We start from the raw sequence: 64735 nt of genomic DNA on the forward strand, positions 1-64735 counted from the left end.
TTGAACTTTGACCTCAGATCTGAAAATGTGGAAAAGATCCCATCCTTATACAGATCCCTGAAGTGCTTAATGCCCCGGCTGTGCCAAATCATAAAAGTGGTGTCTATTAGTGATGGAGGGAACAGATGATTCTTAGTAACAGGTGTATAGGCGGATGGAGAAGCAAATTTAAAATGGCGCCTAAACTGTGACCAAATCTTAAGGGAGGAAAGTACCACAGGGCTATTTGTAAACTTAGAGGGATTCAATGGTAAAGAGGAGGAGAGTAGGGCTGTTACAGAGGATGAAGAGAGTGACTGAGCCTCCAATCTGCACCATAATAACTCAGGAGACTGAAGCCAGTAAATTAGTTTGTGAATATGCGCTGACCAATAGTAAAGCAAAAAGTTTGGTAGTGCTAGACCCCCATTAAATTTAATTTTTTGGAGAAGCGAATACCTCACTCTGGGTGTCTTACCGGCCCATAAAAAATTGGAAACAATTTGGTCAAGTGATTTAAAAAAAGATTTTGGTAGAAATAAAGGAGTGCATTGGAACAAAAAAAGAAATTTAGGCAATACAGTCATCTTCACTGTGTTAATTCTTCCTATCAGCGACAATGGTAGGGAGTTCCACCTCTGTAAGTCCGCCTTTACTCGAGTTACCAGTGAGGAAAAATTAGCGGTGAAAAGAGAGGGCAGAGTGCGGGTCACATTAATCCCTAAGTATCTAAAGCCCGACGGGCTGAGTTTAAAGGGGATGTCAGATTGTTTGAGTAGTAAAGCAGAAGTGTTTATGGGGAAGCATTCACACTTGTGAAGATTGACCTTATAGCCGGAGAAGGATCCATAATTCTTCAACAGAGATAATATTGGTGCAATGCTGGTTAAAGGGTCAGATACATATAAAAGGAGGTCGTCTGCATAAAGTGACAATTTGAGTTCCACATTGGACCTAGAGATTCCGCGAAATAAAGGAAGAGTTCTTAAAGCAATTGAAAGTGGTTCGACGGATAGAGCGAAAAGCAAAGGGGAGAGAGGGCAGCCCTGTCTCGTGCCACGTGATAATGTAAAATAAGTGGAGTAGTTGTCATTGGTGTGAATGCTGGCCTGAGGGGAAGTGTAAAGAAGTCTAATCCAAGATATAAACCTGTGTCCAAATCCGAATTTATGAAGTGTTGCAAAAAGATAATTAAATTCGACACGATCAAACGCTTTTTCAGCATCAATCGGGATAACAACTTCAGGAAGTGGGGAAGAATCTTTAGAGAAAATCACATTTAGGAGTGTACGAACATTATAAAAGAGCTGGCGTCCCTTGATGAAACCATTCTGCTCCTCAGATATGATGCTAGGAAGGATCTTATCAAGACGAATTGCTAGTGCCTTTGCTAAAATTTTGACATCCACATTCAGTAAAGACAAGGGCCTGTAAGAAGTGCATGATTCAGGGTCTTTGTCCTTCTTCAAAAGGAGGGCAATGGACGCCTGCATTAAAGAAGGAGGCAATGAGCCATGATCAAGGGACTCATTGTACATTGAGAGTAGAAGGGGGGCTAATTTGTCTTTGAATTTTTTGAAAAACTCAGCGCCGAACCCATCGGGACCAGGGGCCTTGTTGCTTTGCGTAGCTTCAATGGCGGCAACAATTTCTTGCAAGCTAAAAGGAGCATCGAGGCCATTGGCCACATCCAAATTGATAGTGGGAACAGTGATACTTTCAAGAAAGGAGGTCATTTCTGCTGTGTCAAGTGGAGATTCTGATTCATATAGAGAGGAGTAGTATGACTTAAAAATCGTGTTGATGGCGACTGGATCGGTGGTAAGTGTGCCAGTAGATTCTCTAATGCTAGGAATCAGTCTCGACGTTGCTTGCCTTTTTAATTGATGAGCCAATAACCTGCTTGGTTTATCGTTGTGTTCATAATAGTTGGCATGAGCGCGTAATAGGAGCCGTTCAGAATCGGCTGTTGCTATAAGATCGAATTTTGACTGCAAATCAAGCCGTTGTTTCAGTAAATTCGGACTTGGGTTAACTGAATTAAAGCAGCACAACGGAACTTTCAGCTTTGTTGAGTTTGGCGCCTCCTTTGGACAAAAATCGGTAGTGCTTTACCAGAAAGAACACTCCATTTCCCATGAGCACCAGCGCGTACTGCCGGAAAACCCCCGTCCCCGCCGCTGCATTTGTTTTGATGAGAGAAGACGGGACGGCTTTCAAAACGACTTTTCTGTTTTCGTTTGCAGCATGGATAATGAAGAGGTAATGTATCTATTTTTGGCTAAACAATATAATATGACGATGTTGAAAAACACTAAGTTCAAATTGGTTTTATTAAGTTGTTTCAGCGAGATAATGCGCCCTACAAACTCATACTCTCTGCACCTTTTTCCTGTCACGTTTTTTAGAGGGACTTCGTCATAAATTAGTAGTCCAACATACTTACTGACAAAATAAAAAAATACTTTATAACCTGTGAATAACTGAATGCCCATTCCTTATATTTTGCAGATCAGCCCTGCACAATTTTACAGCTCTCAGGAAAAATACTAGAAATGTTCTATACATTTTCTTCGCATTGCATTATTTCCTCCAGTGCTGTAATTCTATTCAATTGTATTATTATTTTATAAAGCTTCCTCATTGCGAATTACACATTTTTATGATCACTATTATTTCTCTGTCTGTTGTTGATATTGTCAGTAATTTTAGAATTACCAAAACCCAAGACGAATCCCCAGTATGTGAAAACATTCTAATTTTGATTCTTATTGATCATAGAATTCTACATTTACATTTGTATCATAACAATTCTGTCTCTTGTGTTATCAGGAATCTGCTGTTCGTGAGAACACCTCTACCTCTACCTCATCAGAGTTTGAACCCCCACAAAGACAGAACCGACACGCTGCATATATATCATATATATATGCATATATATACATATTGCCAGTATATACATATACATATATATATATACATATTGCCAGTTTGTGCTCTGGCAGCATGATGTTTGGAAAATAAGAGACACCTTTCCAGACCCAATGGGTTTCAGGGCTCCCCGTCTTCTCTAGAATGGAACCTTTATGAGGATTACTGCAAATATTTTGATATTGTTTTTTTTTTTGTTCCATTTTTTCCTGTACAGTTGTCTTTGTGTGTTTAAAATAAAGACATTTGTGCAAAACAAGACAGACTTTTATTTACACACCTTTCAGAAAATAGAACATTCTTGAACTTTGTCATTTGCATAGTGACAGCAGTTATCCCATACATTATTATAAACAATAAGTAATCTGTATCACAGTAGCAGTAATGAACAACTGTATGACAGGATAAATTACTGTGAATAAAGTAAACAAGTGTAAATAGAGTAGTGAAAAAATAAACTAAAAATAATAAACTGATAATAAAAACTGAACTATGAAACAGTGTAAGAAGTTACTGTAAATAAATACAATGACTATAGTAGCAGTAGCATCTTGTGTCCATCCTTGTTTGGTGCTGGGAGAGTCCACGTGTGATTCACTGCTGGAGTAGGAGAACCTTCCCTGCATGAGGATGTGATTCTGGAAGTTTTCCAGATCCGATGTAGTCCTGCAGAGTGTGAGAATAAAGATACAAAAACATTATGTCTTTCTGATAATTACTGACCTATAAATCATTCAACATGTTTTGTTGATCACAAGTTTGAATTTTTTTCTTTGTTGAAGTCACTGTAATTATGCAGAAAGTAAAAGCAAGTAATGTATAGCTATAGAAAAATTAGAGAAATGTATATATTTATACACTCACAAGATAAAACGACACATTATAAACACCATAAGGTTTCTTTTACTACTCTTGTTATTATTTTAATATAATTCCAACAAAGTAGATTTTTTTTATATGCTTATATGGTGTTTATATTGTATTTTTTTCATCTGGAAGTGTATATTTGCCTATATATTTCATTTTTCTGGCTATATTTTACTATATCTACAAATGTGTTGCTTTTACCATCAGTGTATAAGTATCTGTATATACAGACCTGAAGAGTCAAAAGGTTTACATAGATATTGACATTTGATACAGTAGCAACACTTACACCAGCTGTAGTAGTTTCAGGATCATTGTTTTTGTAAAACACACTGACATAGGTGTTGACAAAAGTGCATACCTGGAGGTGATGAACGTCTTTACATCCTTCAACCATCTCGTCCAAGACGACGGCTGCAAGGGCTTGTAGCGAGAGAACGCCGGGCCAATGTTTATTCTCCACCGGGCATTTAGCTTGTTACTCTCCCGCTTTCTTTTTTTCGCCTCCTCCGCTCCGTTAAAACTTTTATTTTCTTCGTTTTTTTCGCTGCTTCGGCCATGATACCAGCTCCTCGTTTAGCTCAACACCAGCTTCTGCTGAGCTCAGCCTCTGCGCTCTAAGCCCCGCCTATTTTGGTCTCGACTACGAATCGGGAAGGAGGGGGAAGTGACGTATGTGCCGTAAAGCAGTCAAGGTCGTAAAATTTGTAGTTTTTTAGTGTGGCAGGGTTCCTACCATGCTCCTCAAAGTTACATAGTGCCAGTGAAGGTGATACAGACCCCCTCAGATCATGACAGAGGTGTCATTAAACCTGTTGGAAGTTGATGTACCATCACAATGACTCTGGAAATATGATATTAAGGTGGAAAAGTTACGTAGTGTCGCTTTAAGTCTGTCTATGTCCTGAATTTTAGATGTGAGCTCCTGTAATTTAGCCCTGCGGATTTTACTGGCATATGCTGAATAAGAGATAATCTGTCCTCGCAAATATGCTTTGAGTGATTCCCATACTAGCGAAAAACTGGTAGAATCTGTTTTGTTTAATGCAATGAAATCATCTATTGAAGCAGATATAGAAACATTAAATGCATCGTCGGATAAAAGCAATGGATTAAACCTCCAGGGAGAAGAAAAACGGGGGCGCTCAGACAATGTTATATTCAAAGTTAGAGGGGCGTGATCTGAAATAACAATTGGGTGGTATATGACAGAAGTAACTTTGGAAAGAAGAGAGCCATCAACAAAAAAATAGTCAATACGTGAATATGACTGATGTACTTGTGAAAAAAAAGAAAATTCCTTATCTCCAGGATGTGAGAACCTCCACGGATCAACAAGCCCGTTCTTGACTGTAAAATCGGTAATAGATTTTGACATAGAGGATTGAGTCAATCAGAAAGGTTTTTTAATAAAATATGTTTTTAACTATTTACAGTGGATGACTTGAAGAAAAAATGGAAAAAACTTGAGGGTCAGATCACAGTTCAGTTGCAGTGATGGGCTGCCTGTTGGTTGATCCTGCTGAGGCTCCAACTCCAACTCCAACAGGCTGTCAAACTGCTCCCTGTTCAGCCTGAAGTAGACCTGACCATCATGGAGCTGTAGCTCCCGAACCAGCCTGTATTCCCCCAAATCCTGTCTTCTCATGAGGATTTCATGAACCCCTCTTGCTACTGCTGCTCGTCTCCTCCTCCTCCTCAGAAGAAGAACTAAAGCCAGGGCTTTTCTTTGAAGCAGGGACAGATGCATTTTGCAAACCGAGCTGTAGCTATTGTACGTCCAAACGAGTGGGAAAACGGCACCAGACAGGAAAAACTTTTTTTTTGTTCGCCAAGCAACTTGCAACAAATATGTACTGCTCTGCGCCCTGCACTGCGCAGAGTCTGCGCCCACCTTGCACCGAGTCTGCGCCGACTCTGCGTCGAGTCTGCGCCCACCCCGGTGGTGTGCGCGGCGCAAACCGTGTTCTATGTGAAAGCCCCTTAAAGGCTGATTTATGGTCCGCGTTACACCAAAGCAGAGCCTACGGCATGGGATACGCGGCGACGCACACCGTACCTACGGCGTAGGCTACGACGTACCCTATGGCGTAGGCTCTGCGTCGATTTAACGCTGAACCATAATTCAGGCTTAAGACTCACTAAGGTTGAAGGTGTTGAAAATCCAGACTGTGGCAGGGTGGAGGAGCTGCAGCCACTCAGGCTGACGGGACACAGGTGTGGCCCGTCGGCCTCTCCATCCTGCCAGCCTTATAAGGGAGACTGAAGCTGCTGGGCTGTGGGAGAAGGTGCTTGTGCACGTGTGTGAGAGTTGTGTTCTGGTAAATAAAGGGTTCTGCACGAAACTCCGTGTCCTCTCTATCCTGTCGGTCGGGCCCCGTAGCACTCGCCGTGCTACACTGGCGCCCAACGTGGGGCCCGACGGGATGGAGAAGGGAGGCACGGAGCGGGCCCTGGAGGCGCTCGCCCATGCCATGGCGGACCTGGCCGCCCTGCTCCGTGACCAGGGCGAGCAGCAGCTGGGGAGGCTGGAAGCGCTCGTGGCCGCGGAGCGTCCCAGCCCTGCGCCACGCCGGAGGGTCGCCACAGCAGCGCGGGAGGGGCTGGCGGCGCCGCAGCTGAGAGGCCGGGAGGCAGAAGCTGCGGGCCGCCAAGCGACGGCTCCAGAGGCGACGGGACCCCCAGGGCCCACCCCGGCACCACGCCTGAGGTTCGCCGCGGCAGCGCTGGCGGGGCTGCAGCCGACCGGCCGGGAGGCAGGGGCTGCAGGTCGCCAGACGACGGCTCCCGAGGCGGAGTAGGGGGCGGAGTCGGAGTCGGGGGCAGAGTCGGAGGGGGCTGTGGAGGTGGAGGCAGACCAGCAGCCGGACGCCGAGGGCGGCGTTACGGACGAGGCGGTCCTGGAGGCGGACCAGCGGCCAGCGCGGGTCTGTGTCACGAAGGAGGGGTGGTCCTGGGCGCACCGTCTAGCCCGAGGCCACCATCGGCCCAGTCCCGAGAGCGGCTTCCTCGGTGGTCGGCACGTCGCCGAGGACGGCCCCCCGACCATTCCCGCTGGTTGGCCGGACGCCGAGGGCGGCCTCCCGACGGGTCCGCAGACAGCGGTTCCGGGCTTCCTCTCCCGCTCCGAGGGGGCGGGGGGGGGGGGGAGTAGGCTTGGCCGGACGGACCCCGGCGCGAGTTTGGCGTTGGGGGTGTGTGGCAGAGTGGAGGAGCTGCAGCCACTCAGGCTGACGGGACACAGGTGTGGCCCGTCGGCCTCTCCACCCTGCCAGCCTTATAAGGGAGACTGAAGCTGCTGGGCTGTGGGAGAAGGTGCTTGTGCACGTGTGTGAGAGTTGTGTTCTGGTAAATAAAGGGTTCTGCACGAAACTCCGTGTCCTCTCTATCCTGTCGGTCGGGCCCCGTAGCACTCACCGTGCTACACAGACACATAAACTTTGTTTCATTTGTGAGTACAACATGACATTTTTGTATCAAGTTTCAGCATAACCATGGCCTTCAATTTATGGTCCCTTCTTTTTCTATGCTCTCTCCCTCTGACCTCTCCCCCCTTTTCATCTTCCTTTGGGCTCAGTCAGGCCTCCCCTCTTCTTTTTCCGAGGGAAGTAACACTTGACTCAGATGAAAATTCAGATGAACCAGCTTTCCACCAGTCCTTGTGCGTATCTAAAGCTTTGTGCACTTGTATCAGGTGATCCGGGCATGCGTATTTAACGATTTGTGTGTGTAGGAGGCTTTTTCAATTCGTAATTATCGTTTTGTCTGTAACTTCGAGTTACGCACGCAAAAATCTAATAGGCACAAATCAAGTACTACGCACAAATCACTTTATGTAGGAGTCTCCCAGTCTTCTCTTAATTGCCTTTAACTTGCAAAATGCTGCTGCCCGTCTTTTAACCAAGACTAACAGACGTGTGCACATCATTCCTGTCCATAACTCCCTTCACTGGCTTCCTGTCCTTAATAGAATTAATTATAAACGTTTCTGACGTTTTTAAAGTTTATGGCTTTGCATCCTTGTATTTATCTGAGCTTTTAACTTTTTAACTGTTCGAAATCCCAGTAGATCAACTAATCAACTTTTGCTGGAAGACCTGAGTTCAAAATATAAACACCAAGCCTTTTCCATTGCCGCCCCCAAGCCCTGGAATAAGATCCCCGCCGAGATGCGGCTTTTTTCTGACTTCAGCATTTTTAAATCTAGGCTAAAAACCCACCTATTTAAGATGGCACACTCAGTAGTGTGAGGAAACTTTTATCTTATTATATTTTTTTGTATTTAGATTGTTCTTGATTGTTCTTATTTACGGTATCCTCCTTTTTATCTGCTACTTGCTGTAAAGCACTTTGGCAGACTGAAAGGCTGTTGTAAAGTACCATATAAATAAAGTACATTACATTACAATTGCCCAGTATGCTTAACATGTTACCCTGCTCAAACACTGGCTGGGGTCATTACATAACAGACTTGTGCATGATCCCCCAAGAGCAGGGATGCTGGTAAGCCAAGTCTAGTAATTCAATGTCACTTTAGTGCAGCAACACAGCATGGTGCGGAGAAAGGGAGAGAAAGAAACTTGTAATAACATGGGGCTGAGTGAGGAAGGGGGGGAAGCTAGGGGAAGGAATAAGTGGAAACAGAATCTTTGAAAGAGGCAGGAATGGGAGATCAAAGAGGAATAAACAGGAGCAGCAGGGTAGCAGGGACGCAGTGGAGAGGGCAGACCAGTTCAAAGGAGACCAGAAAGAGAGCATGAAGAACATAGAGAGGAGAGACACAGACACACCGCCAAAGGTACCAAAGACAAAATATATTAGTATTAACTATCCATGAGCTGGAGAACCAAAATGTTCTGTGTACATATTACTGATACATGGTTACTAGGTGCACTACAGGGATGACTATATAAACAGATGTAGACAGCAGACACTGAGGTGGTCTGAGGGTGGAACTGCAGGTGAGGATGTCAGTAGGTATCCAACAGACAAATCTATACCGACAGATAGAAACAAGCAGTAGGATGGTCAGTGGATGGGACTGGGCAGCATGCAGCTCCTGAGGCTCTTACCAGCAAACAGTACAGAAAAGAAAAAGAGGGGGCGGACCAGCACAACAAACTACAAGAACAATGGAGCACAATTCTAATTATGACATACTTGTAATTAATAACTGAGGGTTCATCTGAAGAAAGGAAAGAGAAGAAGAGGAAAGAAGGAGGGGTGAGGGGAACAGCTCATATTGGTGTCCCCCTGCAGTGTCGGCCAATAGCAGCACAAAGCTTAAGACGAGCCTGCTCTAGTGCTGTCATATAGCGGCAGCTGTGACTACTGGCCCTAACACACTAAAGTTTACACTAACTATAGGCAGGGCTGCACATAAGTGGGCCGCCAGAGCGCATGCGCCGTCAAAATCCACAGTGCGCTGTCAATCTTGTGCTGCGAAGCGCTTTTGCGTACCAACAGCTGGGGCTCATATTATTGGTTGTGGCCAGACCAGAATACTAATATTAAAAATCTATTGCGAGAGCTTTTCCCCAGAACTGCCACTCAAAGTTGGTACTGGCCAATCACAGCGCGTCCTTACTCCCCCTCCATACTCGTTGCAGCGGTTGGTTGAGCAGGAAGAGAGGTAAGGATCAGCTTTACTGAACAAACCCCGACACGTCTCGTCAAAATGTCCAAGAAGCAAGCGCCATTAAGTAATTATTTTGGCGTTCCACCACCACCAACTACAAAGAGACGCCAAACTAAACCACTACCCGAACAGAAAACATGTGTTCGCCGAGAAGTGGCTGCATGATGTTACGTGGTGACGCGCACCGTACGTTCGCGTTGCCGCGTATCCTACCCCGTAAGCTCTGCGTTGGTGCAACGCGGAACCATAAATCAGCCAGTGTCCATCACTGCGTGCAGCAGCAGCGTGCCTGCAGCAGCAAGACGCTGCTCTCTGATTATGGCTCAAAGTTTATGAAAACCCCAAATAAAAAATAAATTAATTTATGAAATCAATAAACAATTCCATCATCAAAATTATAACAAATAAAGGTTCAATATATCAACTTTTACACCATATAGTTGAATTATTGAAATAAATTAACTTTTACACCATATTCTAGTTGATTATTGAAATAAATTAACTTTTACACCAAATTCTAGTTGAATTATTGAAATAAGTTAACTTTTACACCAAATTTTAGTTGAATTATTGAAATAAGTTAACTTTTACACCAAATTCTAGTTGAATTATTGTAATAAGTTAACTTTTACACCATATTCTTCACCTGAAGCAATATTCTACACCTTGGCTGATGTGGACATACATAGCATAGGAGGCTATTTCAGCTGCTATATGGTTGGCTGTCTGTACAGTCATGCAAGTTCAATTCTATTAAAGAACACGTTTTTTCATATAAAATAAACTCATTTTTATGCAGTTTAGAAGTTTTGGGGCTTTTTTTTGGCTCCTGCGCTGCTGAAATCGGGGCGTCCTTTATTTCTATTTCTGAAAGGTGGCAACCCTAGGTGCAAAATATGCCATGAGCATCCCAATCTGGCCGATAAAAACTGTAACTTTTATACTGACTCTACAGACTAACACGCACCATAATTTGTTAATTCATCTTTATAAGTGAATAAATATCGTTTCGCCTATAACTTATTCCTGCATCCCTCTTTTATCGATCCGGCGAGACGGGTCACCACGTTTTTGGAGGCCCAAGTCACATATCCAGGGGCTCCTCTGAGCACCAGACCAAAATAATTATGTGCAGCCCTGACTATAGGCTTTACTAAACAGAAACGTTTTAAGTTTGGTTTTAAAGGTGGAGGTGTCAGCCTCCTTAAACCAAATTGTAAGTTGGTTCCATAGTACTGGTGCTTGATAGCAGAAGGTCTGTCCTCCACATCCACATTTGGATACTCTAGGAAGGAACTATAAGTTCACCTGCCCTCTGAGAACAGAGAGCTCTTTTAGGAACATAAGGTGCTATTAGGTCTTGCAAATATCGCATTGTATTATGGACTTTATAGGCAACTTATCAAATTTTGAATTGGATTCGGAATTTTACAGGGAGCCAGTGAATGGAGGCACACACAGGAAAGATGTCGTCTCTCTTGTTGATTCACGTCAGTACTCGCGCTGCTGCATTTTGGATCAGCTGGAGGTTATTCAGAGAATTAGTTGGACATCCTGCTAATAATACATTACAGTAATCTTGTCAAGAAGATACAAATGCGTGAATTCGTTTTTTAGCATCACTTGGGGAGAAGATGCTCCCAATCTTTGCGAAATTACGGAGATGGAAAAACGCAGTCTTATAAACTCAATTAATATGCTTTTTAAAGGAGCTTGAGGCTCCTTTTAAGAAATGAGACTCTCTAGCGCCACCCTTCACCACGACGGCCGTTGGGGGTACTGCAGCCAACAGTGAAGCCGGCACGGGAGAACGGGGAGAACGCACAAGCAGCGTCATGTGACGTCACATCCGCAGGCCAGCGCGGGAAATTCGGGACCGAATTTCAGCACATTTTGCAGCACACAGCCTGTTCAAGGCAACGGAGAGATACACTAGAGGGCTCACTCTTTTGGGTTTGGAACGCTTCATCTGACATTATTACTAGAAAACTTAAAATGTATACGGATTTTTTTCATAAATCCTGCCACAATCCGGCCTCAAGCTCCTTTAAACTACAAATCCTGATCGAAAATAACACCACGGCTTCACACAGAAGTACTGGAGGCCATCGCAACAGGACTGAAGATTGGGAAAGCTGGAAAGCAGCTTTACTGATATGATTCAGAGTGGAGAGTGGGAATATCGCTGATACTGTCTTTGAAAGATTGATGGCTATTTAATGGACCATAGGAAGAACTGATAGTAATGGGCGACTAACCCTAAAAGGAAGAGATGATCCAATTTATTGGATGTCAGCTGCCATAAAAACCCAAAGAAGGAGAGAAAAGATTAGATCAGCCCTGGATGAGAAGCTGGTGATTCATTGATTTGATACAGGTGTGTTCAATGAGTGAACCATTTAAGACCTTTGGAATATGGATGGAAGGTCCAGTGATTAAATAAATGAGCCTATAGAGAGTATGCATTAACGTCACTTTCCCACTGGACCACGCCCCCTTACTCGCACTGAGTGGCAAAAATAGCTGCAACTAGTGGAGAAGACGGGATAACAGCCGATTATCGGCTTAAATTAAAGTTGGACTTGACAGTGACCCGTACAGTTACCCGAAGAACCAGTGGTCCAAGGACATTAATATTTGGCCACAAATGGAGTTTCCTGATATTTATATGTACAGGTACTTAATTTTCTACGCTGGGGAAATACACGAAGCAAAGCTTGAAGGCGTACAAAAGTCTTGATGCTTGGTCCTACTTCAAGACAGGATTTGTTGTAGAAATTAAAGTAATGAGGACACCGAACTTTATGATTTGACCGTATACCCAAAAAATCCAACATTACCTGATACAAAATGGGAACCGCAAATCAACGTTTCGGTTCCGGGAATCCAGTTGTTTCTGCGAATTGCAGCAATCCATTTGTCTTTCTTAAGCGTATTTTTCGGCAGTCTGTAAAACAATAACTCAGATTACTTGCTAAATCTATGAGTACAGCCGATCGCACAACAACTCTTTCCCATTTTAGATGTTTTCAAGTGTGCTCAAACTGAAAGTTTACGCTGCCACTCAGTGGGCGTAACCCGCTGTGAAGTCACATCTGTGACGATATGCACATTGCCTCTATTGAATGTTTAAATTATAGTTCTTAGTACATAAAACAATGAAGCCTGAGTTATTAACTGAAAAAAACGGAGCTCAAACAAAGCTTCATAATCACAATTTACACCATAGAAGTTTGTTTTTTTTTGCTCAAATTTATACTTCATGGCTGTGCATAGTCCATCCATTCAAGAGGCAGGAGAAATTTGGAGGATTTCCCGTGAAAGAAAAATCTTCCCAAATATTATTTGGCTCCTTTAACGTAAAATACACACTTGCACATGGGAAGAAAAACACACACAAAGTTAACATTTTCGTATTATTATAATAAATAAGTACATAATAAAAGGCCTGCAGTTCATGTGGAAAAGAACTTGTCATTTGTTAATTGTCTGTGTGTCTGTCTCATACCCCCCATGGTTTTATATTTGTTTAACATTGCAGTGTATTCACTTTTTTTCTTTTTTGTGTTTGAATTTATTCCTATACTGACATGAATGATACACAGCTTGTATAAGACGATACCCTGACATACTGCATGCAATTACTGCATTTGCTATTCGTGTCCTATTGCACCAGTACTGTGTGTATCCAGTTTTTGTAATAACCTTTTTTTTTTAAATCAAAAATCTTGTCCATCCTTGGGTCCAATTTCAGATAGTTGAAGGTCCCACATTCATCTATTCAATCAATACAAGAACTTAAGTTTAAACAACATAAGAGCCCACTGTGATACAGTACCTTTCAACATGTACAAACTACTTGTGTCAAGGTGTTCCAAAGAATAATGTGGCTTGGAACCAAATCTGACAATGAATCCAAAAACAACAGTCTTGTAAAAAATACCAGTTAAAAACAAGAACAATTTATTATTCTTTAACTTCAGGAAAACAGTACCTGAAAAGTGAACCAGTGAGAAGAGAGGCACTGTTTCAAAAGCACAAACTAGATTACAATTTGCACATGCACATGCACATGCACATGCACGTACAGTACAGTGTGTTAATGTTTGATACATATTCTGCTGTTGAGAACAAACTGTAACTATATTGTAATAATTATATGAGGAAATAGCAGAAAATTTGCAGGTCTCAGAACACCGTGCCCTACCATCTGGCCCTGCTCAAGTTATCACAAGAAGGTGGACCACATCACTCCAGTTGGGGTTCTTACACTGGCTCCATGTACCTCAGAAAATGTACTGTGAAATATTTCTGTTATAAATCACTGAAGGATTTAGGACCAAAATACATCCTAGACTTGTTGTTGCCATGCCAACCCACCAGCCTTCTCAGGTCTTCTGGTTCAGGTCTGCTCTGTGTCCCCAGAATCAGAACCAAACATGGAGAAGCAGCATTCAGCTTTTATGCTCTACAGATCTGGAACAAACTTCCTAAAAAATACAGGAATGCTGAAACCCTCAGTTGTTTTAAATCAAGGTTAAAAAGGTTAAAAGATTTGTTTACAGCTGCCATTGACAGAATTATTAAATGAATTTAGATTTAAACAACGTTAATTCCTATTTTTGCTAGATCTCTGCATATTTAAATTGAAGAGAAGCCATCATCTTGAGGAAAGCTAGTATTTGAAATTATACTATAAAACAATGTACTTTAACATCCTGCCACCTAAGAATCTTAAATGAAGATAGTGTTAATTGCATGTTTTTGAAGATACTGCAGAATATTTGTTCATAAATAAAATCCTGAACATGATCCAGGAAAAATAGGCTTGGCCTTCCACCTTTTTTAAAATTCCTTGTTAGGAAATGGGGTGAGTCTAGACACTGGAAGTTTTCTAGTCCACTGGTGACAGACTATCAGGCCACCACCTTGTTCATGCTTTTACATACAAAAGAACTTAATGTAACTGGAAGAAAAATGCTCCTGAAAACAGGTACTGCTGTTTCCCTGCACGGCCTCGCCACAACACGGTTGTTTCACAACAGCTGGAACGCAAACAGCCATGGGTTTACCATTACTTAATCAGTTTGACTTAATCAGAAACACGAGCTTGCAGGGACCGCAGAATACCATCCATACCATCCACAATACCATCCATCCACGGCTCTTGGTTGGGGAAAACCTTGACAGTCTTAGTGGTTTGTTAGTGCAAAGAACAGCGATGCATTGCATCAGCTTGTTCCTGCGCTACCCCGTGGGCTTGGACCCCAAATAATAATAATAATAATAATAATAATCTCTATCTTTCATTTCTTTTTTTCATCTTTTTTATTAATAAGATTTTGGCCAACTGTAGATGTACCCTTACCTGCTCCATCCAGCTTAGGGGTTTCAATGTAATATTTTATATGCCAATGTGGAGGAAACATACTGTGGAGGAAACATACTGTAACAAACCCTTCAGTACCATTTATGAAGTGTGGTTTTTCTTGACTAATCGTGAAAGTTCCAGTGGTCACCATCTTGTAAAGAGCTGACTTCACCCACCCCCTGGTTAAAGGTACAGTAAGGATTTCGAGATGATATCACACCTGTTAATATTTGAAACAAAACCTGAGCAAACGCATGGAAAACTAGCTCCTTTCTCTTCCTCCCTTCAATGCTCACTGAGAAAACATGTCCCATCGTGACCTCGACACAGCTGCCCTCCAGTGAGTGTGTTGCTCATTGACTGGAGCAATGTTCATTATGGTTTGTGGACAGGCTGTTCCTTGGATTTAAGTCTGGTTGTGAATAAAAACATTTACTTAACTCAAAAATCTGAATCCTTTTTCGAAGAAAAAAAACTATGTGGAACTATGTGGATATCTCTTTATCTTTTTAAAAGTTTTACACTTACAAGGTCATCTAGTTTAAAGCACTGTAATTTTAGATGATGACATTGGGTTAAAATTATCTGCACATATGATGTTTGAGATATTTGGAGGCACTGATGACTTTTAATTAACTTACTTTCATGACATGAAAATAAAACTTCACACATTGGTGTTTTAGTACAAATAACAATACAACAAGGCATATCATCTTTAAAGTAAAAATGAAAAATGCTATGTTTTAATTCACAACTCAGAAGTCTTGTTCACCTCAAGCACCTGGTAGCTAGTGTTATCAGTGAGCCAATTCAAGTGTAACTACAAAAAGAAGCACACAATTATGCATACGTTTGAGGCTTTATATGATTTTAACTGAGTTACATAAAACATGTCAGTTGTTGTTGTTGATAAGAAATTCAACAACGGAGACCAGAACTGTAGTGAGAATATTTGTATCTTTGTTGTAAAGTTTGTAAAGAGGATGAATGGAAATTGACTTACTTTTGTAACATTTCCCTAATGGTCATTGGAGAATGACATTTTAGCAGTTTCAGGTTGTGTTTATTTTTCAAGACCTAAGGTTGCACCTCAGCACAGACTCAGCTAAATCTGAAAAATAATTATTCTAAAGGTCCAGAGCTAATTTCCGATCAGGGATACAGTGAGAGTCACGGTGGATTAAATAACGTGATCACAACAATGGAGATGGATGGGATGTGGAACAATGGAGCCATTAGCAGGGTTCTGGTCTTGAGTGTCATGCCTGTACTTGGTGGTGAGCGGTTTGGAGGAAAAATGACCCATTGTGTCTCTCATCCTGCTACTGGGCTGGATGGAGTAATGAAACAATGCCTCTGGATGCCCGCCCATGATGCTCATTCATAGAGCATAGAAAAAGCTGCTGCTCTATCCTCATGGACAGGTATGTTGTACAGCCTTTCCTTGTTTTGTGGTTGTTTATTTCCCTTTTGTAAAACTTGATCTGGAGGCTCTAATGGCATACATTCATGGCTCAACTTTTTTTTTATTTGCTTAAACTTGCCTGCCTAGAATGGCTTAACCAGTCTGAACTCCAAGCAGCCAAGGATCAGTAGACATAAGATGAAGAGGAAGAAAACAAGTGGACATGCTGGGCTTAAAGAGACAGATAGGCAGAGACACACCAGACATATCTTACACTGTGTTAGTGTGGATTCATATCACATGATAACAGACATCAATGTCTTATTTTTTCCAGGAAAAAAAAAATATATATTTTATGGAAAAGACTAAAATAGTCATATTGTTATATTGTAACCTGCAGTAAAATATGGGTTATTATTATATTACTATGAATTAATAAGACAAAAGATAAGACTATCAAGACAAGGTACAGTACTTCCCTTAACTTATTTGCAGTGAATGCTTTAAAACAGACCTCTGTAAATCATCTGTCATTGTGGGGTTGACGGGTCTTGACGTTCTTGATGTTTTTTTGGTATTATCTTCACTGGTCACATACTGTTATCATCTCTAATGACAAACGTCTGACAGGTCATTCACCTGTTTGTGAGGCTGCCTCTCAAAGTCTAACATTTCCAAAGTGTTTCCAAAAGTTAAAAAAAGGAGGAGAAAAAAGAGTACATGAATGCCATCTTGTGGCTTGAACCTCTGATAAAACAAATATAAAAAATGAAGTCTGAAACCTCAGTTCTTATCTCATGACTAATGACTTGCATGTAACGTGTTCCCCTACATCCTTTTTTTGTTGGCTTGCAGTTGCAATTCAGGTCTTTAGGGGGTTGATGTGCTTTATTGTCCTAACAGTCTATACCTGTGAAGGTGGAGATATGTGTTTTTTGGCTATATATATTAGGGGTGTCAATTGATTATATTTCCTATTTGCGATTAATCAAAAGATTTTCATAGTCAAAATTTCGATTAATTGCACAGAAAATTTTGTTCTGTTTACCAGTTATTTTTAATGATAGAGGAGGAAATAATTATCCTTACCTTAAACAAATGGTTTTATTATTATTATTATTATTATTATTATTATTATTATTATTATTGTTATTATTATTATTATTATTATATGCCAAAATCATAACCTGAAAGCCTAGAGAGGATATACTTTGGATCAATATGCAATAACTGATGTTGATCTGAGTAATTAAACAAAAAAGTTACGCAAAAAATCGAATTATTCATCCTGTTTTTAAGTAAGGGATATTTAATGTTTAATATATTAACATAGGGCAGCACGGTGGCTTAGTGGTTAGCACTGTTGCCTCACAGCAAGAAGGTTCCCGGTTTGACTCCCAGGCCCGGCAGGGGCCTTTCTGTGTGGAGTTTGCATGTTCTCCCCGTGCTTGCGTGGGTTTTCGCCGGGTACTCCGGCTTCCTCCCACAGTCTAAAAACATGCGTATTAAATTGCCCGTAGGTGTGAGCGTGAGTGTGCTTTGTGTGTTTATATGTGGCCCTGCGATGGACTGGTGACCTGTCCAGGGTGTAACCCCTGCCTCTCTCCTGAAATTAGCTGGGATAGACTCCAGCAGACCCCCGTCACCCTGCAAAGGATAAAGCGGGTATAGATAATGGATGGATGGATATATTAACATACTGTGTTTAGAGGTTGGTTAGAAAAAACCTGCTTTGGTTTGTATTGTTTAATTTAATTTCCATGACAATTCTGAGGGGGGGTAATTTCAGCTGAATTTTCATAAAACAATATATATATTTTTTTGATTATCAGGGTATCCTTTTGATTGACAGTGAGGTCAGAGTATGTAGCTCCTCATTAGTGAAGATCATAATACAACGCTACGGTAATCGACAGTTCACACTAATCCAGCATCTAATTTCGCCACAGCATCTGAAACTTTATATTCTGTGGCAAAACTTCTGCAGGTAGCCACAGCAAAAGTTGGTTGACACATGGTGGGCGTGTTCCCGCTGGCTTCAAGAGCAAAATCAGGTAAAATGGCAGCATGCCATACAAGGAAAAACTATATATTTGTATTAAACAGTCCATGAAAAACGAGATTTAAAAACCATTCTTCAGAAAAGCAATATGTCACATGACCAACGCTTTACGTATTGTATTTTACCGTCTATTACAGCTACATTGCTTGTATTTTTTTTTCCGAATCACAGGATGGGTCAAGGATCATATTTCGGAAGTGTGCCCTACATTTATTTCGCGTTAAAAGAAAAAATAGCAGTGTTTAACACAGATGGTGATAACGCATTAACCTGTGAACATTCACAGCCTTATACACATACAGTATATATACACAAGTGTTGCCAGTGAAGATAATGAAATCCAGCACAACCTAAAGATTCTTTGCCATACATATATGGTGTTTAAAGGTTTAATTGAAGTGCAAATACATGTATCATTTCACAGAAATATCTACTACTTACATCATCATTTAAAAATAATCACAATGGCCTTGAAAGTTAATATTTTGCCTTGTGAATTGCTCTTATCACCTCAATTTGAGGCAAAAGCTTTCAACATCACGTGTTAATTAGTCCACTGTACAGCATGAGCATATGCAAGGTTTTGATCTAAGCTTTTTGGCTGGACGTACAGTACATGAGAGATACTGCTGTTATCAGAAGGGATCCTACAGCTTTGCTATCGGTGCCATCAGTGTCTAAAGTTCACTGAGTTGGAGAAGGGATACGGCACTAAGGCGTCTGTGAGGAAGGAGCTGCAGTAATGCTTCTGATAGTCTAAGTCACCCTAAGTAGGTCTTCTGCTCCTTTGGCCTTGCCTCAGTTCAGTCAATGACATAAAGAGTTAAGACAAGATAATGTCAAAGTTCAGAGCCTTACAGCTCTGCAAGCAAGACATTGCTATTATGTTTATGGTTGTTTAGAAGTTGTTTTTTTGCAGCCTTGAAGTAAAACCTCAGCAGGCAACATGTGTGAAACAGTTCTGTTTGATAAAACACTTTAGAAAATGACAGTATGAGATTACATCTTTTTGTTATCATGGGAATTTGTGCCTCCAACTATGAGGCTTTGGCTTTTGCTGGAACGGTGTGAATTGTCCTCTCTCGCTTGTTTTGTTTCTTTGTAGTGTTTTATGTCTAAGTGGGAATAGAACAGAATAGAAGCTTGACAGGCTGACTGGACAACATTGTGTCTCTTTGCCGCAACAAAATAGCAGTCATAAAACTATCAAGGCAACTTCCCCTATGATAATGAGCGGGGATCAGTGACTTACTGGAAATAACGTAGACAGGAATACCAGAGGTCAAATGAGCTTCCCTGAAGGGTAGGTAGGGGAGCTAAATCATCCAGGACGGAGTGGGAGTAGATTCGTAGAAACATTGAAAGGATGAAGTTTAGGTGTTTTTTTGCATGTAGTCAAGAAGCACCCTGGAAACCTTCTGAAGAGGTTGTGTTAGATAACAATCTTAGAAGGCATGCCACTCAATTGAGAGATTATACCTTCCAAGCCAACCCTTTATAATCTCTATTATTATTATTATTATTATTATTATTATTATTATTATTATTATTATTATTATTATTATTATTATTATTAGTAGTAGTAGTAGTAGTAGTAGTAGTAGTAGTAGTAGTAGTAGTAGTAGTAGTAGTAGTTAGGGTTGCCACCCGTCCCGTAAAATACGGAATTGTCCTTTATTTGAGAAAAAAATGTTGCGTCCCGTATTGAACTAATACGGGACGCGATTTGTACCGTATTTTCATTCACTTTTACACCATATTCTAGTTGAATTATTGAAATAAATTAACCTTTACACCAAATTCTAGTTGAATTATTGAAATAAGTAACTTTTACACCATATTCTAGTTGAATTATTGAAATAAATTTACTTTTACACCATATTCTGGTTGAATTATTGAAATAAATTAACCTTTTACACCATATTCTAGTTGAATTATTGAAATAAATTAACTTTTACACCATATTCTTCACCTGTAGGCTATATTATACATCTGGGCTGATGTGGACATACGTAGCATAGGAGGCTATTTCAGTTGCTAGTATGGCTGGCTGTCTGTACAGTCATGCAAGTTCAATGCTATTAAAGCACTTTAAACTTTAAATCAAAGCATTTTGTTTTTTTCATATAAAATAAACACATTTTTATTCAGTTTAGAAGTTTAGGGGCTTTTTTTTGGCTCCTGCGCTGCTGAAATCAGGGCGTCCCTTATTTCTATTTCTGAAAGGTGGCAACCCTAGTAGTAGTAGTAGTAGTAGTAGTAGTAGTAGTAGTAGCAGTAGTAGTAGTATTAAGGGACATTCTCAAACATGACCCAGTTGTCATGTTCTTAAAACAGTAATAAGCTTCAGATCAACTGTGCAAGACGCAACTCTGTTTTCTTTATTTTTCTTGCCCTGCAGCCGACCAACTACAATACAATACAGCCTGGGGCCACAGCGCCCCCATCTGGCCATACGACATAAGAACTATCATATAAACTATACTATTATGAATCACAATACAATAATACCACATCAGTGGTTTCCCGAGCAGAGCTTGGGAAGGTGCGGAAAAGCAAATATGCAGTAGCTGCTGGATTGATGTTCCACTGCTCTGCTGGATTTTGAGCCTTTGGTAGGAAGCGTAGCAATTAATTACTTACTACAGGAACTTGTGTACAGGTAGCAAAGCTAAACTCTGAGCTTGCAGGTAAAACATATAAGATGCTCTAGAAGATTGTCTTGCATATTCTTGCCAATACAGCCCTATCCCAGAGAAGTGGGTGAAAATAGATGGTTAAATAATGAATAGATGAATTTAAATATATTTAAGGTGAATTATGTGTAGACGTGCAGACCTAAATACACAATATTTATATTATGTAACTTTTTAAAGGTATTATGTATGGTCTCTTGTGAGAAAATACTCTATTTGGCTAAATGTGTTTTCAAATGTGGCATTGTGATATTTGACTTGTGTAGGATTCATTCTCCTGGAGTTCATTCTGGATGAACAAAGAAAACCCAAAGAAATAATAAATCCTGAAAAAAGCATGTCCATTTTTATACAGAAGGGTTCCATAGTTAAGAGCTATCAGGGAAATGCCTTTGAAGGTGGCTTATTTGTGGTTTAACGTATACCGAGAATACAACCTCTTACAAAAATAAATAAATAAATTCTTCTAACTCTTTTTGTCTTTATAGAATTTCACAAACCGGTACTGGTTTTCCTTTTCTTTTTTTTCTAAATCTGTGCAGCATGCAGCAGTGGAAGCATGCACAAGTAGAGTCGGAATACAGTTGGAGGATGCAGCTCGGGATTCACATCATAGAAGATTAATGTTAAGTCGTGGGGTTATATTTGTTACAGTTCAAAGTCCTGGAGTGAGCAGCTTTTGGTAGTTCTTAAAAATACACACCTACATCAGAAGAAGTTGGGACCATATAGAAAATGAAATTTATATATATAATTCCTTCCATTTACTTTGACTTGTACTTGAACCCAAGTGTGTGTATGTATGTATGTATGTATGTATGTATGTATGTATGTATGTATGTATGTATGTATGTATGTATGTATGTATGTATGTATGTATGTATGTATGTATGTATATATATATATATATATATATATATATATATAGCTTCCATGAATCTTTGAGTAGCAAAGATCGGTGACGATCTTCACTTAGTCAACAAGTACAATCAACATTCCGCCAAAAGACACCCTGGAAGAAGAGATCTTGTATCTCAATGGGAAATGTCCTGGATAAATAAAGGCTAAATAAAAAATAAAATAAAATAAAAAATAATCTGGCAAAAAGATCAGTGAGAAACAAGTGTAAGCCTTACCCAGATATCTCTCAAACAGCACTGCAAGGGCTCTCACCCACCAATAGTTGATATAAAAACATGTATTACATACATAATCTTTTGCCAGTCACTACACTCTTGAGTTACATCTACAAATACTACTTAAATTTGGCACCCGTCAGCACGACACCCAGGTGCCTCCAATGTTCCATACCAGTCAGGAAACAGCATCTCCCCTCCTCCTCAGTGGAAGCAGAAGTTGTCTGTCGCAACTCTGTAGTTTTCCTGCCCAGATGACCTAACTATGGCTCACGGATGACAAAAGACTGGGATTGTGCACAGCCGCGTTACCAAATGACTTGTGATGCCCACACAAGACAAACACACAAAGAAAGTACAATATCAGCAAAGGTTGTCAGACACTGACACTGACATTTACGCTCGGAGGGACTGTAGAGACATTGTTTTCATATACATATATCTTGATATGGATTTGCTCCCTCTTTTGTCACTATAATAGCTTCAATTCTTCTTCTTGGAAGGCTTCACACAAGTTTTTGTAGTGTTTCTGTGAATTTGTGGCCATTCTCTCTGTGGAGTATTTAAGACGTTGGGCACCGATGTTGGGTGAGCTGACCTGACAATCTCTGTTCCAGCTCATCTTAAAAGCACTCAATGTCTTCCATACTGAATCCGTCAATTTGTGTCTTAATGACTCTTGATATATGCATTGGGCTACAGTAATGTTGGAGTGGAAAAGGCTTCCCCAAAATGCTGGCATAAAGTTGGAAGGATATCACCCAAAATGTCTTGGTATGTTGGAAATTTAAGATACCCCATCACTGGAGACAGGAGCCTAGCCCAAACCCTGAAAAACAGTCCCATACCATTACATTATCCCTCCTCCACCTAATCTGACAGCTAGCACAGTGAAGTCAGGAAGGTAACAAGTCTCCTGACATCTGCCATACCTAGACTCACCCCTTTGACTCTTATGCACAGAAGCATGTTTTTCAGTAAGATGGGCAAGTGCAAAAAAAGCCATTTTTGCCATTTTTTGCTCTGAGGGTCCGCCTATAGGCATGGAGGTTAACTTGCCTGTGCAACTGTCTGACATTTACTCTTGTTCGCTCTTTCTCTTTGCATATCCTCTGTAGCTCTGAGAGCTTGTAGTTGATGTGTGATGTATTACCTAAAATTCAGTTCAATTTTATTCATATAGCGTATTTACAATAGTATAGAACTGTTGGGCAAAAAAATTGCAACACTATAAAGCAGTAAAGCTTTACCATCCCAACTTCTTTTGTTTTTTTTTCTAAAGTTTTTATCCCCGATTTTCTACCCATTTCATCACCCAGTGCTCATACCTAAGTTCTTTTCAAATGTGCTGCAGGTCTGAAATTAAAAACTGATGTAAATTAAGAAATTAAGTTGATAAGAAAATAAATCCTGGGATATTGAAGACTCCAACTGCCTGCAAAGAAATAAAAAGCCAAGAAAATCGAAGTATATTATATACAGTAACAATATGATATCATTATATAATGTAAGTATTGTGGTTTGCGTTTTATTTTCATTTATAGACTTATATCCTAAAATGTCATCTCACATTCAGTATTAAATAAGATAGGGATTTTACATGCGGAAAGTAATATTGATAAAATAAAATGAATTATATACATGATCAAGATTTAATCACAATTACTCTCCAGTCATAAAATAATTCTAAATTATACTTTCATTTTATTATTTTTTATTTTACTGTGAAGGACACTCAACATATGTTGTTTTGTTCAACTTTGAGACCAAGTTGGCTGAGGAAAGGTGTGACAATTCCTATCAGCTGCTTAAGTGGAGTCTGAGACAGAAAACCCAACCCTGAACTTAAATATTTTTGTCTTGTCTTGAAAGTCTGATAAATGGTTATTCTTTGAATTTTCAGACCAGGCTTGCTGTAATATAGGTTGATAGGTGGCAAATGTTAAAACAAATTATTTTTTTCCATGTAAGAAACCATGTAGAAGTCAAACATTTCCAAAATGATTGTAAAGGTTCTAGAGGAGTCTGTTAAATGAGTACCTTATTGCCATCTGGTGGATGAAACTTTGATTGAGAAAACGATATGAGATATGAACTAATGTAGGATTTAACCCCTTATAACGTTCATGTATTCCACAAACCTTGTTGTCTGATTTTGTATTAAACAATATTCTCAAAGACCTCAAAAGTAAATATTTTACTCAGCAGATTTGCTAAACCCCTTGGCCTTTCTTATCATGTCACTTGAGAACCGAGGTCAATATTACCGTAAGCATGAACTGTCACAGATAAGGAGTACAGTAGGCGTATGCTGCCTTTATCAGACGGCACCCTGCTGTGTCACTGAGTACAAGCAATGTCTAGAGTTCACTCCGATGAAGAAAGGCAACGCCACTAAGACATCTATGAGGAAGGAGGAGCTGTATTAACGCTGACTTGGTTGACTTGGTCACCTGCTTTGGCCTTTCCCCCATTCACTCAATGACAGTTAAGACAAAATGAAGTCAAATATTAAAACCTTGCAGCTTGCATGTGTGTGTGTGTCTGTGTGTGTGAGAGGGGTGGGGGGGGTCAATTTACAGTAGGTGGTTTTATCTGTCCTGAAGGAAAGCATCAGCAGAAAATGCATGTGAAACACTTCCGTGTAATAAAACAATTAATGTCTGAACATGGAAAAGATGCAATAACACAATTAAAGACTAGTAACAATGCTTAATATGGATTTGCAATGAGGTGGGCAATAGTAATATGATTATAGTGGATTACTTACTATATTTAATTTTAATCACGTGTTCCCAAACGCGATAACATATTTCTTTTTAAAAGTAGCACAATTCACACTCAAAACAAGTTGCTTTGCTCAACTGTGGAAGGCAAAGAGCTCTGGCTGAGGAAAGTTGTTGGCATCAACCTCAAGGCTTTTCATCTCAGTTGCTTCACTAGACTCCAGCCTTAGTAAAACTGGCACGGGACGCACTCAGCCCCGGGGTAGGAGAGGCTCGGCGGAGAAACTGGGAGAAAAATGAACAAATGCGATGGGACTGCCACCACTCACAGGCTGCCTGTGGGATAGCCTCTCCCAGCCTGGTGAGGGTGCTTTAATGATAGCAGCGAGAGAGGATGAGAGGAGGAGTCCAAGACTTAAGTTGCATGTTTTTTTGTTCTGGTGTCTTGTGTCACTCTTTTCTCTGAGGGTGAGTGGGGCATATCCAAGTCACATGGTGGAACTTGATTTGTTACATAAACACAGACCTCCACAGCCCCCGGTCTGCTCACATCAACTTTGTTCAGTAAATACATTCGGATACAACTGTAGTGGTGACATTGGTGGTGGCCAAGGAGAGTTGTCCAAATGATCACTGCGCCGTGTTGCATCACTTCACCTCACAGCTCTCACAAACCTCTCCCAGGCAAAACTGTCTGGGAACAAATATAATAATAATTTATTTCAATGTTATGACATGAAATGACATCATATACATTATGAATATACATGAAAGTGAATATTTGTTTTCATTGCTTAATTCACTGTTAATTTTTGATTTTCTTCTTTTGTTGAGTGCAATAAACATGCCAGTGAATTAATTGTAACACTACCATGACCAAATAACAAAAACCTGTGCATATTCATTATATTAAAAGGATTTATTTTGCGATAAATACAAGACTCTTTTGGCTGTCACATGACAGTAGTCCTTGTAACAAGAACAATGTCAGATGATGTCTTACAGGGGAATACTGTAGTATATTCCTTGCTCTGGGCTGTCCAATCAATATTTATCAACATGAACAACAGTTTCCCAAAGCTAAAATAGCCTGATTCGTCCTAGGTCATAGGGACAGTTAAAGTTAAACAGTCACTGGGTTGACTCAACCGTTTCATGCACTTAAACTTTACATATCTCTTGGCGTCTCTGATGCATTGTCAATTCATAATTATTGTTTTGTATGTTTCAATGTTTTGCAATAAATGCTTCTTTATTTTAACTTTACTCAGCTGTTTAAAAATTATTATTTTTTTCCTTTTCAGTTTCAAAATTATAACTTGACGCCTAGAAATAAAACATTTTTATTTCACTTTTTATATTCAAAGATAAGACCTTCTGAGCTTATGTTAGACATCATGTTTGCTGTTTGGTAACTCCTCTGTTTACTTGTAGATTGCAGCGACATTTAGCAGGGACCAGGCTCAGCATGACAACACTCACAAGGATCTCAAAAACATTTACGGCAGATTTAGAAAAACAGGACCAAGATCAGCTGATAAGTTTCTCATATGAAAATACCAATAAAGTGATGCTACGGTTTATAGAAGACTTTGCACTGAGACAAGGAGTTTACATCAATAGAAACATGGAAGACACATTTTAAATTAAGGAAACAAGGCTTATAGATTCTATAGGTTTTAAACAACGTTCAGTCACCATTGCTTTTATTCTGGTGTCCAAGCAGTCTGCTGATGATTGGAAGCACAATCTGCTTTGAGTGTCACAATACAGGTCTGGCTCTTATATCCCATCTGAAACACCATAACATCTTCAGGTACATTAATCTCCTGTCTAAGATGAGCATCACACATGATTGCATTGTTCCTTACAAACACAGCAATGTTTAAAAGTCTGCAGCGCTACACAAAGTACAGTCGGCCACGTGGGTTAACTCTGGTTATGCCGAGGTAGGGGGGGGGGTTCAGAGCCCTTGATGATATCACTTACATTTTCTTTTCATCTTGTTCTATTTATGACTCGTGAAAAAGATGAACTCAGTAACTTTTCAAACACCCATTTCCACAATACATTATGCATAATTTATACTTGCATCAGACAGCCTTTATATTGCACTAAGAAGAAGACCCATATAGTCTTTTGCATGTCGAAACAATGTCTTTGAGTTCTAATGACATACTGTATCTGTGACCTGAACTGTTCAAAATACCACAGGATTACAGTATATATTACACATTTACCTTGTTACGGTTCAGTCATTGACAGTTGTTACTCGTCCCCTTTTCAGACTCAATCTTGTTGCGAGTTATTGAGCCGTTGAGGGTTATTAAAGCACTAAGCAACAGATCAGATCACTTCAGTAATGTAACATCTGGTAGACAAGTACAAATCCTGCTGTAATCGATCCCTCACATATGGGCTCTGTAAAACCTGGGCTTTGCCCTCAGCCATTTCTCTGTGTTTAATATTTTTTATAGCTGATGTTAGGAACTCTTGCTTATGAGGAGTAAAAATACTGATTGAAGTTTGTATTTGAAAGAGCAGGGCTGCTAATGGTGCATTCAGTTAAACATAGTGACTTTCCAACAACTGACAAGAGAAAAAAAAAATGCCAACAAGAAGTTAGTTTTTATTGTTAGGATATGACATTTTAAACACAGTCCTTTTTAGATATTTTTTTTTTTTTAACTATAGCTAATGAGAATTTTGTGTTAATAGCAATGCAAAAAATTAAGAGTAAAACAGTTTTTAAATTGCCACTTCTGATGTACAGAAAACTGAGAACATTTTGAAATTGAAGGTGGAGCAAAAGACGAAGAGGCTGGATAAATGTACTCAGAGTCGGCTCTCTGACGTAACAGTTCACGCTAATCTAAATGAGAGAAACTACAGGGTTGTGTTATTTTGGTGTTTTTGACTTGGTAGTCACTTCAGCCACTTAAATATATGCTTTCAAACATAGAAAAAGTAATTATTATCGTAAACGTCCCCTTTAGGACTTTCATATGTCATTTTAATTGTGGGTTAAATGACATGCACAATGGATGGGGTTTGGGGTAAAGAGTAGGTCATGCTGTCATGCTGCATGAAATGATGAGAGAAAAATAAAAAATAAAATTCAGTTCTCCAACTGTTGAGAAACATAAACACAACTGATTTAGAATCACACAAATGTTCACTTTTTAACCATCTTCACTGGACCATATGTGTCTTTTGGATGATTTTTCATGGGAGGGGGAAAAAAAAGCAACTTCCAAACACGTGCTTGTTGGTCCCTCAGGGATATCACATGTGAAAACGCCAAATGCTCCGATCTCTCCAGCAGAATTTCCTGTCTTCTTTTTCTAGTGCTGCACTAGCTGTGCGTGCTTCACCACATCTCCTCAGTCGCACCGGGAGGCAAGCACTGAAGGCGAGACCTCTGGACGACGGGCCCTGCAGGCTCAGATGGCTGACTCTCAGAGCTCTCTTTAGATCAAAAATCCAGTCAAACAGAACGAGATTCTAAAGTAAATCTTGTTTTTTATGCTGTGATGTCTCAGTCTTTCTGTAGTTTTAATATTCTATCAACGTATTATCTAGAAAGTTAAAATTGAGGTATAATTGATGGACTCTAGTTTTGTTGAGTGTTATTCTTTGCTTTATAACCATATACAAATCATATTTAAAAGATTATTAAAGACCTTGTGAAGGTAACATAATATGGTCACTGTGACAATTGCCAGGTACATTTCATTAACACAAGCCAGACACTATCCCATTTATCTGCCCTGTATCAAAATAATTTCAGCTCAGTTCCCTTCCAAACCTTGATGACAAGTTCTGGCACAGAGAATAAAGGGGTGGAGGACTTCCATCTTGCTTTTAATCTTGCCTGAATCACCTCCTCATCTGTGTTTTGTTGTGTTATTGCAAACTAAAAGAAGGATAATAAATTGCATGTGTGTTGATGGAGAGACCTTTGTCCACATGCGCTTGTCATTATGACAAAGGATCCATCATGTGCCTTAATGACGTCGGCTACTGCACTCCAGCAGGTCAAGGTGAAAGCAAGTGTAAACACGAAGTCGGAAAGGATGTGAGGCGGGAATGCAGAGCGCGACCTGTCCGTTCCTCTGTTATCTGGCCATCTGCCTGGATGGAAGAGCTAAATATTATGACATTTAAAATGACTGAGCGTACCTGCTGGTTACATTATGATCTGTGGTGAGGCAAGGTGGCTTATGTCTTAGTGACACTTCTGTCCTTATCCTCCTTCTTTTTGTCTCCCTAAAGTTGTCTTTTCACAGCCATCGGCCAGTATATACTGTTATGCAATTGAGAGATATTATAGAGGTTGCTATGTTGTCCATTTGTTGCAGTTGACATGTATTTGGCTGCGTGTTTTGTGGCAGAAACAGACGGAGAAGAAAACAGAACTGATGTTTAAGAAGATGTATAACTTTTTTTTTTTTTTTTTTTTACAAATGTGTACTGTCTCTAATGACTAACCTTTATTTATTTGTGTGTGATTGGTGTGTATAAATCATTGGACATATGAAGACATAGTGGTGAGGAACATAAATGGATATTTGGTGGCACAGGGGGGAGGATGAAGTAAGAGAAAAGGAGAGAGAGGGAACGTCATCATCTCTGTTGCGATTAACGTGCTCCCTTAGCTGGGTGTTCATTTCAAAACACAGTACAATATCCTCAAGTCTGAACCCTTGGATGAGGGTCACTTGCCAGAGGAAGAATTTTTTTCTCTCTCTCTGTCTCTCCATTTTTTTCTACTTCCTTCTTGGGCAGAAGGCTGGTGTAACTGAAACCAGACACGAACCAGTATGAGAGGCATTCAAAGCAGCAAGACTTTACTCCTCCGCAGAGTGGGAAAACGGGATTACAAATAAATACTAGTCCAATAAATTTAGTGACTGCTCATGTTTTTGTTAATCTGGAAGTTTTGAATAAGACGGACACAGTTAGGATGATAGGATGGAAGAGTTATTCCATGGATCAGGCTGTGCAGGAGATATCTAGTGAGAGTAATGGAGAACTTCAGATTGGGCAATGCATGCGCAACTTTTTCAGGTGAGTTTTCTTAGATACATTTCCGTCGGTTGTTTAGTTACATAAAAAGAATAGACTTTTCTTTTAGATTTGGACAGAAAAAAATGTGAAGGAGGGAAAAGTGTTATTTTTTCATTCCTTAACATGATGCCATTTTAATTGTTCGGTATTTACAACCTTCATTTGTTGGGATTTAGTATATTTATGTATCTTCTACAAAACCATACCTGTGTTTATTATTGTCCACTAAGCTGTATTTCTTTTGAATAACAAAAAAACAAGGGGAGCGTGTCAAATGCATGACACCTGAACTCATTTTTTCCAAAATATATGAATGCAATCTTGGATCTGATCTTTTATTCAATCAAAAGCTTTTTTTTTTACACATTGTTCATAAAATAGTTTCCTTAGTATTGTATTCATTGTATAAGATGTGTATATATGATATTTACATTTGGTATAATCCTTAGACACTGAACCATGCAAGCTGTATTGAAATGTCAAAAGGGCATCTAGTTAAAACATAGCAATACATAACTGATTAAAACAACAAGCATATTGGAGTTTTTAATTTAATAAAAGGCTTGACACTATGTTACACAACAAATTCATTCGAATGTAAAAACTAAGTGAAACAGACCTTCTGTCATGCCAACCTGGGGAAGATGTGAGCTGCCTACCGTTGGTGCCATCTGGCTCCAAGAGCATGTACATCCCTCCCCGGCATCAACAGTGCAGGATCTGGAGGGGCAGCCTTGCAGCAGAGCAACAATTCTACTTGTTCCCTCAGATGGCGGAGGAGATGGCACATCACACGCAAGGGACTACAGTATTGTCGTCATGGGATCAACATTGACCCAGCCACTTTTACATCCATATGTTCATTATTTTATTTTTTTACTCATCTTTCAACCTTTCTCTCTGCTATTTTATATAATTTTCATGTGTTCGATGAGTAATCACTTAAAAATAGAGGTTTCTTCTATGACAAACAGTTGTAGCGAAGTGTGAACAGTGTATGGTTTGAGATACTCTGTTTACCAAGTCATCCAGATAAGACGGCAGCAAATAAAAAATGCTTTGCTCAAAAAGTTATTGTATCTGTGTTAAGGTTTTCATGAACTGCTAATTCCCCTCAAGTATTGCAAATTATTGTTGGCCGATTAATTTCTACTTACAGTATCTAAAAAAGCAATGCCACATTTCTTGGTCATATTAGAATTGTACGAGAGCCAAAAATGAAATAATTGATTTGTGGATGGACAGATATAAACTATCAAAAATTATATGTAAAAAAAAAAAAAAAAAAAAAACAAAGAAGAGAAAAGAAAAAAAGCCCCTCTCAACTGTAAATATTTGCTGGTGTGATCTCCTTTGAAAAATCTTTGGGTTTTGATAACATCCTGGATTGTGGGAAGCTGCATTTTTACTCTTTTTGTATTTTTAAAGAAATACAAAATACAACAATAACCATCAATATGACAATGGGAATGATTGAAAATGAATAAAAATCATTTATTTCTCTCTCTTTTTTTCCTTTTTTTGACAGCTTCTAGTTGAAAAGCTTGTAAGAGCAACATGAGCTGGAGCTTTCTCACTCGCCTCTTGGAAGAGATCCACAATCACTCCACCTTTGTGGGGAAAGTGTGGCTGACCGTTCTCATCATCTTTCGCATTGTACTCACAGCAGTGGGAGGTGAGTCCATCTACTCTGATGAGCAGACCAAGTTCACCTGCAACACCAAGCAGCCGGGCTGCGACAACGTGTGCTACGATGCCTTCGCGCCCCTCTCGCATGTTCGCTTCTGGGTCTTCCAGATCATTATGATTTCCACTCCTTCCATCATGTACATGGGTTATGCCATCCACAAGATAGCTCGAACCTCCGAAGAGGAGCGGAGGAAACGACGCATACTCCGCAAAAGGCCACCACTTCCCTCGCGGTGGAGAGAGAGCCACCATCTAGAGGATGTCTTAGAAGAGGAGGAAGATGACGAAGCCGAGCCCATGATTTACGAGGATAATCTGGAGGTGCGGGAGCCAAAGCCTGAGCCTGTGAGCGGCGCTAGCAATGAGCCAGCGAAATATGACGGCCGCAGAAAAATTATGCAAGAAGGCCTGATGAGAATCTATGTTCTCCAACTTATGTCACGTGCCATTTTCGAAATTGCGTTCCTCGCCGGACAGTATCTGTTGTATGGGTTTCGAGTTAGTCCATCGTATGTGTGCAACAGAGTACCCTGTCCACACAGAGTGGACTGTTTCATCTCCAGGCCCACAGAGAAAACAATCTTCCTCTTAATTATGTATGTGGTAAGCTGTCTTTGTCTAGTGCTAAATGTGTGTGAGATGCTTCACTTGGGAATCGGAACCTTCCGGGATACTCTTCGCATGAAGAGGATCCGGGGCCGACGTACTATGTCTTATGGCTATCCGTTCTCTCGCAACATCCCAGCTTCCCCGCCTGGGTACAACCTTGTAATGAAAACAGACAAACCCACCCGGATCCCCAACAGCCTCATCAACCATGATCAGAACATGGCCAGCGGTGCTCAGGAGCAGCAGTGCACCAGCCCGGACGAGAACATCCCCTCTGATCTTGCAAGTCTGCACCGGCACCTACGAGTCGCACAGGAGCAGCTGGATATGGCCTTTCAAACTTGTCAAACCAAAACCAACCAGCAAACATCCAGAACCAGCAGTCCTGTATCCGGGGGCACCATGGCAGAGCAAAACCGAGTCAATACAGTCCAGGAGAAGCAAGGAGCAAGGCCAAAGTCAGCCACAGAGAAAACTGCAACCATTGTGAAAAATGGAAAATCATCTGTCTGGATCTAGACAGTAAATTAAAAGCAAAACGTAGGAGTCTCTGAACTGCAACACAGCTGGGAAATGTATTTCCAGGAGATTTGACTATGGACAATGACAACTGAGATTTCAATCACAAAAGCTGAAGACGAAGTGTAGCTTACGCTGAAGGACTGTTATTGGGAATAGAAGAGGAAGCACATGATGAAACGATCAAATCAGTAATCTTTTCTGGTACTGTAATAAGTTATGTTGCACTTGCCATAGAGGATGGATATAGTTAAACATTAAATTCCACTCTATCTAATTTAGGCATTAAAATCACAAACAGACTGCTTTAAACTACTTATCTGGTTTCCCATCACCTACAAATGAACTGGGGATATTTAGACAAGTCTAATTTTGAAAGGATGTGATTGCGCTTTCCATCCAAATTTGAAAATGGAGAGCAAAACATCACAATAACAGTGACTCATTTCTGAAGAATGATGGTTGTTGATAGAAAGATGCATGTTTGATATTTAGAGAAACATTTTTGGATGGATATGGATGAGTGTTCATTGAAGCAAGTTAAATGTGAAATATTTTGATAAAGATAATGAAACAGGGCTGTGTCACTGAAAGCGTTTCTGGGAAACAAATGTTCAGCTGGATTAATTTCAGTCATTGCGTGCAAAGCCTTTCTCTATGTTCATTATTTTCAAAGCCTTTCAGTGTCACAGAAATTGGTCAGTAAACAGGAGATCTGAACATTTTTGAAACAAAACACTGATTTTCTGCAGTCTGCAGCAGATTATGCATGCTTTACAACAGGGAACATACAGCATACACTAAAGAGTACAGTAGGAATCCCATCCATAGCTATTCAGTGAACTCCTATCTTATGTTTAGATGTTAGATGATATGACGATTTTCCTTTCTCTGCCACAGAAGCTGAAATTAGTCTAGCTAATCCTGCCTTCACCACTTTAACACGTCAAAGTGCCTTAAACTTTTACAGACTGTTCTCGTGTTATTCATCAGAAAATAAATTTGTTTGAATGCTCAGCTTCTCCTAGTTTATAAAATGTCTCTGCTTCTTTGACTTATTGTGCTAATAATGGTGTGTCTGAAAAACAAAAACTATCTGATCCAACATCAGAAGCTTACAGGAAAATTGGATAGTTAAAATGCTGCAATGATCATGTGGATAATTTGGAAAACTCTTAGTAGAAGTTATCAATCCAAGTAGATTTTCATGCTGTTTACCTTATTCTGTGAGTAATTGAGAGAGAATTTTGAAAAACAAAAAAAAAATTGATTAAAAATCAAATAATATTAGTGATAAAACAAATTGTTAATACAGAAGGGATGGAGGCTAAAACATGTAAAAAAAAAATAAGAAATGAAAAACAAAAGAATTTCATCAGCCAATCAAGGTTATGGTTTATGTTTCAGAAGACTTATTTGTGGATGTAAAAGCCCATTTTACATCAATTTACTGTAAAATATCGAGCCTATATGAGGGAACCCACTAGAACACACAAGAAAGCACAATGTACCTTAAAGCTGGTCATGATATTACAAAAGAAACCCATCAAATTATCAATAATTCAAAAAAATCCTGAAATAAAAATACTTTGTGACTGTTGGGCTGCATCATAATTATCTAAATACTCACATATAGTAGAGACAGTCGCTTGCGAACAAGTCATTACTAGATTAAACAAGGTGGGGGTGGAGGAGCACTATGTCAGATTACACTAAATGTATTTTTTTTTGTAATAAATAAAGGTATTGAAATGTTAAGTGTGGTATATTTCTTCTTTTCTTTTTTTCTGTATGCAATGCCTAATCTCTAATTGGTGAGCCCTCAATGATGGCAAGATGTTCATCATTACATTGGAGGGTTAAACAACCAAGCTAGCCGTGCTAGAGGGAGAATATTGTTTTACTCTGTTGGATTTCTTTTTCTGGCCAGTTTACAAGTGTTGGGATCTGCAGGAACTATCATCATAATGATGTGGTTTCTATAAAGTGAAGTTTTATGGAGCGATTATAGCGATGATTTTAAAGTTGCCTGCTTGCTTTATGCCCCTGGAAAATATCGGACTGCACAATCTATAAATAAAAAAAATCACAAATACATTTTGTGAGTTACTCGTCTCTAAGGCTGTCAAAAAAATCTCACACAGGATAAAATACATTTTCCTCTGAAATTTAGAAATATACAACATAAAGTTTCAATAAAAGGTTCCTCGTACCTGTAATCAAGTATACCTATTGGGTTAATGTACTTAGTTATATTGTAAATAAATGTATGAGATATCTATAATACAAGTAATCGTGAGAACAGTTTTTGCACAGTATCTGTGATGTACTTCTATTTAAAGGCAAGGCAAGGCAAGGCAAGGCAAGGCAAGTTTATTTGTATAGCACAATTCAACACAAGGTAATTTAAAGTGCTTTACATCAACATTAAAAGCAGCAACACACAATTAAACTGTAAACTGTAAATAAAATAATAAAATGAACGCACAAGTTGTTAAAAAGTACTGGCTGTATGTACAGCAGGTAAGTATTTAATTTAAGAGTACGCTTAAGTAAACAGTAATGTTTTTAGGCCTGATTTAAAGGAGCTGACAGTTGGAGCAGACCACAGGTCTACCACAGGTCTACAGGAAGTTTTATTTAAAGACAAAAACAAAAAGACAAAATAAAAAGACAAAAACAAATGATGAAAAACAATTGTTGGCAATGTTGAACAAAAGCTGAACATAAATAAACATCTCCTTTTTATATTTTAAATAACTTAATTATTCAAAATAGATCTAATTTCTCAGAGAAAAAACACATTCACAGAGAGGCACCGGGGTAGATACTGCACTTTTACATTATAGTACCATATTTACTATGATGCATCTTTTTATGAACTATTTTTAGTGTTTTGTTACAATTGTTAGGATTTTATAAAATTGTTTAAAGGTTTGAAGGGTTTTTCTATAAGATTCTACACTGGTGGTTACTCTCAGCACAGGACGACATCCTGGTTTGTAGGACTAGACTGTTTTGCTGAGTTCTTCTATAGGTGAAGACAATGAAGAGAAACAGATGTTTTAAAAATGATAGGTTGCATCCTGTTTTTCTCAAAGTTTTAGTGATCTTATTTGCTGAGTTAACATCTCAAGTAAGAAACAATCGGCAGGATATATATGGCTGAAAGTGTGAAATGTTTAGGTTTCTTTAACCACAGATGTTTTCACAGATATGGTTCAACATCCGCACCTATAACGTAAAGAACACCTACCTTTTTAGTATAGATAGGGCTGGATCGATGACCACCGTGTGCATTTTCTCTCTTACCTTTGTGGTTAGAGAAAGGTGTACCTCTGACTAGAAAACAAAACATTCTGCATGATATAATAAAGCTTGTAATAACTTTGATTCTGTTCACTGGTTTTCAGAGGTGTCAAGTAACAAAGTACAAATACTTTGTTACCTTACTTAAGTAGAAACTTTGGTTATTTATACTTCACTGGACGCCTTTTTACTTTTACTCCTTACATTTTCCCGCAATTATCTGTACTTTTTACTCCTTACATTTTAAAAACAGCCTTGTTACTCTATTTTATTTGGGCCTTTAAAAAAAACAATCCAGTTAAATTGCTCCATCCGGATAGAGTGAATTTGGTTGTGGTTGTTTCAGATGTTCTTGTACAGTTTTGTTCTTACATCCGTTCCCTCAGATTCCTGCAACTAAACTTGGATGTACATTCCAATAAAGGTTAGGATAAATGATAACATGCCTCTGAAGTTTGACTTTTTGTACCATTACAATACTAGTCATCATATCTCCTGCTCTCTGAAACACATGTTAATGCTCAATAGTACACAATATGGTTCTTTAATATATTTGCATTCATTTTCAATGGCTTTTGTCCTTAATGGCTTTTTTCCCCCTTACATTACTTTTACTTTTATACTTTAAGTAGTTTTGAAACCAGTTTTATACTTTTACTTGAGTAAAAAACTTCTTCAACTTCTACAGGAGTATTTTTAAACTCTAGTATCTATACTTCTACCTGAGTAATGAATGTGAATACCTTTGACACCTCTGTTAATTGGTAATAAAGGATAAGTTTGGGTGTTTGACTTTAAAATAAAATACTCCAATGTTTACATCAAAATGTTTAAGAGCACCCTCACGTGGTTCTTCATCTCTCGAGCAATGCATCATGGGACAGCAAAATGGAGGCGTTCCTGTGAGGACAACTTGTGTTATGTAGTCGTCTCTTGTTATTGTTGGTGGAGTGAACTCATTTTACGACTAAATCTATTCCTGCGCCAGTGAACAGCATGGGGGTGATGTGGTTGGTGCGGGGAGCATGTAGCGGCCTCGGGGTTTACTCCAGGACTCACGCCGGGGCTGCAGCTGCAGGACTGCGGCTGCAACGCTTCAGTCACGACGCGGGGAAACATGGAAACCCCACACAGTTTACGTGCTATCACCTTCCTCACAGGACCCTGCTTAAGATCCAGGGACAAGACGCGAGCCCGTTCCTCCAGGGTCTCGTCACCAATGACATGGAGCTGCTGGAGGAGCCGGGACAAGCAGCCATGTATTCACACATGCTCAACGTTCAGGGGAGGACGTTATATGACATCCTGTTGTACAGGTGAGAGGACGCATTTTAATCGCTAACGAAGTTTATCAGAAATGTGAAGGCGCTGATGAGGGAGTCCTGACGACAGCTCAGATCCCGGGATACGAGTGGCAAATAACATAGACATATAAACGTAGACGCCCCATCGAGCTGCTGCGATACGTCAACGCCGCCGCCATATTGGATGTGGCAAGACTGCGCTGTAAACTAATACAAGTAAATGGACTTGTTTTCATAAAGCGCCTTTCTACAAAGAAATTTACGTTTTACGTCTCATTTATTCATTCACACACGCACTAATATACTTGGGAAACAGTTAGGCACCAAATATAATATATTTAATTTTCTGATAAATAAAGCATATTTTACATAAACATATTTAAATTTTTTCAAGTAACAAAATAAAATATTTGAACCATTTTTCAGATTTTTTCAGTTATTTTATTGTCTGAAAAATGGTTCAAATATGTTATTTTGTTATTTGAAATTTTTGTTTTGTTGAATTACTCCTATGTGGGATCAATAAAGTTCTTATTTTTGCCATCTCAGAAAATTAAATATATTATATTTGGTGCCTAACTGTTTCTCAAGTATATTAGTGCGTGTGTGAATGAATAAATGAGACGTAAAACGTAAATTTCTTTGTAGAAAGGCGCTTTATGAAAATAAGTCAATTTACTATTAGTTTACAGCGCAGTCCTGCCACATCCAATATGGCGGCGACGTTGACGTAGGCTTAACAGTAATAGAATATTTTGGTGTGAGTATGATAGGTAGGCACACAATACACAATATATATATAAATATATATATATATATATATATATATATATATATATATATATATATAATACACACACATACATACATGTACAAACATATATGATAGAGAAGCAGATTGTGTAAAACTCAGCTATTTTTATAATATGAAGAAACAATAATAAACATATATCTGTGTATATCCATAAACATCTGTATGTATGTACACACACACACACACACACACATATACATATATATTTATATTTTTATATATATATATATATATATATATATATATATATATATATATTTACACACACACACACACTATGGCAAATGCCGTTCAGGAAATTAATCTTTGAATATATGGAATGAAACAAGATTAATTGAAAGAAAGATTAATTTCCTTAACGGCATGCCATAACATGTATATATATATTTAGATTTTTTTATTGAATCTTTTTTATTTATTATTTTTATCCCTGGTCGCAATTGTTCGCGGATTTGTACAGGAATACAGCGCTCTGGCATCTTCAATACGGTCTTATTCTGTCGTCTGGGTAGGATGACCGGTCCAAGATGGCGGCCTTATTTCTCACGCCCCAGCGGCCGATGAGGCGTCTATGTATATATGTCTATGACAAATATGCCCTCTACGAAATGTTGACGTTTAATTTCCGCCTATATAGTACTCCATTTAACAGAAATACTCCCCTCACTGCTCATAGTCATATCCAGTAGCAGAATCATGCGCTGACTTTATGAAAATAAGCCAATGGGCTGAAGTGCAAGCCCGTGTCTTTTGTTGTGAACTGGCTGAAAACTTTTGAGCTCCTTCAGCAGTTAGAGCCTGGTTCTGTTTTCACTTTAAAAATGACAGATATAAAGACACAATGAGAACATGCAAACCCCTTTCCTTTTCAATTTAAGATCATTTCAATATCTTAAATCGTTTTTTGTTCTTGTTTTTGGCATGAATCTTTTATAACACTTGGAGATTGTTCTGGATATGTGCATGGATATCAGCATCCTCCTATTGCCCTTTTTTGTTTGTTGCCATAAGTGCCTTTTTATTATTTTGCTCTTTGTTTCTGACGTGTTGGTATTTGGACTTTCAGTGGCTGATTTTTGTTTCTATTGTTTTAATAAAAATGCCTTATATTGATGAAGTTATAAACTGTCATTTTAGTAGGGAAAAACTGGGTTGTGTTTATATTCAATAAACATCCAATTTAGCTGGTAAATCTTGTGTTGCTATTGGTAAATGGAGTCTGCTGACTTCTCCCTTCTCAGTTCCACCCAAAATAATTGAAAGCAGTGGTGTGGAGTTTTATAATTATTTACATTTTATGAGTAACTAAACTTTTTGTATTTCCTTCAAGTCTGAAAGAAGCAGGAGGAGCCCCTGGGGTTTTCCTGGAATGTGACACCACCGTTAAAGACTCCATTTTAAGACACTTGAAGGTGTACAAGATACGGAGACAGGTCAATATTAGCCCCTGTCCAGACCTCTCTGTGTGGGCAGTGCTATCCAAAGAAAACCAAAATCAAGAGGCTGGTAAACCCGCGCTTTCTGCCCCTGAAAAAGCTCTGGTATGGGACGCTGATCCTCGAACTCTGCACATGGGTTGGAGATTGGTGTTGCACAGTCAAGTTGACCCCCTGGATGTTGTTGTATCCTGTCAGAAGGGAGACACGGAGGAATATCACAGACATCGATATGCAATAGGTATGACCATTATATAACTATGCAGTGAGTTTATATTATATAAAACATAAATGAGTGGGCAAGTGTGCATATGCATGAGTGTGTGTACTTCAGGTTTTGTTTGCTGTCATTGTTGTCTAGGACTTCCTGAGGGAGTGAAGGACCTTCCTCCTGGAGTGGCACTACCGCTAGAATCAAACCTCGTCTACATGCAGGGGATCAGCTTTAGCAAGGGCTGTTACATCGGCCAGGAGCTCACGGCCAGAACTCATCATACTGGTGTGATTCGGAAGCGCCTCATGCCAGTGAGATTGTCATCTCCACTCCAAGACCTCAAGGAAGGAGCAGAACTGCAGACAGAGTCGGGGAAGCCAGCTGGAAGGCACCGAGTAGGGGTTGGGGAACTGGGTCTAAGCCTGATCCGCACGGCTCACGCCAAAGAGGTGTTGATGGTCAAATCTTCCAAAGACACCACTGTGACACTTGAGGCCTCCGTGCCAGACTGGTGGCCTACAGATGTGAAAGTCAGCTAGAGAGGATGTGTTGCAGCTCCTTGAAATGTGACATGTATAACAACTGACAGTTTTCTCATTGACAGAACCTTGAAGTAGTATGTTACACTGTCATGCTAAACAGTTTCGTCTGAACCAAAACCAGTTTGAGAGATTTTCTGATTTTATAAAGTATTATTTATCACAAAGTTATGGTGTTTCAGAATTGTATAATAAAGGATATAGTATTCACCATGTGGCATTGATGATTATTCAATATTTATGGGAAATAACAACACAAAATATGTTTGTTTTAGATTATTTATGTATCTTTCTTTTAGTGCAAAAACAAAATCTAGACATTCACAAACAAAATGTAAGACTGCAATGACTTTAAAGCCTTTTATCTTTATTTTTTAACACTGAACAAAATGGGCACTTTTCATTCAAGCTTCTGCCAGGTGATAACATGGTTAAGACAGGTGCATCATTCCTGATAAAGCAGGTGCTGCCCTCTTGTGGACTGTATGGTGTCTTGGATTTGTTGTAACATGATTTCTGGCTGCAAAGTCAATGTTGAGTGATCAAGCCGCTTAAAGTCTTCATTGCACAGGAGGCATTCAATAAGGTGAGCCACTCTTTGTAGGTCGAAGGCAGCATGGTAAGGTCCAAGTGCGGTCAGGGTCTCAGACAGATGTCGTGAGTAATCGGAGGAGTCCCCAGACGAGCAGGCAGTCAGGAAAGCCATCCGGTTTTCCGCGACGATTTTCAAGAAGGAGGCAAATTCCCCATAATTAATACCGGAGCAGGCCTTCATGATAACCTAGGAGGAAACACATCCAGCAATCACAACTTAATTTGTTGTAGCAGCATTTTTCTGGGCAACAAGCAAACTTGCATGTGTAATACCTGGCAGTGCTGATGCCATGAATCCATCGTGTTTTTCCACTCATCTATCTCTTTTTGAACAGATGACAGCTCATTCTGAAGGAATTCCCACATGATATCAATGTTGCAGCCATTCAGCCAATTATGATTAATCGAGATTGTATCCTCCTGGATGAAAAAAATAAACAGCAATACAGGATCACAAAAGTAGGAGTCGCTAAAATTTTTATTCTTTTATTCTCGACTCTTAGCTGATTTAAACAAAAAAATGTACCTGAACATATAGTTTATACAGTAGAACACTTAAAATCATACGATAGATGATTCTGCTCTAGCGGTTAACCAGTTCTCACCAGATTATAAACTTGATGGTGCCAGCCGCTTGGCACAAAAATGATTTCACCTGCCTCTTGAATGATTTCAAGAGGTTGGCAGGCTTCTTCGAAGTGTGGAAAAAGGCCTCTGTCTTGAAGTTCAGTTGACGTAACATCATAAGGAAGGTTACCATGAGTGTCTCGTAAAAAGTCCTCCTGACCCGGAGGGTACAGGAGCCACTTCTTCCTGCCACAGATGTTTGCAGACCAGCTGTAGGAGCGGAATACATCGGCATGGAATGGGGTCCTAGTGATAAAGGACACTGGATTATAAGAAAGAAAAAAATCTAACAACATGAAATATGAGATTTACCAATCTTATGTTTAATACGTCATACCATGAGCCTTTGGGTCCCATATAGACAAACCGATAGTCATCCACCTCCAGGGTATCCCAGTATTCATTGAGCCAGTCTGAAGAAAAGAAGACTGGTGTGGTGTAAACATTATGGTCTGGAAAGTCCCTGTCAAACAATGTGACATTCACAAGACTGGGTCAGGTTACTTTGAAATTGTATTCATTAATACATAGAAATTACTATACAATACTGGTACTTACATATAGTTATATAATCAAATGTGTTGCAAACATACATTTTTTTTAAAGTATTGTTGGATTATGTAAAAATTAAATGATCGTTAATGAGTTAATAAGACTATTTATCATTAACAAGCACATTAGTTGATATGACAAAATGTGAGTGTAGAAAATCTGCACTGTTATTGGCTAAAATAATGTGAATTTGAGAAAATCTAGTAATTTGTTGTACAGACATCAAACAAATCAGCTCTAGATGCTGTGCAATTACTTTTTTATAGAGATTATGCATCCATTCATACACTCATCCACATTTATACAGATGTATCATAATATAACCATGTGTGTGTGTGTGTGTGTGTGTGTGTGTGTGTGTGTGTGTGTGTGTGTGTGTGTGTGTGTGTATTGTAATCTGACTGTAAACTAGAATCAATGTGAACTGTTTGGACAGGAAAGTCACTTGAATGTCCTGCGTTATACAAAGATATTGAATTCAATTACCTTGTCATATGCCAATCTTTAAGATAAAGGCATCCTTTGGGCGATGAGTGTCCATTCTGGATGTATTCCTTCCAGTAGTGTGCAAATTCTTTAAATGGCATTACTTGTTTAGGATTGGCATTGTATTCCTTCGTATTGCAGTTTGCAACTGGAACAGGAGTCTCATCTATGGGGGGGACATACACAAATGAACCACCTTACATGCCACATGTCATTTGTAGCTGCAACCTGCTTATGCTTAAATGAGGATTTCATTTACCAAACTCTTGTAGCAATTTCTGGAAATTAGGTTTGCCCTCCTCAGTCACCCACTCTCTTCTACATTTCCAGTCCTCTGTGAACCTTTTTGAAAACATGCATGGGTGATTGGGTAGCAAATATTTCTTGAAAAATTTAGAATAGCCCAACTCCTTGTCGATGTAATCTACAAAATGCGAGGACCAGAACTGCTGGTAGGACTGTGTGGGTATGGTGACCAGGCTGCTGCAGTAGCGGTACGCATCCCTGTCCATGGTGGTAAACGACACTTAGCGCGTTTAGCTGCCCCGGTAAAGTGCTATTACTCCCTTTTACAGACAAATTTGAAATATACTTCGAGATGCAAACTAACCTATATAAAAGCGAGCGTTATATTTCTCTCCATTTGTGACAACAGGTCGCCATACGATCTATACGCATAAAGCCTAAATTATGGTTCCGCGTTAAATCGACGCAGAACTTACGGCGAAGGGTACGCGTCGACGCGCAGCGGCTCTGCGTTGGTGTAACGCGGACCATAAATCAGCCTTACGAGCACCGCACGCTCTTATGACGCTGTAGCTCCTTCTCCTCAAGGCACAGCTCCATTCATTGACGGTATTAATTTATTTTGACGCTAATAATCAAAACTATCTTGTCAAACCACGGCCCTCGCTTACTATTCTTATCCTCCTGAAACCTTATACTGCAAGTGTTGTGTGCCAGTAGCAGAATGTTCAAGTCGGACAGTAAATAGAGACGTACTCGAGTGTGACGTCACTTCCGTAATAAACATCACAGATTTCACATCAGAGAGTGGATATTATTACGAGCTAACCTGATGTTTACCGCGCTGACGACAGTTTGTGCGCCGTGTGAAGGATATGCTCTTACCAAGAGGGAGTAGAGAGGATTAGAAATATTCAAGGTTGTAACAGTATGGTGACGCACTTATAACGCTGTCGGTGTGAACGCCTCGTCTGAGCTCATCTGCTGTAAGTTTGTACCTCATCACACTGATCACACAGTACACAGGGATAGGCCTGGGTTGAACAAAATAGATTTCCCAATTCTAAATCGATTATCATATTAATTCTTAAAAATCGATTCATATGTCTAAAGATCGATTTTTTTATTTTTTATTTATTTATTCTTTTATTTATTTATGTATTTGTTTTTTTTTCATCATTACATTACAACTTTTGGTTATTTTTTTGTTTATCCCCAAAAAAATGAATGTTTTCTTGGACACGAGAATAACTGGTGCCATGTTTTTGCCTTTAAATACTGTATGTTTAAAGGTATGAAAACATTAAAGTGTTAGGTTATAATTGCATAAATTGTCTATATTATATATTATCTATAGATTATACATATTTTGTATATAATTTTTGTATTTTTTATATATTTTTTATCTCTGACTTTTCAGTCTTTTACCCTCCCCTGCATGTTTGTGCTAAGTGTACTGCTGACAACAAAAATAAGTTTCCCCACTGAGGGAGAAAATAAAGGATATCTTATCTTATCTTATCTTATCTTATCTTATCTTATCTTATCTTATATTTCATTACTTTATATACTGTCTTGGGGTTACATTTGCAAAAAATGATAAAAACCGAATGCTCAAAAATTAAAAACCAAAATAGACCGAAAATGGAACAAATAAAAACGGAATGTGGGAAAAAATAAAACCGATTTCATCCGTCTCTGTTTGCTGCCCTGGATCTGTTTGGTAATTCTGACCCACATGATGTTTCTGGAAGCAGTTCTATCAGCATTCTGGGAGCTGATTGGTCCTTACAGCATCATTAGCTGCCAATACTTGCTGTTTAATCTCAATATAATACTAGCAGTAATATTTTGCATAACTACAGTCATATAATTCATGCAACAGCTCAAAAAACAGTTTTAATAACAGTAACCCAAATCAATATCAGAATTGGATCGAATCAAAGTGTGATAATCGATTCTGAATCTTAAGAATCGGAATCGAATCGATTCTTGACATTTGAATCGATCCCCAGCCCTACACAGGGGTGTGATGTAATTCTAGATTAAAGCAGCAGCTGCACGTGTATAATGAAGCTTGTTTGTCTTTTCTGTCAGGTTTATTTGAACATCTTCTTCCAAAATGAGCCGGGATGTCCCCATCCACAGCTGGCCTGGTTCCTACTACATCAACAGCCAGAAGCGTTGGGAGACCGGGACCCTGTCACTCACCAGGACCACGGTGCGCTTCATCTCCAATCAGAGCAAGGAGACTCTGGCAAGCTTCCGCCTGTCCCGGATCATGGAGATCAAGATGGAGTCATCCAGTTTTATCTTCAGCACCCTCACAGTGCTCGAGGAGGGCAATGTGAAGCACTGGTTTGGTTCCCTGAAACCCAACCGGGTGGTGGTTTATAATGTGTTGGAGCATTTCTGGAGAGAGCGCTTACTTTCTCCCGGTTCAGAGGCTCGGGGGGCCGAGTATCAGCCCTCTAAAGGAAGAGAACTGATCAATCTAGTGGTGGGGGCCCAGAGGAGACTGGAGGACACTGGCGTAGTCCTCAGCCACCAGGGAGAGCAATTTGACAATATGATGCAGGGACTTGAAAAGATAGACTCTGATTTGGGCGTGGCTGATAAGTATTTATCCTAAAACATCCTTGCTTTAAGCATGTTTCGTCACATTGTGTCACAGAGAAAACAAACAGTGTAATTAACCTTTTCTATGCCTGACTGTCTTGCAGACTTTTATCAGAACTGGAGTCTCCTCCCTGGTGGCCTTTTGGCAAACTTCCTTGGAGGACAACACAAGAAGCCAAGGCTGAAGATGCTGCAAGAGCTGCAGCTGCCGCCTCGGCAAGCAGGGCGTCCGGTAAAAATAAGGTGATCGCAAGCATCCCAGCAGTAGTGTCCAGAGGTGGAGATTCAGACTTGAAACCTGGATGTTTGCTGGTGCTGGTGTCCTCACTGGAGGTGCGGGACACAAACTGCCAACTCCTGCACCGATTTGAACGGAATGAAATCGATGAAATCAGAGTGCACAGTCCCTATGAAATTACAGTTAAACAGCGGTTTATCGGGAAACCAGATGTATGTTACAGGTTCCTGTCTGCAAAGATGCCAGAGGCTATGTCCGTGTTAGCGATGCAGTACAAAAAGAAAGTGGAGCTCACAAACGAATACACAGCTTTCAAAGTGACTCCTCTTCCATCTCCATGTGATAAAGAAGAGACAAACTGGACTGAAGGTGAGGAACAGATTAAATGAAAACGTATCATTTTTTCCCCATTAGTTAGTATACATTTGACCACTGAGTGGCAGTAAAGATCCATGTTTCTGCTCAAATACGTTTAAGTGTAGCCACATGTAAAAACATTTCATCATGGTTATTAGTGTTTCTCTTTGACAGAAATGTATTTTGATGAGTCACTTCAACCCGATTGCCTCAGTTGCTGTACTTTGGGTTTACTGTCTGGTTTCCTTCTAAACAACATATGCACTTTTTCACCATCTCCACCCATGGAGTCAGGTTCGCTGCCAAAGTGCCAAGACACTGAACTCCCAGTGGAGGTCCCAGCAGGAGAGCTGTCCCAGTTGCAGGTGCAAGTCCTCCAACCATCTGTCAGTCAGGCTGAGGCCCAGGAACTCAAGCAGGTGAGAAAGTTGGCTTCCCTTTGCTTGTACAAGATTGTGAATACACTTTGGAAGTGTTAAGTTGTTTCATATCTACTTAAACAAGACTTGTATCACAAATATAAAAGCCCACATGTGCAGGCGGCAAATTGCCTCAAATAGGGTTAGGCAGCTGTTATCGTAAATAATCTTCTGGTTTCAGCAACATGTATTTTGATATTTCCATTCCAAACCACAATTTGCCGTAATGATTTTTTTTTTTTCATCCTGTATGTTTAAAATGTTATTTGGTGAGACCACAAACCGAAGTCCATCCTGGTTTTAAGAGAGGAAAAGAAACATGGTCAGTCATTTGGTCAGGCTGTACAGCGCCTTTCCAGTCAGAACCTTACAATACGGAGAGCTGTTTCAGACATAGTCTGTGGTGGGAAGACCTGCAGTGACGCAAATTCAGACCTATGATTCTGACAATTTTTTATGTTTGTGAGTCACTGTTCCAGGTTTCTTAGACTTCGGCATTTTATTTAAAACTTTCAGAGAGCTGGTTTTGATTTCACCACACCACATTTACACTTTATTACAGGACTGAGATGAATGAATAACAGTTTGTCAACATTAGCTGCATTAGTTAAGACTCTCCGACACCATGCCAATATCATAATGACAACAATATCGTAAACAAGAGGTTGATAAACAAACCAACTGGTGCCAGAATATAAATGGCAGAGACTAATAAATATTTTAAAGTATAAGGATGTTTAATAATACTGCGTATCTGTTTAACGTTAACACTTCAACGAATGTTTTTTTACAAGGAGTCCTTGAAAAAGTTTGATTGTCTGTAAAGTGTTGTCTTAGCTGCAAAGCTGCATAAAAAGTTCAGATAATACTCTATAATAAGGCCATATTCATATGCATTAATACGCTTTAATAATAATAATGATGTTATAATGCATCAATAATTCTTAACTAATGAATGACTTATTTTGTTTGATTACCTAATTTAAATCAATAAACTTAACATGTTTTGAATAAAGTAATTGTGTGGAAGCTTAGGAAAATAGTGAACAAGGACATAGCTGGGACTCTAATTATGTTTTTACCATTTGTGTGGTCAAAAACATAAGGACTACATTTGCCAAACAGAAAAAAATGAAATAAAATCCTCTAAAATTAATAAAAACATTCTCCATCTTCCTAACTAGTAAGATTTAGTTATATATTTCACAAATGCCAAGCATTTGACTGATTATTGCATTGTTTTCAGCACTTGGTGACACATAAGTCTTTGTTGGGAGTACATTAGTTTTTCCGTTCACTTCATGAACAATATTTGATGGAGTCATTCGTATGACTCCATACCACAAATGTTTACACTGTTTTACAGTAATCAGTGGTTCCCTTCTTTCTGCTGTAATAATAACGTTTAAATGAGTGTTTAAAATACAATAGACAAGCCAAGCTGTAAGAGCGCTGGCAATGCTTTCAAAGTGGCGTATTGTCTGCTGCTGATAATAGGCCACATTTGAGAGGCTGCCAATCAGGTCTTAATGCGGTGCGTGTGCACACACCCACTCTTAACATAATTCAAGATTACAATCTACTGAGAAACTTGTTTTACAGAAGACCACTGACTTTCTAACTCCGTTATGTTTCAGCGTTTCAATACCAGCCCAGTCTTATACCAAAATGTTTAATGACAGTATTGTTTCCCAGCATACAATTCTGTTTCCGCAAAAAACACACACTCAAGATGGCTACTTTTTTGGGGGAGAGTGGGCATAGACTTTTGTTGTCGTGAAAAGCCTGGTGTAAACTCACAAGCAGAGGTGGACAGAGTACTCGACCCCAGTACTTGAGTAAGAGTACAAATACTACTGGTCAAAATTTACTCCGTTACAAGTAAAAGTAGCTCAGTCAAAATATTACTCGAGTAAGAGTAGAAAAGTACTTGCTTTTAAAGGTACTTAAGTATCCAAAAGTAAATGCTTTTAAATGTACTTTAAGTAAAAGTAAGAGTAAGAGTAAGAGTACATTTCTTATTTTCCACATCAGTAAATTACTATATTTTTTAATTTTAATTTAATTTTAATTTATTTAATTTTTTAATTTTGTCTGTGGTTTGTCTGTGCCCTCGTTTTTTACTCGGTCGAACTCAAACATTGAGTTAAGATACGGCCAAGGATTTTGTGAAAGTCCCTGCTTCGAGTCCGGCTCATTATCAGACTCAGACGACTCAGCGGATTGTCTTTCTTCTCCTGACGCAGGCGTAGCCATTGTTGCGGCTCTGTCTTGACTTGTTGCGGCTCTGTCTTGACAAACGCAGGCTACTTTGGCGGTATCGTTTTGAGGAGGCTTGACGTATTTCCGCTTTACGTACATCCCAGTGGAGAGCGTGCACTGTGATAGGTCTCCTCCTTTGACAAAAACAGCTTGTGTCCAATAGGATTTTAGGGAAGAATAAAAAAGAGCAGACCTGAAAGTAACGAGTACTTTTCAGCCTTCCTAGAAATTTACTCGAGTAAAAGTAAAAATATTTGTCTTGGAAATGTATTCAAGTAAGAGTAATAAGTACAAAAGAAATCTAATACTCAAGTAAAGTACAAATCCTCTGGATATGTACTTAAGTACAGTACTCAAGTAAATTTACTCCATTACTGTCCACCACTGCTCACAAGTATGAGTATATTTTCTTAAACCTAACCAAGCAGCTTTGTTGCCTAAACCTAACCAAACAGCAACAGAGAAAACACAAGTATAGGATACAGTCACTGAACATGAACCTTCGCTGAGAATGAAACTGAGCTCACGGTTAAACGGTTAAAAACGAGTTTGTGTTTGAAGATAACAAGTCACTTTGAATGTTTGCTCCCACAAGGAATCGTGGGACACCAACATCTCATTTCACAGTATACACAGTTCAGGGCATCCTGGGATGAAAGATGTAAAAAAAAAAAAAAAAAAAAAATAGGAAGGATTTGATTATATCTTTAAGTGTAAGGAGATAGCAGCGCAGATTTATTCATGCAATAAATATTACTTCATTACGATTGTAAAGTATTGTGTGCTACCCACTAAAGCACAAAACTCTTGGAATTATGTGGCATATTTCCACTTAGCTCTAACTTAAATGTTTAATTTTAGTGTTTTCTACCAGACATCATTTTTTAGGCAGTTGTGTAAGCAGTTGGCTAAAAATATTCCTTTCCTGTGTTCTTTATTTTGCTGACACAGCAAAGCTTTTGTGAACATTAACTGCAAGGTGGGATTCAGACATGTCATCCCAGTTTAAATTGTGAAGTCACAGACCTGAGTGAGTGAATGCAGTTGGCATAGTAACATGCTATCTGCCTGCGGCTGTTGTAGTGTCCGGTTGAAACGTCCACATAAAGCCGCCAGTGTAAACTTGACATAATGTCAGCAAGCGTGGTTCATACGAGCATGTGTAGCGTCATTGTCGTTTAGAAACGAGGGCGGTGGGGGTTTTAAGTGGGCGTTTATTAGGCTTTGTTTGGCACATTGCAGTATTTTCAAGCTGTCCAATTAACTATTACATACACGGTTGTAAGGCCATGGATATGTAGCCACAATATCCATTAAAGCTGCTGAAAGTAGAAAGCAAACATTTCTGTTTACCAGTGTTTACCAGGAGACCAGCCAGAACTTCTGACGTGGACTTTCCTCGAGTTTAGATTCAGCATAATATAAGTTAATAAGATAATCTTGACACTAGATGAATTTTTATTGCACACTAGTGTCAGATTTTGACGTCTGCTGATCTGCGAACGTAAAACAGCAGAGTTTTGTCTTTTTAGGCAAAATCGAGTTAAGAATCTCTGATTTAAATTGACTGCTCCAGTGATTTCTAACTCACTGACCCTGTCCTTATACCTCTGGACATGCGGCCCACATGTTCCCGGCTCATATTTCTCACCACTGCTGTGTGTGTTTTATATTAAATTTGTCTTTAAGTGAGTCTTTTGCCTTACTCACATTCACATGAGTTGGATTATTTACCGCAATTACTTAACTAAATACAGTATATCCGTATGTTCCTGTTATACGTTACATGTGTGTACAGATGCTGATGCAGTTGAAGAACCTGGCGCTGGAGGCAGAGACGGAGCTGGAACGGCAGGATGAGGCTCTGGACGTCTTGACAAGCTCAACGGACCGAGCCACCATGCACATAGAGAAGCACACATGCCGCATGAAAAAGCTGTTGTAGCCCTGACAGTTTAGTGCATGTCCCTCCTGACAAATGCACCTTGCCTTTCATCATCGTCCACATGGGATTTGTACAGATTGCCATAACAGACATAGTTCAATGAGGGCTTGCATATAGTCCTGTGTAGTAAAGGAATGTGCTATCTGCAAACTGACAAAAAAGCCGAAACACATATTATTCTCAGCCTCTTTTCTCATCCCTCCTCCCCATCCCATCCCAGTACCGGCACATGATAGTGTTGCTTGTGGCTTGGCTCGGGCGGCTAAACCCGATTGGAAATATTTTTTAAGGGAAACCAGTGAGGGATCACACCATCACACCCATGGGTCAGCGCCAGTGTCAGTGTTGGTAGAATATCAGGAATCCTCTTTTCAAGTGAAAAACAAGCTAATGATTTCAAACTTTAAAGTAATATAAGAACATGTGGATTTGTTTGATCACAGTAATGTCTGCCATTCTTCCTCTTTCTATTTCTCAGGTCATGGATGTCACTTATCTTCTCATTACTATTGCATGTGTCAATATAATGTTATGAAAACGTCCAATATAGCTGAATATAAATGCACAACTCTGTTCTGGGATGGAATAAAAAGCACTTCTTCTCTTTGCTTATGATATATTCGGTAATTTATCTATTGTATATGACTTGCTAAAGACAGATTGGTACTGTACGACTATAAATCTGTATTCATTATAAATTACTGACACTTATTGCAATTCTGTTATTTTATTGTGATCAGTTATCACTGTGAATTTGTAATTAGTCGGTAGGTGAGTTATTCTGAAACTGAAGACATAAAGACCTTTAGGCTTACTCTATCATCGATATTAACTTATTTAAAAATGTAAGGTGAAGGGTGTGTATTTATTAACTTCTTTTTTATCTAAATTTGAGCATGCCAGAGAAAGTTTGAGAATCATTGCATTGAATATATGTCATGTAAATAAAATCTTCTAAAATGACCTCGGTTTACATTTTTGTTCATTGTCATATTTTATCTTGGATGTAAGAAAATGACAAGTAAATTAAAGGAAAACGAAAAAAGAAATAACATGTTTTATTTAGAATAATAACGAAAATAATAACATGTTTTGTTCATGTATTGTAAGCAGCCTTTTTATCAGCTAGGAAGTCATCAGCATTTCAAACCTGTAATAGGACACTACGTGTAATAAAATGAGTATGTTTACTGGATTGTTTGTTTATTTTTTTAAGACACTAATCAGTGGACGCTTGTTTTGTTTTTGTGAAATGTATTTTCTCTGAACCTACTGTACTGTGAGTGATCATCCTGAACAACTGGCCCGTGCAGCGTCTTGCAACTCTTTCTTTTGGTTTTGTTTCCATATTTCCAATCCTCATTTCCAGCTGTGCTCATTTTTAGTTAAATACTTTTTAAAATGCTACTACTTTTCACCCTGGGTTGGTTCGATGCAAAGCAGTGATAAAAACAACATGACAAACTATTGAATGCTCATATCAGCTGTTAATGGGAAACTGTTTATATGTTTTTGTTGGTCTTTTGTGGGTATAGAAATAGCAGTAGCTGCTTTTAATACACTGCACGGTGATTATCTACCTTTATATGAATAGTTTTTGTCAATTTAGTAGCTTTACAGTTGCACAAGATGCATTCCCAAAACTTCCCATGTGTTTGGTTGAGATCAATAGGAGCATGAAGCAGTGGGGGATAATGGGATAATTGGTGATTTTGTCCTCCCCAGGTTTTATCTCTCTTTGTGTGATCAGAATACAGTTTACTTCCATTGACTTAATAAGGTTTTAGTGCTTTGACGTCTCTGTACAACCAGATATTGTTTTACAGTGTATATTTACTGTCAGTCATCCAAACTATAGTTTGAGAAATCAGCCAGCGTAGTTGATGTCAAATGGATGTTGAGCTCTAAAATAAGAGAGTTAATAAAAGACTCACGTGGCATGAGATTTTCTAAACACTTTACACCCTTTTTCCACTTTATTCTAAACTGAATATATTTGAAATTACCTGCCAGTAGATCGAGACAAACATGTAATATTTTTCTCTGTGGATGTGGTCAGACTAATCTGGATCCCAATTACTTACTTATATAGACAAACAGCCATGCATGCTCACACTGACACCTACAGGCAATTGAGATTGTCGCTCAACCTAACATACCTTTCTTTCTGTGAATGGATTTTTTCAACATGATAGCACAGTAAGTGGAAAAGTTAAAGACACAAACCTTTTCAGTGTGGTGACATCAAAACTAAGGCCTGAGCTAATTATATGTGTGGTCCAGGAACACATAGGCACCACTGCTGGTTTTATACAGTTAAGTGTCTTATACTGCTAATTTCCACAACAAAAATATCTTTTACAAACTTATATAATGTACGTCACTCGGGAAGTATCTTGCGCAAGCAGTAGTACAGTATTTTTTAGTTAATTAATAGTATCCTGTAATGAAATGTCCATTGGAGCAAACAAACAGCAGAAATTATTATTCAGTTAAAAATTGCTCGTAAGAAATTAACTTCATCCCTGAACTGAAAGCCATCGTGCAACACCTCCAGTACTCAGCTCCCATGGGATAAATTGCAGCAGAGAAAATCAAAACACGTGCAAACTAGAAGCGGATGTTAATAACTGTTCCATGCACCGTGCATGCTGTCATGGGGAAGTGGCTCACTTTATAGCCTCTGGTAATAAAACATCCTGTAGGCACCACAGCTTTCGCATCAGCTGAACTCCTCTCTCAGGCTACTGTCATTAGAAAGGGCACTACTTCTTGCAAACAGTAAACCTGATTTGATCTGGTTAGACAATCAACTTAATTATCAATCAGGAAGAAACTGAGTAAAGGGGTTTGAAAGAATGCAGACAGCCTCATTCAGCAATTTAGTCCCACTTAGGAGAAACTTATCACGTCTGTTAAACAAGGCGTATCATGAAAGATGTGGTATTGAAAACAATGGAGAACAATGCAAAGCGGTTGCCATCGTGTAATATTATAAATTCTTCCTGCCCAGAAAGATGTTTTCACTTGCGGGCCATCTATTTTGTTGATTTCACTGATAAACATTCACAATTTTCTAAGCTTGAAGCTGCAGCAGCACACCACATGGTTATGTGAATTCCAAGACTTAAAAAAGGTTAGGGAAATAGAGTACACAGTGGTGTGGTTTTGAAGCAGCCTCGCAATACGAGGAAGTGGTGGCGGTCATGTCTGACCACAGATACACAAGATCCGGCTTTGCCTTCCTAATCTAACGGATGGTATGGAGACACAAGGGATTTTTCTGGCCTTGACTTCCAAGTCTGTTTACTTGACAGTTCTGCGGTCAGCGCTCTCATTCGAGGAGCGTGTCTTCACTGATGGCCAATCAATCAACTCTTGCAGGAAAAGAAGCAGCCCAAGTCTGTGGGCTACGTGAGGGCAAATGAGTTGGCCTGCACTCCATAATATGAATTCCATCTATGATGGACTCATGCGATTGCAGTAAAAATAGGCTGGAATCAGCATCCTTAAGAAGAAATTCTTCATTAGGCAATGTGCAATTACCTGCTCTTTTATATAAATAATGTTTTCTAGGTGTTATACATCTAAATGTATGAACATGTGTTGAGAAGGGCAGCTCTAAAGCATTGGGACTCTTACTGTTGTTGTTCCCAGGTTTCGTTTTGCTGAGGGAAGGGGGCTGCCTAGTCGAACCACGAAGTGCTCAAGTAATCTCAAACAGAAGGTGATATGATGCAAATTGCCAGCATGGTCAATTTTTATCATGTTTTTTAATCAATGGTTGGCGTCATAGACATAGATGAATCTGTGAATATGAGACTATTCATACCCTTCACATAGATTATTTGGATTTGCGTCTATCTTTGGTTTAGTCAAACCGTAAATGTGTCTCAGACAGCTGTTATGGTACTTTCCCAGATGCTGAGCTGCGTGCTGATGTTGTGTGCTGTTTCACATTGTACTGTTTTCTTTGGTCTTTCAGAAGCTTGGTCTTTGGGTTTCTGACTTTTCCCATTTCTGTGCAACAGAGTTACCAACATAGGCAGCCAAACTAAACTTGGCTGTAGTTTTATACAGTAGTATCACTCTTAAATCAACTCCAGGTGAAATCCCACATTAGAGTCTACCTGAACTCTACTGAGGGACTTGCCTTTTTTTTGCATGTGAGTACGGTTTTACTTACTAACTTGCATATCATTAGTTGAAGAGTTATGTAAAAGTATGAGCAATGGTTCAACAGAAAAGCTAATTCGATTATAGGGTCCTCTGTGTTGCTAACATCCCCAAAGCTGTAAGAAAGCATGCTCAACCACTCAAGGATGCAGCTATAAATACATATAAATCAGTGCCATACAGTTGGTCTCATGGGTTAAAAGGAATTGATCAGTGGTAACCATTTAAATATCCCTCATAGCTTATCTCATTTATTTTCTCTGGGAAACCTCTTCTGAATAATCCACAAAACTTTTGGTAATAAGGTAAGGACAGAACTCAAGAGAAACGCAGCTTGAGCACATTTTAGGACTTATTTCTGTGATGGCTGGATCCCCGGCTCATCAAAAGCCCATCCACACACCTCCCTCAAACAGGTTGTCTGGCCACAAGCCAGCGCACACCACATCAGTACTTTTACAAGCTGGCCCCCCAGAAACTTTCAGTGAGTATGTTTTTAGTGGCTCTTACTGCAAATGGAAACACTTCCCATAATAAATTACCCACCCAACCCATGCCACACTGCACAGACCCCGAGCTATTAGGACTATGTATTTATATTTTGCAATAACCTCTCTTTGGATCTGCTGGGTTGCAGTGGCTTTGGGATACATGAACTGATAAGAGAACTGGAAAAACAAAATCACTAAAAGGTTCTTGCAACAGCGTGCAACCTGCAGTGCTGGCAGCTTGATTAAAGTTAAATATGTACCCCCCCCCCCCCCCCCCCCCTCCCTTTTCACCCGACTGAGGTTATTTTGAGTTAAAAATAGACTTTCTTGGCCACAAATTTTTTCTGATAAGTAAATATCCATTAGAGCGTCAGGCCAGTGATCTCAAGGGCAATTCTAACATTGAGTTTAAACTATTGTTTATGCTGTAGCTTGATAATTAAAAGAGACAACGTGGCAAAACAGACCCTGTTGTTTAACATCCATAACAAAAACAGTAATAATGGCATTGCTGTGAACACAGTCCAATGGGGTCAGGGTCACATAATGCAAAACCACGCTTAAAAGCAGTCCATGTGAAAGGTCAAGGTGTTATAGGAAATAAGAGCCATATCTCGGGTCCTTGCTGGTAGCACCCATGATATAATCCTAATGATCATTCCAGTAAGCTTGTGTGTTTGATCACCTGGTGATGTAATTGCAGCTGACCAAATAGATTGTTGCTGAAATATTGCCCCGCTGTTATAGGTACGTTGTGACAGCGTTGTGTGTTCACTGAGGGCCGCCACAACCATAACAAACACAGCTGAATCTGGGGTTTACATTTCAGCAGGATGACGGTGCATGCAGCCTCTGGGTGGAACTTGGGAAAAGGAGCCCGGCAGCGTGGCCTGGCCCTCTGCCAGCATGGTAACAGCAGCCTTTTCAAAGGAACCGGCAAGGTTATTGTCCAGATGCACCGGCCTCTCTTTGCAAAAAAACATCAACGCATGCCATATCGCGTGTCTGATGGAGTGGGTAAAGCCATGCCAGGACAATGGACTGGGTCTGTAATGAGGGTGTGGACCATCAACTTAAGACTGAAGTCATTTTTCTTCTGAGAAATTCCAAAACGCGGCCAGTCTAATACCATGGGCTTTAACTTTTGAAGTCAAAGCAACCACAAACGGAAAGAATAATTGTAATCATCTTTGGCTTGGGAATGGGTTTAATGTGGAAATAAAGTCAAACTTCCATTGTGATCTTGGTTCAGAGACTTGTCAATGTCTTACACAGTGCAGCTAGAGAGATATTCTTTTAATAATATTTTCATATTTCCACGTTTGTCATTTGTCTTTATATTTTTTTCTTTTCATTGGATTTAATCAGAATTTGCATAAAGGAAGTTGACAACAAAAGACCCCCCCCCAAAAAAAATGAAAAATAAAAAAATCCCTGATTGAATCCATACAAACTGTATGCACAAAAGCCACTTCTTTAGACTTTTCTCAATATCTTAAAACACTTTCTTTTTTTTTCCTTATTTAAGGTTTATTTCCATAACTGAAAAGAATTTTTGGACAACACCTATTTTGTGGAAACTTCTTCCACAATCCCAAATAGTTTGTCCGTGTAACCTCAGGGGAGCAGCCAGTAACTATGTAATTGGAGAAGACTGAGTACACACAGCAAGACCATAGCCTGGTGAGCTATTGAGAAGCTGAAACAAAGATTACCAGATGTTTACTCTGCTCTGCCACATGTGAAGTGGTTACCGAACGTATCCACAGAATGTGTGAGTGGCAGGCAGAGGGATTGTGAACCTTTGACCGAGTGTCCATTACAGGTAGACGCAGGCTGTAATGTCGACTGACCATGAAGTCACTGCAAAACAATGACGTGTTACTCTGTTTGGTTTTCCTCTGAAATGGAATCTACTGTTCCTCAAGGTATCACTCAGGAATCCCCTTGTACTGATGGAAACCATGGAGCAGTCAAAACAGGGCTCTGTAATTCAGCTGTCTGGTTTCAATTAAAGCATTGAATATCAAAGACAATCACTCCCATTTTTACATCAGAATTTTATGAGTTCCCAGTTTATTTTGATGGAAAATTTGTGGGTGGAGCACTTGCTAATTGGTATGGAAAGCCTGTACCTGTGGTCAACCAATGTTTTTGGGACTAAGAAGCATTGAATATTTGATTTATTTTCTTCTAAAAGACAAACGCAACTTTATATATACATACATATATATATATATATATATATATATATATATATATATATATTTATGTGTGTGTGTGTGTGTGTGTGTGTGTGTGTGTGTGTGTGTGTGTGTGTGTGTGTGTGTGTGTGTGTGTGTGTGTGTGTGTGTGTGTGTAAAATTCCAGGCAGGATCTGATGAGAAAGGTTGTCTGGAACAGTAAGTTACACAGCGGTTGTGAGTATTCACGATTTTGGCGTGGTGTGGTATAATTAGTCTTTCATTCTATGGACTATTGACTATTGACCAACCATTTAATCATTTATTTATCAATGGATAATTGATATTTTGATATTTGAAAAACTCCAGTCAAGCCTGTTTGGCAGTATATCATCATGTCATTGTTTTCACAGCACCTGTCAAGCATTGATGGATAAAGTCTGTATTATTTGCACTCCTGAACTTATGCTTTCCAAAATTTCATTTGATTACATCTTAGAGCCGACAGTCCTGTCAGCCAACAGTCCACCCACATGTCTGCAAGGTATCCTGTTAGTGTTTTTTGCACTGACATTCATTCCTTCATCCCCTCTATTACCTATCAGTGCATTTGAAGAGCCAAAGCTTCCTTTCTGTGCTGATACGTCCTTGAGACCATGACAATACATTGCGAGCTCGCTACTGAAGTCAACTAAGTTGTTGCTGGATCAGGTTTTAGCTTTCCATGTTTGAAAGTATAAAGTCACTAATGGCTGTTGTGTTGCTTTCCAGCAGATTATTCCGTGGGCAATGTCTGGGTGTCCTTTGTTTTCGGCCATTACTATTCAAATGACATTAAGAGGAAATTTTATTGATGTCACTCCCATTTGCCTCTGAGCTGAAGTTGCTTAATGCAAGCATGTTCTCAGAGCATTGCATGTAAATAGCAAGCCACTTCTGGCTCGTACACTGTCAGATGTGTCACTCATAGGCAGCTTCGGTGTTTTGCGTGACTGTCTTTTTATGCATCAAAAGCCAGATGGTTAACATCACAGTAAAAGTACAGGACAGGGTACCATTCCTCCACAGTACATGGCGCCCACTGATATTCACAAAACACAAGATGATATGTGATATGAATTGTGGTGTTATTCAAAAAATATTTCACGAAACCAAGCTGTTTATTCATGCAGGGAGTTTTCAAATTAAAGACTGGAAATCAAATGTCAAATATGCACATCCTTTATGCGGTGGTTGTATGACAGTTATTAACTGCATCATAATAAAATCCACATTGAAACACTGAACAGCGGTTCCACATCATATTTATTTGTATGGACAAGCTATTTTGGATCTCTCACGTTCATTCAGTTCTGGTTAAAAAAAAAAGTGATGGAATCACAGTGTCTCTATATAATGAGTCACTCCGCCCTCCTCAGCGGTTTTCAAGACTTGCAGGATATCTAAATGAAACATGGTTATCTTTCGTGAGCAAATTAGAGGTTATATCATTAAATTATGTTTGCATTTGAAGACATGACAAATATCTTCAATGTAAATTTCATGAAATGATTGTAAACAAAAAGATGAATGAGAAAAAGGAATGTGTCTGAAAACAAAATGATTCCAACTTTACGGGCAACAGTATATAGATGGAAACAGCTTCCCCTGCACTTCTACAACTCCTGTTCTGTGTTAGCTTATACTTACCGGGCATCTTCCACAAAAACACTAAAATGCTTTCACACACACTTCCACATCATGAACATGAAAAAGACAGAAACAAGCAAAAAGTCTCATACTGATTTCTAATCCATTTACAATTATATCACTTTGTCTAAATCATTTTGAGGCCTTGGAAATGGAGATACTTCCTAGATGGCAAATACATTATTCTTGTGAAATGTATTCAATTAAAGCTCAACGCTTACACTTTGATCATATCTTGATTGCTTAATTTCAAACTCCCTTTGATGGTGCATAAAGACAAATTCATAAAAACTCTATCATTGTCCATGTACTTCTGGACCTGACTCTGCTGCACTCCAGTTCACCCACTTTGTCACGCCCAGTGTCCGATCCTTAACTTGATTTGCTGCGGTTCAATAAACAATACTTTGTTTTCTGCAGATATGATGGACCTGAAATGAGAGGTGACAAATTGTTTGTGTTTGATAGCTAAGTTGCAGTTACAAGACGTCACAGCCTGCGTTGGAGGACTGAAAACAAACTGCTAACTGACGACATAAGAACGTCATTCTGAGGTGCAACTGAAATTGACCAAGCCTTAATGTTTCATACTTGCATGCAGAGAACTGGACATGACCATCCACCCTGAAATCACTTGCATAGATGAAGAGTCCCACTGTATCAGAGCATTTTAGTTTGCAATAATATTTCTCTTCATGGATATAGACCCATTAACCTCCTTGGGTGATTGTTTTCATTTCATATGCCCACAGCACACTATTATTATTATTGTTATTATTATCATTACAATTTGTCCAAGGGCCTTAAATTTATTTAATCTAAAAAGTCATACGCTATAACTTTGTTATGGTTTTTATATATGCACACCTGTTCTTGATATGTTCTCCAATAGGTCTTCAGGGAGGTAATAACTACCACTGATTATGTGATTTCATGGGACACATCTTGCATTTTTACAGTCCACTGAAAAGTACCAAGAACCAGAGAAGCAGTAAATGAGGGTTCGACTATGACAACATGTCTGGTTTTATTATTACCTTCGTATGTCAGGTCACACATTACTCTTTGTAAAACAGTGAATACTCTGCTTTTTGTCTTCCACATCGTTTAACATAACTGCGATCAATCAGAGTTTACTGAGCTAGTAGATTTTCAGCTTGGGTCCAACCCAGCTTCCCTTAACGATGGAGGGATTCACTCTATTATGCTCTTAAGCAGGGACCCTTCCTCCACGGAGTGTTGTAAATGCTCAAGTATCTTCTCACCCGTTAAAACGAAGCTGCATCTGAGAACACGTCTCTACAGTGACCAGGCCGTAATCTAAGAGTCCCCGCTGACGATTGGCGATTGTGACCTCGTGTGATTCGGTCTTATGGGCTGCTGCTTACACAAGACCGCCATGCCAGAAATAGGGGAGAGGTGGGTTTTCCAGGCCCACCCGCAAGGAGAAAGCAACTATTTCCGCTCCATAAATCAAAACGGACACAGTCTGTCTAGGGGCTTTCAATAGGAATGGACCATTTTAAAGTTAAGAGTTTTGCTTTACAACACACATACCACACAAGGGGAAAATATCTTGAAAAACAAACCCACTCTACCTCATGTGAACCCTATTTTTGTCTCTGTTGTACCCTCATCCAACTAATAAACCTTTTTTCTTGTAGGTGCCATTCATATTTACCTTATGGACAACTCACAATGATTTAAAAATCAGAAACACACATTGGACAGCTGAGATGAATTGAAGCCACCACTCATACAGCAGAGATCTTGGTTGTGTCTGGTGATTAATATAACTTCCACAGTGCAACCGTTCTGACTTGGTGTGCTTTGACAATGTCAAGATTCCTATTCCCATCACAGTAGAACAATCAGTGTCGTTTTTCCTGTAATGAGATTCTCTGGTGAGACCAGGGGTTCAGACGAGTCATGACATGACTAACACCACCAAGCAGCATTGACAAATATGCTCTTGATGTCAATGACACTATGTCTCGGATACTAAATGTAGACATCCCTGAGAAAATATCAGGCAGCAATTACACATTTCCTCTGAGATAGGAAAATTATTAAAATATGTCTTAAGATGTAGTGCCAGTGACGTGTCACTGAATGTTGTTAAAGTCAATGTAAAGAAAAAAAAGAAAAATGATCCTGCACGGCAACCGGATTGTACAAAATCAATCCCTAACACGCCATGTGATTGGTTAGTTGATGAAAAAAGGGCAGTCTAGGGCAGTGCAATTTTTCCAGGGTAAACCCAAAGGAGGATGACCTGGAACAATTTAGCCACAGCGGCTGGCTGAGACTCTGCAGAGCTGTATGCGTGGATAATTGGTCGAGCAGCAGAGGAATGACCTTAAGTTTAGATTCAGGCAGTTAGGAGACCTTGGAGACAGCCTTGGTCTCCAGGCTGTCCCTCACATGTTTCTACAAGAGCTTGTGTTGATACTTTTGTTCTGGCGACATTCATATAAAATGTTATCAGCTGCGCTACATGAGCTTGTACTTAATTTGCGATTCCCCATCCATTTAGTGTCCAATTCGCAAATGTAAGTTTCATAAAAACGGAACTGGCTCCCACTCATCAAAGAACTTGATCAACCAACCACCTACACTATTCCTCCTGTTCATTCAATGTAGAGTGCGAGGAGAGCCTGAAAGTGCAGGGAGCTCCCCATTGATCGGTATAGTGGAACAGAGTCCAGGTCCAGCCAGCTGGGGCTGTTAGCTGGGGGAAGCCGTGTTCTTTGCAGTGAGGTAATACTCCAGACATCTGCAGCAGGTTCTAATTATGCCAGAACAGCTCAGTGTCTGGCTGCGCTTGGTGAGAGGATTAGCCAACACAAGCCATTTTACTCTTCTCTGTGTAAGACATAAAGGCCAAGGGGATGCCCTCATTCCATCCAACTTCATCTCAGACTGTGGGAAATTCACAAGAGCAGAAGTCACCTATGCTAAAAAATATCAGTAAGTGCCCATGAGGTGAAGTGCTGGCTGTATGTTTTTCTTTGTAATCTTATGAATATAAAATCTGACATGTCCAAAAGAAATTCTAGACTTTTAGACCTTTTAACCTTTGGCTGTGACACAACACAAGGTGGTGCTACTGCATTTGGTCTTTCTGGTCTGTTGCTGTGCAGTTCACTGAGAGGCTTGCAAAACAGCCAAAGCACTGACTGGGTAAAGGCCATGTGTTCAAGGTCACGACTGTTTCATAATTTAAGCATCCAAATTAACATCCTGGAGGAGAGGAATAAGCAAACGTGTAATGTGGAGATTGTGCTGCCTGAGCAAGGAGGCGCTCTCAAAAAGTACAGCTGTAAGATTTTGTTTATTAGGTTCTGATTTATCTTCATTCTCTCATAAAGTCATGCGGTAAATATGGGTCTTTTCTCGTAACTAAACTGACATTTCCTTCCCTGTGACTAAATAACAGGCTTATCAACAACACCCTTGCCTTAAAATAAGAGGGTAACAAAAGCAAAAGTACACATTGCAGTGAAACCCTTGATTTGAGTAAACTGTAAACTCTAAGTTGACAGTGATCAACACAAAAAAACATTGGTCGCTATGGTAGCTGATCTGCTACACATGTAGCAGGCAGGCCTGACAATTATGTTTATTATGTTTCAATTGCTGCTTTTGAAGAACTATGATTCAGTTTCATTGCAGCGTAGCACAACAATCCAGCCAGGACAGTAAAACTATTTTCCCTAATATTGCAAAGGTACCCTTTAAGCTGTTAAAATGACTATGACCTATTGGGGCACAGACACAGAACTTTGGACGTCCTGCGGCGTTTGGCAGTGGAACATAAAGCATCTGCTGGTCTTGTGTGTTGAATACGCTCGCTCTGGTGCATCCCCAATGAGGCTGAACTGAAAAGGAATCTCGTCTTTAAGTGGGTGTTATGTGTCGAAATGCATTGCATATGAATGTGAGGTCCGGAGCGCTTCATTGTGCCAGGCCAATTTCTCTCTTCGTAATGCTTTTGCAATCTTTGACCCACATCCAGCATACAAGCATGTATGCAATCCTGCAAGACTAAAATGAGCAAAACAACATTTTTGAATACATTACCTCGCAGCAGCTCAACAGTAGCTGCAAATGCAATTAGAGTTCGGATTCCACACATGGCAACGAGACTTACTAGCCTCAAATCTCATCATTGCTGGTGCTGCAGGGCATACGAGAAAGCCCTCTGCAGTCCCACTGCAGAAATGGAGTGGTGACAGTTTTATGTTCTCGATGCTCGACAACCACACCCTTGCCACTCTACATGAAAGAGCCCACTGCCACCCCAGCATGTGACGTCACATGCTTGAACCTGCTCTACTAAACTTGCTGGGACTGTTAATCAACAGCGGTTTAAATTCCTCATAAATGATGATATTGTTGTGCGTGACTCCAAATGGAAATTTTTCAGACTTTCATTTATGTACAGGCTCTGAATGCTTACATTTAGTTTTCATTTATTTATGTTAATCGGTAACAAATCTTGTTTTTTTTCAATCTTTTTAAAATTCTTTGCAATTTGATATGTCCAAAAGATTAAAAGCTGGAACGACACATACATTTTTTTTCATATCTGGGGAATTCTTTCTGTGCTGAGTTGAAAAGCTTGTTCCGCTGTAATGAATTCTCAACGTCTGTTTCTGTCCCCTACATCCACGGTAGATATCCATTAATTTTTCCCCCCTCAAGTCTTTTCCAAATAATATGACCACTTTCCTGTTAGTGAGCCATCCACGTGGACAAAACCAGCTCACAGACTTTGTGTCTCTCTAAGCCCCCTATTCTACATCGTGGGGACATTATTAAGACAATTGCTGAAAGTTTGCTGGAGGCAAAGCGATCTCCCTGGCCTGACAGACATTTTATATGAGACACTCCAGATAGGATCCCACACTTTTAGCTGTCCTAACATCTGGCAGTATTGCCAGAACTGTAAGTGAAAACTTCTGATGTGACAGTGAGGGAAGAACATCATTAATAAACATAATGAGGCAGATGGGTGCACTAATGGGTGGCTGGAGTATACACTAAGAAGTCAGTCAGGGGTGAAGGCATCGGGTGTCTTTGTTGGAAGACGTTCAGATGTGGAAACCGGATGCTTGGGTGTTTTTGACCTTGAATAACGATAATAAACACATCAGCCAAGTTTGGCTGTGATGAGTCAGTGAGTCTAAATTTCGTCACCTCCATGGCCACATGGAGAGTTTTCCACCTCTGATATGGCAGGCAAGGAAAACAAATTGAAGGAGCACTCTATTAGTTAACACTGCATTCCTGATACACTGTTGGGCTGACAATTGAAATCGAAACAGCAGGACCACAGATATCCTCTTTGTTATTCCACACATTCCTCTCCTTGTCATCACCTTCCACCTACATGCTTCACAATGGAATTTGACCGGTTTCAGTCGTCTGTACAGGTTTGTTGGTAATGAGATCATGATCACAGGAGAGGCGCAACACAATTGATCAGTCAGTACTTCACGGTGCAATATAATCGATGTGAGAAGTGTGATCTT

General features: G+C 39.5%; 4 protein-coding genes across 5 annotated transcripts; 3 read left to right on the forward strand and 1 right to left on the reverse strand.

The window, feature by feature from the left end:
- Positions 1 to 16179: 16179 nt before the first annotated feature.
- gjc2 (gap junction protein gamma 2) lies at positions 16180 to 34753 on the forward strand. Of its 2 annotated transcripts, none has more exons than XM_061732442.1 (2): positions 16180 to 16210; positions 31410 to 34753. In XM_061732442.1, exon 2 carries the CDS (start codon positions 31439 to 31441, stop codon positions 32696 to 32698), a length of 1260 nt encoding a protein of 419 aa, XP_061588426.1. In that variant the 5' UTR covers positions 16180 to 16210; positions 31410 to 31438; the 3' UTR covers positions 32699 to 34753. The 2 variants fall into 2 exon arrangements, with proteins under 2 accessions (XP_061588426.1, XP_061588425.1); XM_061732441.1 differs by lacking the exon at positions 16180 to 16210 and adding an exon at positions 29509 to 29881.
- Positions 34754 to 36881: 2128 nt separating this feature from the next.
- On the forward strand, positions 36882 to 40521 carry iba57 (iron-sulfur cluster assembly factor IBA57). The gene is made up of 3 exons (XM_061732447.1): positions 36882 to 37323; positions 39456 to 39802; positions 39923 to 40521. The coding sequence occupies exons 1-3, from the start codon at positions 37004 to 37006 to the stop codon at positions 40312 to 40314; spliced, it is 1059 nt and encodes a 352-aa protein (XP_061588431.1). The 5' UTR covers positions 36882 to 37003; the 3' UTR covers positions 40315 to 40521.
- A 116-nt stretch (positions 40522 to 40637) lies between these two features.
- jmjd4 (jumonji domain containing 4) lies at positions 40638 to 43539 on the reverse strand. The gene is made up of 6 exons (XM_061732439.1): positions 42833 to 43539; positions 42574 to 42739; positions 41873 to 41998; positions 41514 to 41781; positions 41182 to 41328; positions 40638 to 41095 (listed from the first exon to the last, which is right to left on the reverse strand). The coding sequence occupies exons 1-6, from the start codon at positions 43083 to 43085 to the stop codon at positions 40760 to 40762; spliced, it is 1296 nt and encodes a 431-aa protein (XP_061588423.1). The 5' UTR covers positions 43086 to 43539; the 3' UTR covers positions 40638 to 40759.
- Positions 43540 to 43567: 28 nt separating this feature from the next.
- Positions 43568 to 51832, forward strand: snap47 (synaptosome associated protein 47). The gene is made up of 5 exons (XM_061732440.1): positions 43568 to 43805; positions 44917 to 45438; positions 45543 to 46045; positions 46328 to 46452; positions 50513 to 51832. Exons 2-5 carry the CDS (start codon positions 44942 to 44944, stop codon positions 50657 to 50659), a joined length of 1272 nt encoding a protein of 423 aa, XP_061588424.1. The 5' UTR covers positions 43568 to 43805; positions 44917 to 44941; the 3' UTR covers positions 50660 to 51832.
- The last annotated feature ends 12903 nt before the right edge of the window (positions 51833 to 64735 follow it).

Source organism: Cololabis saira, chromosome 10, assembly GCF_033807715.1.
Source record: "Cololabis saira isolate AMF1-May2022 chromosome 10, fColSai1.1, whole genome shotgun sequence".
Taxonomy (NCBI): Eukaryota; Metazoa; Chordata; class Actinopteri; order Beloniformes; family Belonidae; genus Cololabis; species Cololabis saira.

Excerpts from the sequence above, each read along its gene's own strand:
- gjc2 (XM_061732442.1), top strand. The coding sequence starts at position 31,439 with ATGAGCTGGAGCTTTCTCACTCGCCTCTTGGAAGAGATCCACAATCAC.
- iba57 (XM_061732447.1), top strand. The coding sequence starts at position 37,004 with ATGGGGGTGATGTGGTTGGTGCGGGGAGCATGTAGCGGCCTCGGGGTT. Across the intron at positions 37,324-39,455 it reads TATGACATCCTGTTGTACAG|TCTGAAAGAAGCAGGAGGAG; the intron begins GTGAGAGGACGC and ends ATTTCCTTCAAG. Across the intron at positions 39,803-39,922 it reads CAGACATCGATATGCAATAG|GACTTCCTGAGGGAGTGAAG; the intron begins GTATGACCATTA and ends ATTGTTGTCTAG.
- jmjd4 (XM_061732439.1), bottom strand. The coding sequence starts at position 43,085 with ATGGACAGGGATGCGTACCGCTACTGCAGCAGCCTGGTCACCATACCC. Across the intron at positions 41,782-41,872 it reads ATGGGACCCAAAGGCTCATG|GACCCCATTCCATGCCGATG; the intron begins GTATGACGTATT and ends CTTTATCACTAG. Across the intron at positions 41,329-41,513 it reads ACCATCAAGTTTATAATCTG|GAGGATACAATCTCGATTAA; the intron begins GTGAGAACTGGT and ends TTTTTCATCCAG.
- snap47 (XM_061732440.1), top strand. The coding sequence starts at position 44,942 with ATGAGCCGGGATGTCCCCATCCACAGCTGGCCTGGTTCCTACTACATC. Across the intron at positions 45,439-45,542 it reads GATTTGGGCGTGGCTGATAA|ACTTTTATCAGAACTGGAGT; the intron begins GTATTTATCCTA and ends ACTGTCTTGCAG. Across the intron at positions 46,453-50,512 it reads AGGCCCAGGAACTCAAGCAG|ATGCTGATGCAGTTGAAGAA; the intron begins GTGAGAAAGTTG and ends ATGTGTGTACAG.